The following is a 60,948-nucleotide window of genomic DNA, read 5'->3' as shown; positions in this document are numbered from 1 at the left end:
TTAAAAACAAAAAAAAAACACGAGGCTAATTATAAAAATTGTATGGAATTTGAGGTCCGGTTAATTCTGAGTAAAAAATACAATCCGCATAACATTAACGCCAACGTCAAATAACATTGCTTGGTCAATATTATGAGATCATCACTGCATAGCGTGATTGGCTACATCCGGACAGATACTGTAATGTGATTGGCTATGGCGGAAACGAAAGCGAACGTTATGATTGGCCGCGATATGTCCGCAGCTCGTGGCAAGCCCCGCCCCCCTGGCATGCATGTGTGTGCGTGTGTGTGTGTGTGTGTGTGTATATATGTGTATATATAAAGGTGGAGCGCGAGGAGCAATGTCAGCAATCTCACTCGTGTTCCATCGTTACACTTTGTGAGGCTCGGGTCGGCGACAATGGTAAGTTCCCCTCTCTTATTGGCTCCGTCTATAAACATTAGTGAAGCACCTTCAATTACCCTCGTTAAACATTCTTCTATGGAAAACCTATCGTTATTTTTTTCCCACCAAACAAAATATACATACTCGAGCTTACGTTTACAGCTCGGTCGAGTACATTGGATGATTGCTATCAGTACAGATCTATAGTTATAAATTATGGAAAGCCTCTCTCTCCCTTAGCCTCGAGGGGAGACATTTACCTTATATGTGTATTGACCAGCCCTGCTGCCTTCCACACCTGCTGGTGCCTGACCTTTTGGATGTTGGTGCAGCGTCATATATGGCATTCCCAGCGAAGTTGTGCTCCTAATGAATTATTAGTTTGGAGATATAGTCATTTTTTGGGGTGCATAAGAGATGACAAATAAGTTTCTGTGGTTAGGCCCATGCAAACGAGTGAGGGCCATATGAAGGAGAGTTGGTTGTGCTCGTGCATAACCTCTTTTATGGTGACACGGGGTATAACCATTTGACACCGGGAAAAGCCATTTATCACCGGGTATGATCATTGAAAGCATGGCATATTTTCCTTAGGTTCCTGGATACGTTGTATCTACATTTCTTTTGACCCTAGATAGGCTGTATCTACCTTAGCTTACGCCCTGGGTAGGCTGTAGTTTCCTTTCCTTAGGCCTTGGGTAGGCTGTAGTTTCCTTTCCTTGGGCCTTGGGTAGACTGTAGTAAATTTTTCTTAGGCCATGGATAGGCTGTAGTTACCTTCCCTTAGGCCCTGGATAGGCTGTAATTACCTTTCCTTAGGCCTTGGGTAGGTTGTTATTACCTTTCCTTGGGCCCTGGGAAGGCTGCAGCCATCCCTATGTACCTAAAGGAAGTCTTGTATATATCGTTAGATACAAACGAAGCTGCATGTTTGTCCCCAAATTAAGCCTCTTTTTCACGCTCCAAGTCCAGGATTTGAAAAATATTTTTCTGAACTATTTGTAAACGTTATACATATATTATTTTTTTAAAGCTAGGTTAGTGTTTGCAGCATAATTAACGATTGATTAATTCCTCGTTGGAATTAAATAGTTGAATTGAAAATCATTTTGAGGCAATGAAGTGACTTGAATCAGCATGCTAGTGATGCCCAGACACATGCCTTCAGCCCATCGTGGCCGAGTCGGTTATGGCAAGTGTCTGGGAATCACCAGAACGTTGATTCAAGTTCAGTCCATTGCTTCAAAATGATTTTCATTGATACAACACGCCATTGTGATTTCACTGTGAAATCGTTGACATTCATTTCTCGTCAAATTTAATAATAAAATTATTGCTTCAATTTAAAGATTGAATAAATTTGGGTCTTACAAAAATCTTTCTTATTATTTGTTTCAAACTTTTGGTGTTATATGTAATATCTTAAATGCTGAATGCACCAATGTTCTCAAGACTATATTTTCCCCGGAAGACTCCTAGCGATGTCCCAAATGTTTGTCCCAATTGTGACTGTCTGACTGGATAATATCCTTAGCTACCATTGTCCATTGTCTCATATGTTGTACAGATAATAGGTTGCCTTTCATCGTTGCTTCAGATATGTATTAGTTATTTATTAGACAAAATTACTAGGATGTGTATGATCCTAGCCTATGTTGCGGTCATCGGTAATATAATCTTGGTCAATGTTTAAAATTTATCAACACAATTATCTAAATTGAGGTAAATTGTGTGTCGTGTTTTGTTTTTCTTGTGCATGTTAGGGGCATACCATAGAAATACAAAATCTTTTAAATGGGATTGATTACCCGTTGGATCAAGATATAAGTCAAGCCTGGCTCGCGGGCTAGGCTTGGAGTAGAACTCTCAGAACTCACTCTAGTTATACTCCAGGTATACTCCAGGTATACCTATACTGGGAAGTTTGTATTAGTGATTCTCTCAATGTTGTGTTATTTATCTATACAATTATTTCTTCCCATGAGTTTGCCAACTAATGACGTTCAGCTAATTGGAAGAATAATTGTTTTGAATACAAATAATTGCAAGTACAATGGGGTTATTTGATTAAACTTTTGGGGTATAAAGAGACTGACGGAGAGGCTTGTTTCCATTCGTGGAGAATCTCGGAGGACGAGGTCAAGTCCTCGCCTTGTAGAGTGCCTACCGTGTGTGCCAAGATCATCTGCAGTGTGGATAACGGACGCTGTGGAGTGAGGGAAGGAAGGAATGAATTATCAGGGGGAAAGCGCCTAGCCATTTCGACTATTTAGCACTGGGAAGGGGGTCAGGATAAGGATTTGGGATGGGATGGGGGAGGGGAAGGAATGGTGCCCATCCACTTGGCTGGTCGGGGATTGAACGCCGACCTGCATGAAGCGAGACCGTCACTCTACCGTCTAGCCCAGGTGGTTGACAGCTGGGCGTGGTGGATAATGTTCTCAAAGGGAGGGGGCTCCCCTCCCTAGGGTAAGGGGGTAGGGGGTAAGCCGCATGGGACAGTTTGGCGTCTTATTGATCCCTGGATACCACTCCAGGTTACACCCCCCCCCCGGGTGACCCAAACCCCCTCCGTGACCAGTTCCCTCCCTCCCTCCCCCATCCCAGCCTCCATTACACTCCCAGGTGAAACCAACCCCCCTACCGGACCCCTTCAACTCCATCTATCCCCCCCACCCGTTCCCCAGGTAACTCCGACCCACCTCAAGGTGACCCTACACCCACATCAACGACTCATTAACCACCCAAATTACCGTGTTTGACACACTTCACACACACTCGAGACACCCACACACTTACACTGACCACGCACTCTGTATCAACATAGTCTATACCTTACCTTTTTCACTCTTAAATATGGACACGCTCACCCACCCACTCAGTCTCGAGCAAGGACACACTTCTTCCTGTATAATGATCACACTTGCTGATAATCTTGATTACACAGAACACACTTGATTCCTCCCGTGTCTTAATATTACGAGTCTACGGGCTCGCCATAGCCCGTGCTGCTTGGAACTTTTTGTTCCAGGAAGCGAATCTTAAACAACAACAAGTCTTATGTAAAGTGTCTACTGTAAAGGCAATGTTGACGCCCCCAATTGTTGCACGGAATGGAAGAGGTATTTCCTGGATTGTCACGAAGGAAGAGTGTTCTTAATTACATCTTAGATAACTCAGCTGCAGACTCTTGTGTAAGTCACGTCATGCGCTGGTGGCGGCAGGCGGCACCTGATCTGACCATCTCGGTGTCGTCTGGTGTGTCGACTCTCTCTTGCACCCCTGGAGGAGGGGGTGGCCATCACCCCGGGGGAGAGAGGAGTGTCCTACACCCCTGGATGAGGGGTTGGCCATTACCCCGGGGGGGGGGGGGAGAGGGGTGTTCTGCACCCCTGGAGGAGGGGGTGGCCATTACCCCGGGGGGGGGGGGAGAGGGGTGTTCTGCACCCCTGGAGGAGGGGGTGGCCATCACCCCGGGGGGGGGGGAGAGGGGTGTTCTGCACCCCTGGAGGAGGGGGTGGCCATCACCCCGGGGGAGAGGGTGTCGAACACCCCGGGGGGAGAGGGTGTCGAACACCCCGGGGGGAGAGGGTGTCGAACACCCCGGGGGGAGAGGGTGTGACTAGTAAACAAAATTATATGCTTAGAGTATATTATACTTTTTATTTAAATTTTATTTATTTAAAGATTCTGCCTATGACAGTCAAGGGTGACTGAAGGTGGGCGACAAGGGTGAAGCTTCCAGCGGAGGGCCGCGGAGCCCACTAAAACACTTCCGTTTGTACAGCGTTGTTCCCAGAAGAACTTGTATATCTGCCAGTTTTCATGAACAACTTGCAGCCGTTCTGCTGCTCATACTATCATGTTACACTCCGCCCTGCCTGTACAGGGCCCCGCGCCCTCCCCCAACCTGTACAGGGCCCCGCGCCCTCCCCCAACCTGTACAGGGCCCCGCGCCCTCCCCCAACCTGTACAGGGCCCCGCGCCCTCCCCCAACCTGTACAGGGCCCCGCGCCCTCCCCCAACCTGTACAGGGCCCCGCGCCCTCCCCCAACCTGTACAGGGCCCCGCGCCCTCCCCCAACCTGTACAGGGCCCCGCGCCCTCCCCCAACCTGTACAGGGCCCCGCGCCCTCCCCCAACCTGTACAGGGCCCCGCGCCCTCCCCCAACCTGTACAGGGCCCCGCGCCCTCCCCCAACCTGTACAGGGCCCCGCCAGCTCACGAGAGTATCATGACTGCAAGATCACACCTTCCATTCAAGCTCCTCCCCCTTCCGTCACTAGACGTGAGGGGCGGCGCCCCCCGGCATCGCGGGGGTCATGCCTCCTAGCAACTCCGTCGGCTGCAAGATTCCTCTGCCAACTCTACATTGTTTACCTCAACTACGGACATAAACATGGCATTAACGGTGTGTGTGTTTGTGTGTGTGTGGGGGTGGGGGCTGCACTGCCCCCACCCCGTCTGAAGTTGAGGGGGGGGGGACACTTTCTAGCAGTCCCCGTGGCGCAGTGGTAAAGTACTCGCCCGGAGCTTGGCGAGCACTTTGGCCAGGGAGGATTGACCGGGCGCCAGTCCTTAACTGTAGCCTCTGTTCACCCAGCAGTGAATGGGTCCCTGGTTGTTAAAAGATTTGGAGTGTCGTATTCCGGGGGAAAAAATAGGATTAAGGACCTGCCCGAAACGCTATGCGTACTAGTGGCTGTACAAGAATGCAAGAACTCTTTTTATATATAAATAAACAAAAATATATAGTCAAAGCCTGGCAATATTTCATGGGGGGGGGGGGGAGGACCCTCACCTGTAGGCTGGAGCATAAGACCCTTGGAAAGACCCACCCTGGATTTCAGCCCTGAAGGAAACCACCTCTTAGGTACGGTAGGCTGTACCTTGAGTTCAAGCCCCGAGGAGAACTTCTCTTTTACTCAGAACCTTGAGGAGATGCCTCCTACTATAGGCCGGCCATCTCTCCTCCTCCTCCTGTAGTGTAGATTCTGCAGTTCAACCCTGTTTAAAAAGTCCTCCCGTAAACTGGGGCGCTGGAATTCGGTCCTGTGAGTAACCCAACCACGTTTTGGCTGGAACATTGGGCTTGGTTCTGGAAGGGACCCTCCTCCTCCTGTAGACTGGAGTTGAGGTCTGGTGGGAAGCCAGCAGCCTCGCCCCTGTCGCGTGCTGACTCTCCATCCACACTGCCTTCCCCTCGGGTATTTACCAAGAGTCGCGTGCCAGACCCACCTTGATTAATAAGGCGAGACATCAATAGTGGCAGACGTATATCCACTGTCTGTGAGCTGACCGGAACGGCCCCGCCCCCACACACACGCTAGCTCCATCCCCCATAATCCACAGCCATTGTTGAGACTCGGGTTGTCAATGGGGGGGGGATGGGAGCTGTCATGGGGAGATGGGAGCTGTCATGGGGCTCCCCATGATAGCTCCCATCTTTTACTTTTGACTTTAAGAAAAAGAAGGTCATGAGTCGACTGTATAAATCTCTGGTGCGCCCCCATTTGGATTACTGTATCTAAGCATGAAAACCTCATCTTCAGAAGGACGTAGTCGCTCTGGAGAAAGTGCAACACCGAGCAACAAAAGTAATTCTAGAGCTAAGTCATCTCTCGTATCAGGAACGGTTGAGGGCCACAGGGCTAACAACACTGTAAACCAGACACGACAAGGTGGATTTCATTGAAACTTAAAATACTGAACAATTTGGAGGATGTTGATCCGGAATATTTCTTCAAAAGGTCAGATGTAACAAACAGAGCAACGGTTTCAAGCTCAACAAGCCACAATGAAGGACTGAAGACAGGAGAGGCTTTTTCACCCACAGGGTTATAAACCCAAGGAACCGCCTACCCACCGGAGCCGTAAACACTGCGAAGTTTTAAAATCTACCTTGGCAAGATCATCAAGGCAAATGGAGAGACCTTCGAACCGGAATGTATGTACCGGAATATTAAACAATTACCGGATCATAATCTGGGGGTAAACCTTGTGCTTCATGACCGAGCTGGTTCCAATATCGTGACCAGGGCGCTAAATCTAAGCATAACTTTTTTATGGAATTTTTGGTAATAATAAGAGAATGGTTTGTAGGCGATGAGTCACAATAACGTGGCTAAAGTCCTCGTCCCTTCACCTTCTAGTGTGTGGTCTGGTCAAGAGAATGGTTTGTCCTTGAGGTCTGTGGGGTTCGAGCCTTTAACTATCCTTTCTGTAGTAGTGTCGTCCCCCCCCCCCTCCCCCGTAACCCAAGTCACACTTGGATGAGTGCCCTGTAGTGTGGTGAGATGATGAGCATGTCTCCCTCGCCCACAGCGTGAGTGTATCAGTGTGCACATCGGGCAGGCGGGCGTTCAGATCGGCAACGCCTGCTGGGAGCTGTACTGCCTGGAGCATGGCATCCAACCCGACGGCTCCATGCCGTCCGACAAGACCATCGGCGGCGGAGACGACTCCTTCAACACTTTCTTCAGCGAGACAGGCGCCGGCAAGCATGTTCCCAGAGCCGTGTTCGTCGACCTTGAGCCTACTGTCGTCGGTAAGTCTAGCCAGTCCTTTCTTACGGTTACACTCATGCACCTACTTTTCTTCCAAGTCATTACTGCTGGACCTTAAAGTTACCACCAGATAATGCAACTGGACAATTAGTACTTAACCTATTATAGGTATAGGTTAAGTAATAATTGTAATTACGAAGCAATAAGATGCTTATCTTAATATACTAAGAAGGTTAGGTAAGGTCGGTGTTTTCTATGAAGCTTTTCAAGGTAAACTAAAATATTCACAATAAATTAGTATGTCACATATGCACTTATTTAATAAGTCAATATTGACTGTAAGAAAGTTCGAGAACGGGTTGGGGCAAGAGAGGAACTGTATAAAAAGAGCAAGACTTAATAGTAAATTTAAATTATAGGGGCACCACCTCTGGTGCAAGTGTAGGGACCCATAGCCTCGGAGAAGAAAATAAAGAGTACTCAAAGAACACCTTGTATATCCTCACTGAACACTTTGATATTTTCTTCTCCTACCGCCCCAATTTTTTTAGTGTGTGTCTATATATAATGGTAAATTATCTCTATTTTTTTCTGTTCTGTTCCTAATCCTCGATATTTTTTTTTTTTTTTTTGAGATATATACAAGAGTTGTTACATTCTTGTAGAGCCACTAGTACGCGTAGCGTTTCGGGCAAGTCCTTAATCCTACGGTCCCTGGAATACGATCCCCTGCCGCGAAGAATCGTTTTTTCATCCAAGTACACATTTTACTGTTGCGTTAAACAGAGGTTACAGTTAAGGAATTGCGCCCAGTAAATCCTCCCCGGCCAGGATACGAACCCATGACATAGCGCTCGCGGAACGCCAGGCGAGTGTCTTACCACTACACCACGGAGACTGAAATTGATGATTTCAGTTGATGATATGATGAAATTGATGATATGATGATTGTGTATCCTGAAATAGTCATGGTTCAGCCTTAAACATTTATTTTTTACATGGTTTTTGTTCTGTACATTATTTTTTATTAATACTTTTTATTTTTCTCAGTGCGTCCTAAATTTTTAAAGAACTTAAGTTTCTTTGTTTACAAGATTGTTTCAGCGGCAGTTTTCTTGTCTTTTCCTCGACCCTCGCTAAGTTGAGGGTTATCTTGAGATGATTTCGGGGCTTTAGTGTCCCCGCGGCCCGGTCCTCGACCAGGCCTCCACCCCCAGGAAGCAGCCCGTGACAGCTGACTAACACCCAGGTACCTATTTACTGCTAGGTAACAGGGGCATAGGGTGAAAAAAACTCTGCCCATTGTTTCTCGCCGGCGCCCGGGATCGAACCCGGGACCACAGGATCACAGTCCAGCGTGCTGTCCGCTCGGCCGACCAGCTCCCTGTCGGGGTGGAGGAAGTAACACAAATGATAAGTAACAAGTATTGTGATAGTGTCATGCAGCCCATCCTCGATTGATTGATAAAGATTAAGCCACCCAAGAGGTGGCACGGGCATGAATAGCCCGTAATGCCCATCCTCCTGTTTAGGTAGTAGGCATCCACCAGTCTCAGGAGACTATGGAGTTGCGCTCTGGTTGTCGGTCTGGAGTGGCCTCACCAGGGCGCAAAGCCAGGGTAGGTTGATTCGGGGGAGAAGCTGTTACCCAGGCAGCAGGTCCCCCCCTCTCCACGGCGCTGAAAGTCTTCAATGGAAAGGCATAGGTTTAGGGAGTACTTATAGTAACGATGAGGACCATCGTACACATATTGACGTAGAAGGCAATTAGAAAGTAGAAATCGGTAGTATGAAATTTGGACAAAGCGGAAATATTTGTGTACTCAAGTTGTAAAGAAAACTTAACCTAACGTTCCTAGGCCTATCTGAGGTCTAATATAGTACATATGTGCTATACTAGGCCTAGGAATATTTGTTTTTTAGCTTTATTTTGTCAGACTATAAAATGTATAGTACCAAATTCTACTATCTAATAGTCCATTACGCCTGTGTGCGTACGATATCCCACATAGTTACAAAAAGTACTATGTAAACAGGAGGCTGGGTGGTGTCATGGGATGATTAAAAAGAAAGAATTATCAGGGGGGAAAGCGCCAAGCCATTATGACTATGTAGCACTGGGAAGGGGTCAGGATAAGGATTTGGGATGGGACGGGGGGGTAAGGAATGGTGCCCCAACCCCTTGTGGACGATCGGGGATTGGACGCCGACCTGCATGTAGCGAGACCGTCGCTCTACCGTCCAGCCCAAGTGGTTGGACATGGGATGATTGAGTGATACTCCACAGATGAGGTGCGGACGGGCACGTACAGACAACTGTTCCACCCGGAGCAGCTCATCACGGGCAAGGAGGACGCCGCCAATAACTACGCCCGAGGTCACTACACCATCGGCAAGGAGATTGTCGACCTGGTGCTGGACCGCATCAGAAAGTTAGCCGACCAGTGCACCGGTTTACAGGGCTTCCTTATCTTCCACTCCTTCGGCGGCGGCACCGGCTCCGGCTTCACCTCTTTGCTCATGGAAAGGCTCTCCGTCGACTATGGAAAGAAGAGTAAACTGGAGTTCTCAATCTATCCCGCGCCGCAGGTGAGTGTCCCGCGCCGCTCACGGCCTCCCCCCCCCCCCCCCTGGCCTATACTGCTCAGAGAATGTCAAGCAGAGGACCAGTCTGTAGTTATAATTCCATGTCCGTGAAGTTTTTCACAATCAAAATCAACCGTAACACCTATTTATCTATCTGAATATTTATGTCACTAGCTTTAATGATAAATATTTTTTTTAGCTATAGGCCTACTGAATACTGAGAATTCAGCCAACATATTATGCAGGTCTCTACAGCTGTGGTCGAGCCTTATAATTCCATCCTGACGACACACACCACGTTGGAGCACTCTGACTGCGCATTCATGGTGGATAACGAAGCCATTTATGACATCTGTCGCAGGAACCTGGACATTGAGCGCCCCACCTACACTAACCTCAACAGACTCATTGGCCAGATTGTCTCCTCCATAACCGCTTCCCTCAGGTACCGTATATAAGCTGGCAAACAGTATACCTTTTGTGTTAAAAAGATGCCGAATACGCTTATATTTTTGCTTAGTTCAAGTTGAAAACAAATGATGAGTTCAGCAGCTGTCGCACGCCCCTGACCACCTCGTCTGTGTCCTGGTAGGTTTGATGGCGCCCTCAACGTGGACTTAACCGAATTCCAGACCAACCTGGTGCCCTACCCTCGCATCCACTTCCCACTGGCCACTTACGCCCCTGTGATCTCCGCCGAGAAGGCCTACCACGAGCAGCTGTCCGTGGCGGAGATCACCAACGCCTGCTTCGAGCCCGCCAACCAGGTCAGTCGTCTTGCCCACCGGCAGGTCTTTGGCTACAGTTATCTATAAGCTATGAAACTGAGATTCAGTATAGTTCATTACTATGATATATGTGAAAGGTAGGCACGGTAGCTTTATTGATAATGAACATATCTGAATGCATAATTTCGGTTAACATAATTTTTCTTGTGAGTATCAAGATTAATCTCGATGTCTGGATATACGAGATTGTTAAGACAATTGGTGAGGTGTTTGTGTTTGATCAGATGGTGAAGTGTGACCCTCGCCACGGGAAGTACATGGCGTGCTGCATGCTGTACCGGGGCGACGTCGTCCCCAAGGACGTCAACGCCGCCATCGCCTCCATCAAGACCAAGAGGACCATCCAGTTCGTCGACTGGTGTCCCACTGGCTTCAAGGTGACGGGGGAGGATGACTGTTACTGGCTGGGAGGATGACCGTTACTGGGATTTTGGTTGGGAGGATGACCGTTAAATGGATGTTGGTGGGGAGGATGACCGTTAGTGGGATGCTGCATGAGACCTGGGATGTTGACAACTTCCTGTGCCATCGACAGACCTGGATTGACAGTGTGTTTTGGAGACAATTTATGCTCGTAATGTTCCAATCTATGTTTTTAGACAGAGGAAACTTTGAAGGTCAGTCTAAAGCCTTTTAAACTTTCAATAACAGCAATACTAGATGAAAAGCCATGTCTTTACTTTACTTATCAGTGTTTGCTGCATAAGGAGAAGAGGAGGAAGGAGGAGTTTGTGGTGAACACGTGTTATATGTTATATTGTTATATTTGATTTGTTATATTATTTGTTATCACAGACGTGGCCACACATTTACAATGGTATCCAGCGTATATACATTTTCTTGTGTCCTCCATGAACAGGGTTAGAAACCTGCTAAACATATAGTTCAGTGGTTTATTGAACACAAGATCATTGAAGTGTTTTTACAATGCTAATCCAACATACATATATCAATTCATGGATTTAACGTCGAAGAGTGTTAGGGATGGTGACCTGGAGTCTTAGACGCATGTGTGTGTGTGACTGGAGGGGTAAAATATAATAAATGAAACTGCAGAAGGCATCGATATCTTGGCCCATACGAGGCAGCTCATATATAAAGGTGACCCAAAAAATTTTTACACACTTTGAATAGTTATATAACTAAGTGTTTATTCGAATACATTTTATTTTCAAAATGTAATATAACCTACAGACATTTTATGCTCGTTTGTTTAATTGTTTGTTTAATCAGACATTGTTTAATTGTTTTGTAAATGCCTGTTTTCAAACTGATGTCCGTTCAGGTCTAGACACGGCTGATGACGCGAGCAATGGAATCACGAACATCAAGAAACATTTGGTATTTGAGTGCATTCTTATTCATTTGCCGCTCTTAATTCAGTGCTGTTGAATGTTAAATTAAGCGGAACTCTTTTTACTATGTATTTTTTGTTTGTTGCATACTACTTGACTGTTGATAATCCAACCACTTGGTCTGGTCGGTACAGTGACGGCCTTGCCTTTTGCACGTCCGGCGTTCGTTCCTCTTAGGATTAACGTGGTTGCTCACCGTTCCTTAATCCCAGTTCCTATCTTGGCCTTATATTCCTAAACAAGCTACATAATGGTAATGACTTTTCGCTTTCATGCGATAATTACCTTAACTAGACTCTTGGTAATGATGTAATATGTTTTAGGTGGGGATCAACTACCAGCCGCCGACGGTGGTGCCGGGAGCCGACCTGGCTAAAGTGTCGAGGGCCGTGTGCATGCTCTCCAACACCACCGCCATCGCTGAGGCCTGGGCTCGCCTCGACCACAAGTTCGATCTGATGTACGCCAAGCGGGCCTTCGTCCACTGGTACGTGGGAGAGGGCATGGAGGAGGGTGAGTTCTCGGAGGCTCGGGAGGACCTCGCAGCTCTCGAGAAGGACTACGAGGAAGTGGGCGTAGACTCTACTGAAGCAGAGGACGAAGAAGGTGGCGAAGAATACTAGAAGAATGTACCTGAAGATGGCCTTTGAGACAATACACAAGTGCCTGAAGCATGAAAGCTTGTATAATTATTTTAACTGTTATTCGCTTGGTTATGAGCAATCAGTAACTGGTGAAGAATTTGTTCTGTAAATTGATGATGTAAATCTCGCTCAATGCACAGCTTATAACCCAAAGATTAGATTAATTACTTCAGTACAAGGCTGAATTTTAATGACAAGTCATAAGACTGATTATGAGATGTTGGAATTGCGGGAATTTCAATCCTGATATAACTGAATTAAGAAAATACATCCACACTACATTACGTGACACAAGCATGACACAATTATCATTTTGTATAAATTATAACAGTCCCTTTCTCGTTGCCACTTTTTCTTTAATAAAATTTTAACTTAATTGGTTGATATTTTAACTTACTGAAGTGGTTATTTTATTAAAGTTTTTGTGTCTTGAGGCAGAGAAGCGATGGTACTGTCCATTCCCTGAACATTTCCCCCCACTACACATCCAGCAATAGAGAAAGACTGTAATTCCAACTACTGTAGACTCTCCAAATAAACATTAACATATAATTTGTTTGTGTGTCTTTCTATAGTCCAAAGTATGGTAATTAAATGTACAGACAGTTTTAATATGCCAATAAAGTGACTATTCGCATAGCAATTATTTGATATCTCAAAGAACGATAGATAACGTTCTGTGTGTGTGTCTTTGACTTGCCTCAAGCAGTCTCATCCTTTTCCTGATTTTGCATCCTTATTCCTAATCATCATCCTCCCCCCCCCCTTTGTCAAACCCTTTGGTCATCAAATCGCAGTCCCCCCTTCACTACATGACCTGAGTTCAAGTAGCACAATATTGATCTGGCTTCACTACACGAAATAAAAGTTGATCTAACATAATAATAATAAAAAAGTGTTTAACAGCCCATTTGTGTACAGTCTGCCAAATAGGTGCTATAGGCATCATCACTTGAGGAAGCTGGGCTGGAATATGACTGGAAGAGTTATATCAGTGATCCTAGTTCGAGACTTCTCTATATTGCAGTATATTCGTTTTCACTTGGGAAGGAAGTTCAGACGTGTCTCTAAAATTAATTTTAGAATATTAATGGTCTGACACGTGTGGCTATTTGTTCATATTTTACTGAAGCACTTTTCATCATCTTCAGAGGCAGAGAGACAGTAAATTTATATTGGTTGTTGTTTCAAAGATTCAGCTACTCGGAACAAAAAGTTCCAAGCAGGCCGGGCTATGGTGAGCCCATAGTGGACCTACCTAGCTGGGGAGTGGGGCTGTATGTTCTAGAGTTTAAAATGGCTGTTGTGTTGTTTTAAATTTACCTACTCAGAACGAAATGTCCATGTAGCACAGGCTATAGTGAACCCGTAATCGAGTTCGTTTATTCACGATAACCTTGTTACTGTGATATTTGGGTCACAGTTTTAAATTAAGGTGGGGTTTCCTTCTTTTTCTTCCGTTTCTTTTTCACTTCTGTTTTAGTCGTTTTAATAAAGTTTATTGGTTTTAGTCCTGTTTTAATAACATTGTCTTGGTGGTGGATATAGATGCACAGTGTTCACTAGTGTCCCATTTTTCAACTGCTTTTATCATCATTGCAGTCGCTGTGGATTTTGCATGTAATTCAGCTGCTCTTGTTGGATTAATGTTGTGTTTGATGCACAGGGCTTCAGTTGCTTCACATTCCAGTAAGTAGTGCAATAGTGGCGCCTCTGCTTCTGTTCCACAGATATGACACTCTTTAACTATTGGGTTCATTACCTCCCAGCAGCACTTGTAACCAAGTCTGAGTCAGTGTTTGGCTGCTGCAATGTCTCTGCAGCCGTCTCTCGGCGTCGGTGTTTCTTCCAGGCTGTACGCTTACAGTGGACAGCCCGAGCACAGTCCGCATTCCACTAGGGAACCCACTTCCGCGTGCCCCAGGAGGTAGAGCGGAGGGCAGCGTCGACAGTATCATGGAAAAGGAGGAGGACGCGAGGAAGAGGCAGAGAGGAGAGGTCAGGGAGAGTAGTAGCACGGAAAGTGCTATTATATCTTGCTGAAAAAAGCGTCTCCAGCCTTACACACGAGATTTAGTGCTGTTAACACCCTTTTGACTGGTGTCGACATACCAACTCACTCCTTTTATGATAATTGGCTGAGCTACAATGCTTACAATCTCATTAAACTTAATATTCCTTTTAAGTGCAATCTACCTGTCTCTGATATTCCTCTTCATCTGTACCCCTCCATTCAAGTATTATACACACCTGTCACCAAGAAAGATAATGAGAATCTTGCTCTTCTCAAAGCTGTCACTCTTGAAACAATTGCCTCCTCCATCGAGAGTTTAAGATCTCACGAACACTGTGTCTACACCGACGGCTCAGTCCAGTCTTCTACTGGACGGACTGCAGCGGCATGTAGGTTTTATAGAAATAATATTTGCGCAAAGACTGTCAGTGTCAGGTTAAACAAATGGCTGACCTCCACACAAGCAGAACTAGCAGCATTACACTTAGCAACCAGTACATTAAAAAACATTGGAGGAGGAATAATATTCTGTGATTCAAAGTCTGCTCTTCAAGCAATCGAAAACTTCTCTTGGAAGATCGACAGCAAGAACCTCATACTCCCAATTATAAATGACCTAATTGATGCACAAAGTAAAGGGTCTCGAATCTCCTTTGTATGGATACCATCACACATAAATATAACCCATCATAATGAGACAGACATTGCAGCCAAATTAGCGTGTAACAAGTTTGAAGTTGAATTAGATCTAGGTATCCCCATCTCTGCTGTCAAAACTGTATTGGTAATACCTGCCACAGGTATTACCTGTGGCAGGTGGCTGCAGGTGACGGATCTCCCAATCCTGAGCACTCCAGTTGCAAATTCTGTGAGCAGGAACTATGGCACGATCTCCCGCACTACACCACTGAATGCCCAGTTATTAGACCTTTCAGACCAGTTGGCATGAGGTACCTAGAGCTTTGCAATTACTTTATTCACTCTCGTATTCTTGAAGATATCCTCACAGTATACCCAAAATTTGCCAGTGCAGGCTATTAAACACATGGCTCTGTATGACTAACCATCCTGCGAGATGGGGACTTGTATTACCACTGCTACCTTATTCATATACCTTATTTTGATATCCTCAAAATGCATCCGGAGTCTGCCAGTGCAGACTGCTTATCACATGTCTCTGTATGACTAACCATCCTGTGTGATGGGGATTTTTTAGCATCACTTAGTTAGCTTTTTTGACACACTGTACTCCACTTCATATAGTCTAGGATAGCTGCACTAATGCAGATGTACCTCATATCTTAATAAAAATAAACTGACACACGAGTGCACTCCTGGATGAAAGTACAAATCGTCCACTTCACGATTCTGGGCGCTTCTGCCCCACCGGCGTCAGTGCCGGTAATGATTATAGATTGACTATTTTCACTATTTAAACTGATTATTGTGATTAAGCTATATCACAAGATAATTACTTAGTGGATTTAGAGATTATTGGCAGTACTTGATAGTGCCTTTTGTTCTTTATTTAAGGATTTTGAATATAGCATCACTGGAAGCTATAACTTTGGTTCCAGCAATATTTTTTGATTATAGGGCTCGAAGCTTCTAAATTCTGGGGATCACAGTAGTAGTAGGCATCCATCAGTCTCAGGAGACTACGGTGTGGCCTCACTAGGGCGCAAAGCCAGGGTAGGTTGATATGGAGAAGCTGTTACCCAGGCAGCAGGTCCTCCCTCTCTACGGCGCCGAAAGACCCATCACATGTACAATGTAATAAGAGACATTGTGCTCTAGAGTGTACTTGACCAAATGGTCATGAAAGACGCTGATTTATTTATTTATTTTTTTATATACAAGAAGGTACATTGGGGTTTAAGAGAGTACATAGTAATGATGTTGATTTTACATTCTTGTAAAGCCACTAGCACACATAGCATTTCGGGCAAGTCCTTAATCTAACATAATTTTAAGTAGAAAATTTACAGTAAAATTGACAAAAAATGTTTACAGAAACTGACCTTACAAAATCAGTCAAGGAAATGTTATATGAGTATGTGACAATGCAAACCAAATTTAATATAGTTATGATCTACGTGCGTGATAAAAAATGGAAATTGTTGAAAAAATAGTTTTATTAAGAGCCTATTACAATACAGATTAAAAAGTCATGAGAAGCCTTAAGACAGACTGTAGATAATTTTGAACAACAAATATTTTATAATATTTACGTCTGGATCTTGGCCAGAAGTGATGCGCAGACTCCCATGGCGCAGTAGCCTGCGCAGCCGGGTCACAATCAAATGATCCCGGATTCGATTCCCGCGCCACGACCAATACGTTTGGGCAACATTTCCTTTGACCTCATGCACAGGTACATACGTGCCTAGAAATCTTGGTCACCTCGCCAGCTTGAAGAAGTCAACTGGCAGATGCATCCTAACTTGTTTTGTTCATTTGTTTACACTTTAAACAACTGTTTATTCTAGTTACAAAGTTATTTATAGTTACAAAGTACTTGCTTATTAGAGTGTGTTGTGCACACACACACACACACACACACACACACACACACACACACACACACACACACACACACACACACACACACTCTCACTCTCACTCTCACTCTCTCTCTCTCTCTCTCTCTCTCTCTCTCTCTCTCTCTCTCTCTCTCTCTCTCTCTCTCTCTCTCTCTCTCTCTCTCTCTCTCTCTCTCTCTCTCTCTCTCTCTCTCTCTCTCTCTCTCTCGTGTGTATATGCTCCAGGCTCTTGCTACTATCCTTGTCTACTGTGGTGAGTGAGGGCCGCGGTCACCATGACAACGTCAGCCTGTAGTCAGTACTGGTGGAGGGCCGGGGGGCGCTGACTGGTATAGGCGAGTCTCCCCACACACATTGTTGTCATCCCTGCCCGTCTACGACAGTGGAGTCACAGCCATTGTTAAAACATTCTAACATATCGTCTCAACATCTCTACTGAATAGTACCGTTGTATTGTGTGAGTACTCGCATAGTTCACCTGCCCATATACATATAACTGGCCGACCCCCTCACAGTGCAGTGTTCTACGTGTTCTACTGAGAAGTTGATAAATACCTCTAAAGGATACCTGATCAACCAGGCTGTGATTCATACGTCAGGCTGCGAGCAGCCGTGTCCAACAGCCTCATTGACCAGTCCAGCAACGAGGAGGCCTGATCGAGGACCGGGGTGCGTGGACACTGATCCCCGAAATCATCGCAAGGTAACCACAAGGTAACTGTACTCTGGTACGTGTGTTTGCTGATATTAAGCTACAGTAAAATAGATAGAGCTTCGCCTTCACACACGTGGGGTCCACGGTTCGAGTCTCCTAGAACCCAGGTGAATAGAATTAAACTCCAGTTCCTGGGCCCCTAATGTTATACCAGTCACTCACTTTCCTCATAGTATTTAAAGAAAATGTTCTTATATCCCACTGGCTTGACAGAGCTTCCAGTTTCCATTTCTTCAATTATCATTCCTTTCCTATCTTACCGAATGGGTGGTTGGTATGGTGCTGGGATTAACGCCTAATGACCGCGGGAGGGTTATTAAAGCCTCCACCAGTATAATTTAGTTCTGAACATAGTCCAGGACCAAAGGTGAGGGTCCCATGCTGGCGGTGCGTACTCCAGTATTGCTCTCACGTACGTGATGCTATACTGTGTTCTCAATGTCTCCTTATTCATATGCCAGAAGGCCGTTCAGCATTGTGCATGACATGTTATCTGTGTGTCTACAATTCTCAGTTGTCTGCCATTTAACTGGTCATTTCTCCTGCAAACATCCTCATTGAGATTGTATATTTGACGAATGTGTGTGTACGAGCCTATATCTTTGCCCGAAACGCATTGCGTAATAGTGGCTTTAGGCATTGTATGTACTAGCTCTATCTATATATCAATCCATTAATGTAACATCACTTGTATGTATGTACCTTACCTGAATAAACATATTTATTTATTTATTTATCTGTGTGCGCTTTTGCATGTTTGCATAACATTACCAAACAGTGAACAGGGAAGATTAACCCTGCCACCTCAAGCCTCGACCCTACATGTCCAATTACTTATTATTATTATTATTATTATTATTATTATTATTATTATATATATATATTTGACCACATTTGTGGAGGTTGTCTCCATAACGTCTGTCATGTTCATAGCAAACAAATCCGTTTGTATGAGCTGCGTTTCATACGCCAGCAGTATGTAAACAACAGAGAGCGTTCTAATGTAGTAGACCTTCCTTGCCCCAAGAGCGTGCTGGTGAGCCTAGAGGAGCCAGCCAACCGTCATGGAGGGAACTGCCACAGCGGTGAAGACGGTGGAGGAGGTGGGGGCGACCCTGCAGGACTCCCGAGGACCCTCACAGGAGCTGGCCGCCCCAAGGGAAGCCATCACCTTCACTAGCCTCGTCCCCCACACTCAACCCGCCGACGTCAAGCCCGGCAACCACCCTTATAGGTAAGGGGAGATTGAGCGGATGAGAGTAGGTCAAGTATAGGTGGGTAGGTAACAAGTAGGTAAGGTGTAGGTGGGTATGGAACCCATGGTCATCAAGACCACACTATATCATATCATATCCATATCTTCATGGATATGAAGTAGCTAGAACACTAAATTCCACTAAACACATCAACTTAATTGTAGGGATAGTCAGAAACAGCCTAGCACGTCTGTATATAGCGTCAGTCAGGCACCCTCACACACCTCTACAAGCTACTCATCAGTGCTGGAACATCCTTTAGCACTAACACTCAAGTCAAATACACAAAAAATACGAGTTCTAGGCCTCTTTTTGTATCAAATTTCATCTTACAAAGGAGACTATACAAAATCAAATCAAATCAAATGTTTATTTAGGTAAAAATACATGCATAGAGGATTAGTTACAAACATAATGTTGGATTTATAGATAGAGGTAGTACATACAATACCTATAGCCACTAGTACGCATAGCGTTTCGGGCAAGGTGAGGTGGGGGAAAAATCACTTAGACTAAAACTTAATAGTAATTAAGCTTAAAGTATAAATTACGTTGAAAGAAAAACAAGAAAAAAAGATAAAAAAGGGGGGGGGGGGGACATGGTAGAAAATAGCCAATATACGAGTTGGTCAACAAACAACATACGAATGAATCAATATGAACGTTGTTCAGATGATGTGTGAGAACAAGCACCTTCACCTTCTCTCCGATATACTTCTCTGACACAGAAGAAGTGTTTAGACAACCTGTCCTCCCATTTAATGCATTTTTAACAGAATCGACCAAATCATCAAAAATTGCTGAATTTGGGTAAAAATTAAACGTCCGTAATAGTTTGGGGATACCCAATTAAAATTTTACGACTGTTAAGTCGAGAAGGTTCCAGCTGGATTACTATATGCCATTATATTAAAATTACAGGGGGGGGGGGTATGTTGTGCTTAAAATAGCCTAATGCTAAAGATGTCAACTTTGACCAGTAGAATCGTCGGGTCTTCGGCGCCTCTAAACCATCAGCAACATTGACCATAGATTTGTTGTGTCCCGCGACACTCCCCGCGTGAAGCATGATCCAGATTCATGAAACAGTTACGCAAGTACTTACGAACGTGTACATCTTTCCTCAATTTGTGACGGCTTTGGTTACATTTATTAAAACAGTTTACAAGCATGAAAACTTGCCAATCAACTGTTATTATTGTTATAAACAGCCTCCTGGTGCTTCGGAGCTCATTAACTGTTGAATAATTGTAAACAAAGCCGCTAAAGATTTAGAAAAGATGTACCGGTTCGTAAATGCTTGCATAACTGATTCGTGAATCTGGCCCCTGATTGTAATCAGAATGGCTCAATTTCCCATAACCAGATTACAAAAACGACGCATTTAATCAGAGGAGATTGAAATTTAATCAATTTAATCAATACAGAAAGTATTGAAGAGACCTCCTCTGTAGTATGTAGCTCAGTCTTCTCACGAAGCAAAATAGTCCCGAGTCCGAATCCAGGAAAAGGGGGACTTCTTGAGGCCAGAATTCCAATACTTTGTTAGTCCCAGTGCACATAACAGGAACTGGGAGATGAATTAAAAGCGAATGATCATTTAGGGGCGTAAAAATAACCTGAGAAAAACAGGAACCTCTTGACAATACTAAAAGACGTATAGAAGCATTAAAGTGTGTGAAGCAGTGGTGATGGCGACGAGTGAGAGGTCACCTCTCACTCGTCGCCACCTGACAGCTGCTGTAAAGTGTTAAGATCGAGTCTTGGCCAGCGCGGTGGACGTCGGCGGCTGGCGGGAAAGGTTGGGGAGGACGACGTCGCCGCTGCAGACGGTGGAGGAGGCGCGGACAGGGGAGTTGACGCCCTTCCGATGGCACACCCACCACCTGGACCGTCATCACCAGGCCGACGCCCTCCTCGAGTACTCCGACAGGTCAGTCCTCCTCCTAGTTTCTAAGCTACAATGGTAATTATCTAGAGAAAGCGCTGTTGTGACTCTATTAGCCGTAAGATGTGACAATGCTACCTTAGCGCTTTCCCTGTTAGTGCAAGTGACCAGGAGGGATATAATATTGGGTCAAATATCACTGAGGGATCAACTAGGGGTGATTAACTGGGGTCTCAGGTCCCAGTGATCACTATAGAGAGCGGGGCTCGGGAACTCTCAGGTATTACCCCCCAAATTTATTTGTGATAAAATTATATTATTCCGGACTCTAAAGGAAACAAAAACAAGCCAATGCCAGTTGCTCTTAAAACGAAGAATAAACTTCTCTCAAGGGCAAGAATTAATAAAAAAAACTTTAAAAGTCACACATGCGGTAATAAGAGTAGCACCCGATACATAATTAATAAAAAAGATTGAAGAACTGAAGCATTTCATTCGAAATTAACATCTCTACTTCAGATTTGGAAAAATTGGGTGTTCATTTTTGATAAAATAACATTTTATTTTATTGTGTGTGTGTGTGTACTCACCTATATGTGCTTGCAGGATCGAGCATTGACTCTTGGATCCCGCCTTTCGAGCATCGGTTGTTTACAGCAATGACTCCTGTCCCATTTCCCTATCATACCTGGTTTTAAAATTATGAATAGTATTTGCTTCCACAACCTGTTCCTGAAGTGCATTCCATTTCCCCACTACTCTCACGCTAAAAGAAAACTTCCTTACATCTCTGTGACTCATCTGAGTTTCAAGCTTCCATCCATGTCCTCTCGTTCTGTTACTATTCCGTGTGAACATTTCGTCTATGTCCACTCTGTCAATTCCTCTGAGTATCTTATACGTTCCTATCATGTCCCCCCTCTCCCTTCTTCTTTCTAGTGTCGTAAGGCACAGTTCCCTCAGGCGCTCTTCATACCCCATCCCTCGTAGCTCTGGGACGAGTCTCGTTGCAAACCTCTGAACCTTTTCCAGTTTCATTATATGCTTCTTCAGATGGGGACTCCATGATGAGGCGGCATACTCTAAGACTGGCCTTACGTAGGCAGTGTAAAGCGCCCTAAATGCCTCCTTACTTAGGTTTCTGAATGATGTTCTAACTTTTGCCAGTGTAGAGTACGCTGCTGTCGTTATCCTATTAATATGTGCCTCAGGAGATAGATTAGGTGTTACGTCCACCCCCAGGTCTCTTTCACGCGTCGTTACAGGTAGGCTGTTCCCCTTCATTGTGTACTGTCCCTTTGGTCTCCTATCTCCTAGTCCCATTTCCATAACTTTACATTTGCTCGTGTTGAATTCTAGTAGCCATTTCTCTGACCATCTCTGCAATCTGTTCAGGTCCTCTTGGAGGATCCTGCAATCCTCATCTGTCACAACTCTTCTCATCAACTTTGCATCATCCGCAAACATCGACATGTAGGACTCTACGCCTGTAAACATGTCGTTAACATACACAAGAAATAGAATTGGTCCCAGCACCGATCCTTGTGGTACTCCACTTGTTACTGTTCGCCAGTCCGACTTCTCGCCCCTTACCGTAACTCTTTGGCTCCTTCCTGTTAGGTAGTTCCTTATCCATTCTAGGACCTTTCCCCCCACCCCCGCCTGCCTCTCGAGCTTGAACAGCAGTCTCATGTGCGGTACTGTATCAAAGGCTTTTTGGCAGTCCAGAAATATGCAGTCTGCCCAACCATCTCTGTCCTGTCTTATCCTCGTTATTTTATCATAGAATTCCAGAAGGTTTGTTAGGCACGATTTCCCTGTCCAGAACCCATGTTGATGTTTGTTCACAAACCTAATGTTCTCCAGGTGTGCAACCAGTCGTAGCCTAATTATTCTTTCCAGTATTTTACAGGGGATGCTTGTCAGTGATACAGGTCTGTAGTTAAGTGCCTCCTCCCTATCTCCTTTCTTGAAGATCGGCACGACATTTGCCTTCTTCCAGCAACTGGGCAATTCTCCTGACATAAGTGACTCATTAAAGATCATTGCCAGAGGCACGCTGAGGGCCTGTGCTGCTTCTTTTAGTATCCACGGTGATACTTTGTCTGGTCCAACTGCTTTAGTTGCATCTAGAGTTGTCAACTGTTTCATTACCTCCTCCGCTGTCACCTCTATATCTGATAGTCTTTCATCTAGGGTAACCCCTTCCAACAATGGGAGCTGCTCAGGCTCGGTAGTGAACACTCCATGGAAACTGGCATTCAGTGCCTCGCAGATTTCCTTGTCACTTTCAGTATATGCCCCCTCTGTCTTCCTTAGTCTTGTCACTTGGTCGTTCACCGACATTTTTCTTCTTATATGACTGTGTAGTAACTTAGGTTGTTTTTTCGCTTTGATTGCAATATCGTTCTCATAGTCCCTTTCCGATGTTCGTCTTATGTTAATGTAATCGTTCCTAGCTCTGTTGTATCTGCTTCTGTTGTCCTCTGTTCTTTGTCTTCTGTACTTCCTCCACTCCCGCCTGCTGGCCATTTTTGCTTCCTGACACTGTCTATTAAACCATGGGTTATTATATTCCTTCTTATTTTTTCCCTTTACCGTTGGTATAAATCTCTCTTCGGCCTCCTGGCATTTCTGTATGACTAGGTCCATCATATCTTGGACTGTTTTTCCTCTAATTTCTTCCTCCCACTGCACTTCACCCAGATAGTCCCTTATCCTCATATAGTCCCCTTTCCTGTAGTCAGCTCTCCTTTCCCAGATCTCTTGTCCCATGGTCATAATTTTGAATTCCATCATGTAGTCAAAGACTAGGACACAATGGTCACTGGCCCCTAGAGGTATTTCATGCTCTAAATTCTCGATATCTTCTACGTGTGTGTGTGTGTGTGTGTGTGTGTGCGTGCGTGCGTGCGTGCGTGCGTGCGTGCAGGTTGCGAAACAAGAGCCGCCAGACGGAGAGGTACACGGAGGAGCGGACCCACACAGCTCAGGACTCGGTCACCAAGGGCCTGGATGAGCGCCTGGGCTCCACCCTCGAGCACCGCTCCCACCTTCACCACGCCATCAACGCCACGGTGGAGGAGCTGGCCCTCCAGGACACCATGAAGACCCGCCTACAGGTACACCTCCTGCAGGCTCCGCGCACCAGTTACTGTGTAATACTCCTCCTCCTGAAATGACAATTCTCATATCAGCTGTCTGCTCGAACGTCCAAAATTGTACTGTGTTTCAGGATTAGCCCAAATGGCGTTCTACCAATTAAAGAATCTAACCTAACCTGTCTAAGCTAATTTAAGCCTAATATACGCTATTAAGCCTAAATTTAGGCGGGACAGAAATGATTGGGAACGCTTCCTTTCGCCTCATGCACCTGTTCACCTAGCCGTAAATGGGTACCCGGGAGTTAGTGAGCTTGTTATGGGGTTGCATCTTGGGGAAGGTCAGTCGTTCGACCTTCCCGGTGGGGGAACGATACAAGCCTAAGGTATATATATATAAACACAGGCTTCCTGTCCCCGACAAATCGAATTATAAATGTGCTGTATGAGGCCTAGAAATTCTGAAGTTTGGATTTCGGCGTATTTTTTTGTGCCTTCTACATCATTAACAGTACAAAAGCTGCAACAGTTTATTTTTGGACGTTCGACCAAAGAGTTGTAATTACAGTATTTCAAACATAGGTTAGATTGCATATACATATATATATATATATATATATATATATATATATATATATATATATATATATATATATATATATATATATATATATATATATATATATATATATATAACTTTTTAGACACTCAACCCACCAGGGGACTCGAACACTGGCCAACAAGGTGGCAGTTGCATGCTGTATCCACTACACCATACTTCAAAGCACCTGTTCACCTAGCCAGGTGAACAGGTGAAAATCGTAGTCTGTGCATATATATATATATATATATATATATATATATATATATATATATATATATATATATATATATATATATATATATATATATATATATATATATATGTAACTGAGGTTTAGATGAATATAAATAGGAATATAAATGGCCCCAATAGATCGTCTCCGGTTTCTTTTTATTCTTTGGTTCTGTTACTCTGGGCGTCCCTGGCAGGTAGCGCTGTTCGCTCTGGAGCTGCCGGAGAGGAACACCGAGGAGTGTGTACACATCCGCAGGTTCCGTCAAGGGGTCGACAGGACTCGTGACCCCGTTACCTTCGCCCTCGACAAGGTCAGTGTTTGCTCTCGACAAGGTCAATGATAGTCCTCAATAAGATCAATGCTTATCCTCGAGGGAACTTTTGACAAGCCCCGACTTCCTGTCCTCATCGAGGCCACTCGAGAGACAGTGGCCCTCAGGTAAACTCAGGTATAATGTCCTGGATGAGGCTACCGCTCTCCGTCACACACACATTTCAAGCTTTGCTCATAATAGTAACAATGCTTCAAATCAGTTGTTATAGTAGATTTATCTTTAATATTAGTCATCTAAACCCATTTCCTATCATTGCAATGGGTTGGGTTTCTGTCTGAAAATCCTCAATGTTTATAAATTCCTGTTTCGATATTTAAAAATGTACTTTCAGAGTCTAATCCCATTTTCTTTAATTATGCGGAAGACTAAAGTTTACTCACTGGTGGTCATTGAGCTGTTGTTATAGCCTCAATAACCCTCCTTGTAAACTGTAAGGGTTGATAGGCCTTAGACCCTTGATAGACCTTAGACCAAACACCAACCAAGTCTGTCTTTCCATACCTCATGTGTTTTAAGGAGTTTTAACTACTTGTTTTTTTTATTAAGATAATGTAAATATGTAAATTATGATAATTTTGTTTATATAATAAATATATATATATATATATATATATATATATATATATATATATATATATATATATATATATATATAATATATATATAATATATATATATATATATATATATATATATATATATATATATATATATATATATATATATATATATATATATATATATATATGTCGTACCTAGTAGCCAGAATGCACTTCTCAGCCTACTATGCAAGGCCCGATTTGCCTAATAAGCCAAGTTGTCCTGAATTAATATATTTTCTCTAATTTTTTTCTTATGAAATGATAAAGCTACCCATTTCATTATGTATGCGGTCAATTTTTTTTATTGGAGTTAAAATTAACGTAGATATATGACCGAACCTAACCAACCCTACCTAACCTAACCTAACCTATCTTTATAGGTTAGGTTTGGTTAGGTAGCCGAAAAAGTTAGGTTAGGTTAGGTAGGTTAGGTAGTCGAAAAACAATTAATTCATGAAAACTTGGCTTATTAGGCAAATCGGGCCTTGCATAGTAGGCTGAGAAGTGCGTTCTGGCTACTAGGTACGACATATATATATATATATATATATATATATATATATATATATATATATATATATATATATATATATATATATATATATATATATATATATATATTGGTGTATACTGGCAGCAGGTTTTCTTTCAAACATGTTTCATTGAATATGACCGCATATTCTGTATTTATTATTTTCTGGTTTAGGGCTTCTATCCCTCTAACTATTTTCTTAGCATCAGGGCTTAATTGGAATAGGAGTTCTCCAAAACTCATTTTCGTACTTTTAAGGTGAAGAAAAGAAGTGATTTACTATAGAGTGTATTACACTTATTTGTATAATTTGCACGACGTTTCGAACCTCCATGGTTCATTCTCAAGTGAACAGATCTTACAATACTAGTTGATTTTATACCCGCATTAGGTCAGGTGATAATACAATGAAGGTGAAAAACATGGGGGGATACATAAGGGATAAACATAGGGGCTGCAGAAGGCTTATTGGCCCATACGAGGCATCTCCTATCTAAACACAAAGATTAATCCAGTGTAATTGGCCTGTTATGTTGGACATTGTCTTCTGTGTTGGCATCGATATGTTCTTGTCTTGTCCTTACTCTCATGGTGGGTAGAGTAAATAGTTCCGTGATTTGGGTGTTCATGGTAGGTCGCTCTATTCTTATGTGAATTGCTTCAAGAATTTGTAATCTTCTTGAATCTTGGGTTTTGTCTATTATGCAAGTATTCTTGTTCAACATTTCTCTTGTTAGAGTAATGTCATGGGCTTGTCTCATGTGAATATATATATATATATATATATATGACAGTGCCAGACCATTCAGAAATAATTGAAACAGGGATTTCCTTAAGTACTTTCGTATTTAATAATACACCTTCAGTCAGAAGGGTCCATCTATCTCTCATGTCGGGACCCTGGTCGAGCAGGAGACGGAGATACTGCGTACTGGCAGAGCTCTCCTGACGCAGACACTGAAGGAGACAGAGGCGCAGATCGGCCGCCTGCTGGAGGTGAAGCGCCTGCTGGAGCACGACTGGTCCGACAAGCAGGAAGCCTTCCAGCTGGACCACTCCGCTGCCAAGCTCGTCAACCAGGCCATCCAGGCGCAGTTTAAGGTACATCAACAGTCTCTCAGACCAAAGTTGAGCTTGAGGTTAAAAGATATTGATCTTTTAACGCTAGGCAGATGTTTCATAACGTTCTGATTTGAGTTTTATGTTCGAGCCACTCCTCATTTGAGTAGGATCTAAGACCTTGGCAAAGCATGCATATACTCCTCTCCGCCATCGCTGCTCCATAAATAAACCTAAGCTATCCCAACCCAACTCAATACTACTTAACCTAACCAAACCTGACCTGACCGAAGCTAAGCTAACGAAGGGAAAAGGAGATGAAAATCGTTGACGTCAAAATATTGCTGCCGTCACAGGTTTTAGAGCGTACGGTATCTTTATGTTGCGTAGTAGCTGGTGCCAGTGTATTCCCGTGTATCTGGACCTCAGTCTAACAGGAATGATATATTCCTTCATTGCTGAACTCTTTATTCTTGTTCCAGCAGCATTATCAGTAGTTTGTCGTCTCCAATTGTTCATGGTGTTAGAACTCGCCTCCATATTTTTTCCACAGTCGCTATTCCACATTTCCACTGTGGAAAAAAGTTTGTTTTCTCCACATAATTTGATAAGATTTTTATGATTTAATATTTAGGTGACGGTGTGATAATAAATATTAATAGACACATGTGTTGCTTCGGTGTGCACAGAATTATTTAACTTGAACAATAGTTTAGAACACAGAGGGAGTCTTGAACCATGACACATGTATTCTGTACATGTGCAACCCGTCCTCCCGAGCGTTCCCATAATCACTAAATTTGTTGTACTAAAGTGCCTGAGCCTAACCTACCCGAGGGCCCACCAACAGAAAACAGGACATCACGTCAATTTCAGGAGCTGCTACCATTAGTTATACATCAGGTTTTGGCCTTAGATAAGTTATACGTCAAAAGGCGATGTGTTATAAAGAAAACGGATTGATATGAGTGACTATAGAGCGCTCTAAGTCTGAGTATAACATTTATTCCTGCACAAATCTGGTTAAAATTATTCATCATCCAAACTGGAGTTATAAACAATACAATAAGATACAACAACAATTTTATTATATCCTAAGCTGTGTACTTCCATTATCTGTTTGACGCAGGGAACTTCTTTAGAAATATACAGCGAAATATACAGTGTACTCACCTTATTAGGTGAGTACAGCGAGGATGTTAAAAGTTACAGGTATAACTGATATATCATAACATACTGCAAGGTGTAAGGTAGATCATGAGATGTTCTTCCTCTCCCTTAACCCCCCCTAGCCAGTGTCGGCGGCCCTGCACGAGGGCACGTCGGGCCCTGATACCTGGAGCAGCCGTACCCAGCACCACCTCCAGGTCTCCGGCAGGGAGATCACCTCAGGTACTCAGCTCAGGGGCGCCGCCAGCCAGGTGAGTTACTCTCATACTCTTAGTAAAGTCACCAAATCATGTTTTTTATGAGTAATTTTAGAGAAATTTGTTAATTTTATATTATTCAGAAAATATGTTTCGGCTCTTGTGAAACACGGACAGGAAATTATAATCGAATTTTTGTTTTTCAGAGATAGTAACTTGTAACCTTTAAAATGTATCTATGTAGTTATTTATTTATTTATATTTTAGCAACAAGTAAAGGTTGCTAAAGATGAAATAACACATTCTGATCAATCTAAACAGGGATACATAAGCAGACGATAAGTCACAATAACGTGGCTGAAGTATGTTGACTAGACCACACACTAGAAGGTGAAGGGACGACGACGGACCGACCCAGGATTCGGTCCAGGGCGGACCGAAACGTCGTCGTCCCTTCACCTTTTAGTGTGTGGTCTGATCAACAGGGATACGTAATCTTCTCGGTGAATATACACTGAGAGTTTACTTTAGTCCTGGACAGTGTTCAGGACTAAAAAAATATACTTGCTGATTGGTCAGTAGGTAATTGTGGCGGCCTTAATAACCCTCCAGAGGTTGATAGGTCATAAGTTCTATATCAATTTATTGTTTATATTATACGTTTTTCCTCCTTTTAACAACTGTCCTCATATTATTATACGTTTTTCTTCTTTTTAACAACTGGTCCTCATATTAACATAGACAAGACAAGAAAGCAGGCCAACGCCAAGAAATGTATTAGCGTGTATTTAAAGCAGCGTTTTGGAGCAAGGTCAAAGACTCGTCCTCTCCTGTACAGGCGCTGCAGGACGTGGCTCGGGACGTGGAGGCCGCAGCCGAGGCCTCGGACGTGGCCCTCAACACTCGCATAAGGGAACTGGAGGACGCTAAGTCCAAGCTTGTTGATAAGGACGCCATGGTAAGGCCCGCTCTCTTACCCTTAACCTGAGGACGCTAAGGTAAGGCACGTTCTCTTTCCCTTGACCCGAAGACGCCATATATTAAGACCCACTACCTCACCCTTGACATATATATTCTAAAATAGGCTTTGAATTGCATTTGTGAGGCCTAGGGGTGGAATTATTTGTGCCTAGTATAAGTTCAATAAAGTTTATAGTTGCTGCGTTTCCATTTTTTGTTATGCTCTTTGGAATTCCGATATCAGAAAACGCGATTTTTGTCTGGGTATAACTGTTCAAAAATTCGTACATTCCGTCCACAGTGCTACACGTTCCCTCAGTTTGTTACTATTTATAATTACACCGGTGGGAAGTCATTGTGTTACTACTTGAAATAATTTGCAATGTTGGATACTTATGGGCAAGAGAAGAGATGTTGTTTATGGTTTAGTCTACCCAGCTTGTTTTCGTCACGTATATTTCCTCATATCTACCGTAGAGTTTACACTTCCTTGTATCTACCATCGAGTTTACACTTCCTCGAATCTAACATAGAGTTTACTTGAGTTCTGGATTAAGGTCCCAGTGGGCACCGTGTCCAAGTGTAACGGTAACTCTATGTTGTCAACGTAGATTCAAAGTGGAATTGACCTTATGCTTGGATATTGTGCTACTGGGATGTGCTTGCTGGTTGGTCAGTAAGCTATTGTGGTGACCTTAATAATCCTGCAGAGGCTGATAGGCCTTAATAACCCTCCATAGGTTGATGGGTCCTACTAACCAACCAGAGGTTGATAGGCCGTAATAACCCTCCAGAGGTTGATAGGCCTTATAAATAACCCCCCAGAGGTTGATCAGTCTTAATAAGTCTCCAAAGGTTGATAGTCAACCTTGACGACGAGCAGACGGCTGGACACCGCCTGGGGGCCGCCGGATTACGTTCCATTTCGAGATTTTAGCCACAGGGTTTTGACACCGCGGTCTTGCATACCTATTCAACGGTGCGAATTGTTACGACACCTGGCTCATATATCTCCTGGAATAACAGGAAAGTTGATGGATTTTGAACCTTTTCTGGCTAGTTCTTCGAGCGGGAAGACGGTGTCTGGCGTCGGCTTGGCCAGGAGTTGGTGGGACTTGGTGGGTTTCTGGTGTGTCCTCACAACATGAGGCCGATAAACTAATAGTCTACTTGTAAACTGGCAAGCGAGCCTTTGTCCTAAACAGAGATTATTTTCACCTTATCACTTTATTGTATTTTAAATTGTTGTTCTCAATTTTAAAAACATGCTAAACTCGTTTTCATTTAAACCGCCTGAAGAATTTGGTTCTTTGTAAATAAAATTCCAATGTATACTCAAATGGTTTTTCGAATTTCATATTTCACATTTTTTTTTAGAATAATACACCGTGTTAACGTAACCAAACGTAATGAAACCTTAATCTTATCTTTAACTATAACTTTAACCTTAATCTTATTATATGCTAACCATAGATAGGGAGTATTGTTGTTATTTTAGATTTAGCTACTCAGAACGACATGTCCATGTAGCACCGGCTATAGTGAGCCCGTAAGATAGGGAAAAGATAATAGCACAAATTATGTAGTGGTTTTGAAGTCATTCCCTTCACGGGATCGACTCCCTGAAAACAGATTGGATAACCAGGTGTCGTTCACTGGACCTTACAACTATACAGAACTGTATTTACGTGTTGAATATAATATTCTGTCGCTCATGATTTTCTGTCTTTTTCGGTTTTCTTATTAGAATGATAAAATATACGATATGAATAATACAAATATGATAAAAGTCATTACAGATTATTGTATGATAATTTAAATTGTGTTTGACTTGTACTAACAGTTGCGGAAGGAAATAGGAGAGGAGGAGGTGAGTCTGGGGTCGTTGCGGCAGGCACTGCAGGACAAGGAATCCCCCCTTCAGGTGGCGCAGAGTAGACACTGGACCCGCTCCTTCAGGCCCGGCGCTGACCGCTGCCTCGACCACCCTCACTATAGGTAGGTGACCAACCTATTGGGTGGCCAATATCCAGGGGTTGATAGCCTGTAATAACCCTCCAGTGACTGATAGGTTCAAGTATGTTTATTGAGACAAGAAAGAAATACATCTCAAAGGGATAGAGTAGCTTAGGCTATTTCTACCCCCCCCCCCCACTCCTGACTGATAGGGAGGTGACTGTCTCCGGTTACCTTTGTAAGGGAAACGAGGCTGTATTTTTCCGCTAAAAAATAACGCTCAGGAGTCATATTTCCAATAGGCATCGTATTTTGAAAACTGCAGGTCAGTTTGGGCTTGCAGTAAAATAAGTACCCGGGATTTTAACTGTTGTGAGTTGCACTCTCGGGAAGGTCATTATTATATAGTGGCTTAGACTCTAAGCCACTAGGAATCCTGCACTTCGGCTTACCCAGGTCCTCTAAGCCTTAGAAGACCTGGGTAAGCCCTAAGTACAGTCTTCCTGTCTACAGGCTTCTAATTATTTATGAAGGTTGAAATACATACGTGTGGCAGCTATGAATCATAATTAAGTACCATCAATGACTGTCACCTCGGCGTCTTCAGACTGAAGGACGAGTTGGAGGAGCTGCCTCAAAGCATCGAGGCGCTGCGAGAGCGTCTGAGAGCCAGCGAGGATACTCTGGAGGACCTTCATCGCCTCCACGAGGACTTCACCAAGGACATCCTCAACAGGGAACACACCCTCAGTCTAGAGCGTCGCTGTGTCACCGTCAGGAGCCTAAAGCAGACCCAGGAGAAGCTCTTGGGTCTGTGAATATGTACTCACCTTGTTGTACTTCCACTATTTGGTCCCGCCTCTCAACTATCAATCAACTGGTGTACAGGTTGTTGAGCCTATTGGGCTCTATCTTATTTACATTTGAAACTGTATGGTGTCTGACTCCACCACATCAATTCCTTATGCATTCCATTTGTTAACTACTCTGACACTGAAAACAATAATTTATAATGTCTCTGTGGCTCATTTGGGTACTAAGTTTCCACCTGTGTCCCCTTGTCTGTGTTCCACCCGCGCTAAGTTGTTTGCCTTTGTCCACCCTGTTAATTTCTCTGCGAATTTTGTAGGAGGTAATCATGTCTCCCCTAACTCCTCTGTCTTCCAGTGGTGTGAGGTTTAGTTTCTATAGCCTTTCCTCGTAACTCGTACCTCTCAGTGTGTGTGTACTCACCTAACTGTACTCACTTAAGTGTGATTGCAGGGACTGAGCTTCGGCTCTTTGGTCCCGCCTCTCAACTATCAATCAATTGGTGTGTGTGTGTGATGTGTGTGTTGTCACCTACTTTTACTCATTTTTACTGGCGGCTTGTCAAAGGCCCCCTGATCTTTGCACGAATGCCCCCTTCACGGCTTTACGTGAATGTAAAAAGACCAATCCTATGTAATCTCACCAAGCCATTGTACCTTGCAAATAAATTATTATTATTATTATCTATCCTGATTTTTATTTTATACGAGCTTGAAACCGGTGTTCCTTGTTCATGTTACATCTGACCTTTTAAAGAAGTGGTCTGAATCAGGGCTAAATCATAGGTGCCGATTGGTAAGTAAGCTGCCAAAAATTACTTTAATTTACGCGAAAGTCATCATCTCTCCAGTGTGTCTCAACGGGGACAGGAAGCCAGCAGCTTCTCAAACGTACCCCCCAATTGTTCCCGAGAATTTTTCTAGCTGGATTTTGAATTGAAGTAGTGTAATGTCTTGGCATTTACGGGTTCGGTGGGTAGGCGGTTCCATGGGTTTAAAACCATGTGGGTGACAAAACATTTTCTGTTTCCTCTCTTACATTGTGACATGTTGACTTTGAAGTTGTTACCCTTTGTTTATGTTACATTTAACCTTTCAAAGATGTGGTAGGGATTAACATAATCAAACATAATCTAATCAGATTAACATAATCTGCCCGAAACGCTGCGCGTACTAGTGGCTGTACAAGAATGTAACAACTCTTGTATGTATCTTAAAAAAGGTGTGGGCGTTCGGCATAGTACATAATTTACACTATCTTTTTCACTGACATCACCACCGTATTGCCAAAAGTAAGTAATTATCAAAGGAAGGCACCAAACGTATTGTCAGAAATATTTGTAGCCTATTCTTAATCTCATGTAAATTGACTCCTTCCATTTACACTTTCTTTTAATATAAGTGAGGGACGAGTTTGTGTTTATAATTGCATAATGCTTAAGTGTTACTGCTGTCCACCATTGCCGTTCTCTTAGCTTTTTCTTCATCCTCTTGGATCATCTTGATTCTTGTTTTTTTTATTTCAAAGTTGTCTGACATACAACATCGACAAGAGTTTTTTTCCGAGGTTGATACCTGGTTGATACTTGGTTGATACCTGGTTGATACTTGGTTGATGGGGTTCTGGGAGTTCTTCTACTCTCCAAGCCCGGCCCGAGGCCAGGCTCGACTTGTGAGAGTTTGGTCCACCAGGCTGTTGCTTGGAGCGGCCCGCAGGCCCACATACCCACCACAGCCGTGGTGGTTCTCTTTGCTGTCTCATTCAACAAAATTCCCCACATGAATCCCCACTTTATACCCATTTTTCCTAATGTCTTAACATTCTCTTCCACTTTCTCCCATCCAGTGGGCAGTGGCGGAAGGTTACAATCACCGAGAGAATGAGTGATATTGGGATCGAACTACCGGGTCAAGAGTTGATCCAACACATTTACCATTAAGTACGATACTATATTTCCAGTTGTCATGAGGTTTAACCATTTAGTAGGACATGATTAAAGGTTAGTCATAAGGACTGGGAGGGACGGGGGAGACATCTCCCTTCACGCAGGGTGCAGTCGCACCTCCACAGATCACAGATGGCTCAAAAGGGCCACCACTTACGGGCTAGTCATGCCCGTGCCATCTTTTGGGTGGCTTAATCTTCATCAATCAATCGACTGGGAGGGCCAGTCCTCGACTGGGAGGGCCAGTCCTCGACTGGGAGGGCCAGTCCTCCCAGCCTGGCTTATCGTCAGGTGCCACACACTTCACTGGCTGGGTCCTGACAAATTATGTCCACGAATTAAAAACACTTTTGATACGAATGTATCACCGGCGACTTGTAAATTATCTATATTAATCACAAATGTACATTATGTATACTATGTATAGATATATATAGGTTGCGTCATGATATACAAATACATAATATATATACAAACGACGATATAATATACTGTCACCGAGTGGGGACAAGGCTGGAATCACATACGTCGACTTCAACCAGTGATGACTTGGGGCCAGATTCACGAAGCAGTTACGCAAGCACTTACGAGCCTGTAGATCTTTTCTCAATATATGGCGGCTTTGTTTACAATTATTAAACAGTTAATGAGCTCCGAAGTACCAGGAGGCCGTTTATAACAACAACAACAACTGATTGAGAAGTTTTCATGCTTGTAAACTGTTTAATAAATGTAACCAAAGTCGTCAAAGATTGAAGAAAAGATGTACACGTTCGTGCGTGCTTGCATACCTGCTTCGTTGCCCTTGGTGTCGACGGTGGGGGAGTGAGTAGAGTACTGCTCTGCAGCTTCTTATTGTTATGGATTCAGGTACTCGGAACAGGTTCCAAGTAGCACGGGCTATGGTGAGCCCGTAACTTACCTGGCACAGGAGCGGGGCAAATAGCACGGGCTATTGTGAGCCCGTAACTTACCTGGCACAGGAGCAGGGCAAGTAGCACGGGCAATGGTGAGCCTGTGTGTGTGTCTGCTCTGCAGCCTCTGCTCCCGTTTATGTAGGCGCTCGTTGCCTCGTCTGGCGACTCTGATTGGTCATCAGAATTCCCGCTACCAGACGAGCCGTACCGCGCTTGTTAAATAACCCTCATGGTCGTTGACCTCGTTCTTCCTGCAGCAGCAGCAGCAGCAATAATAATAATAATAATAATAATAATAAATAATAATAATAATAACAACAACAACAACAACAACAACAACAACAACAACAACAACAACAACAACAACAACAACAACAACAACAACAACAACAACAATAACAATAATAATAATAATAATATACATGAAAGTTTTGTAATTTACTTTGTACATCTTTTCGCCAGAGGGATGGCATTTCTTAGGTGTGAGGAATTAACACTTTTTTCGCTCCCATTACGTAACAGTGAGTGAGTGAGTGAATGAGTGAGTGAGTGAAAGAGTGAGTGAAAGAGTGAGTGAAAGAGTGAATGAGTGAAAGAGAGAGTGAAAGAGTGAGTGAGTGAAAGAGTGAGTGAATGAGTGAAAGAGTGAGTGAAAGAGTGAGTGAGTGAGTGAAAGAGTGAGTGAGTGAAAGAGTGAGTGAGTGAAAGAGTGATTGAGTGAAAGAGTGATTGAGTGAAAGAGTGAATGAGTGAAAGAGTGAGTGAGTGAGTGAAAGAATGAGTGAGTGAAACAGTGAGCGAAAGAGTGATTGAGTGAAAGTGAAAGAGTGAGTGAAAGAGTGATTGAGTGAAAGAGTGAGTGAGTGAGTGAGTGAGTGAGTGAGTGAAAGAGTGAAAGAGTGAATGAGTGAAAGAGAGAGAGAGATTGTGAAAATGAACAAGAGAGCTCCGTTCTCTGTGGTGGGTGTGGGCTGGGAGGTATAAGCGACCGCCTCAACACGTTGCTCAGTGTTGTGACCAGTAGAGGTAACCACCAGTGTGTGTGTTGCCTCACCTCACGCCTCCTCTCGCACACATTATTTCCATTTCCCCCCCGTTATATGCACATATTCTACCGCTTAGGTAAAGTAACGCCAACCGCTTCTTAACTTCACATTTATTTTGCCATATTTTCGAGGAAGAATGAAATGTAAAAGGCAAATATGTTGTCCATTTTTGGCCATATTTAGGCGGGAGTATGATTGTGTTTTTCGAACTTTGACCGATTTGTAGTGCCAGTTGAATATATATGTATTGCCGTCCTGTACGTCCTCGCCATAATGATAGTTCTCTATTCCCGGCCATGAGCCTGGATCCAAGGGATCAGCGCCTTAAGGTAGGGAGGTTAGGTCAAGATCCGCTGCGGCGCCACCGTCGCCCTCTCCTGCAGGGTGCTCTAGTATCCGGAAAAGTGACCCCCAGGATTACCGTTTGACGTCATGCACCTCACGCACAGTGTATATATATATGTATATATATAAAAATATATATATTTAAAGGTAATATAGAATAGTTTAGATAAAATAGTAGTGACGTGATTGCATAACATTTGGTCATTGCTTAACCATGCATGCAGGAAGTGGTTGTACTGAATTTTAGAATTACATCACGCAAGACAGTTTTCAAATGTTGTATAAGAAAAATGGAAGCTGCAGAAGGCCTATTGGCCCATATGAGGCAGCACTTATTTATATCCACTCAAATTCATTTACGTGTCTCGCCTACACTTGAAACAGTCTATCCATCCTATGTCTATTATGTTACTCAGTAATTTGTTTAAGTCTGCAAGCCTCTTTCCAAACAAGGATTTACCAAGGTTTGTTGAATTTAAATTTATCCAATTTATATTCATAGTTTTGAGTTTTATTTTAACTTGCATAGTTAAACTTAATTAATTAGGTAATTCATTATGTAGGGTAACAGGCAGCCAGTTTATATATACAGTACATGGTAGGCTTATTTAGAGGTCTTCCCCCTCCCCGTCAGTGTCAAATTATTGACCCTTTTTAGGATGCAACCCTATAACAAGGGTTGGCTGCTTATGAAGATGGAACAGAACTAGAGTGAAATAGGGGAGGAGAATGTGAGAGTGCATGTGAGTGTTCTAGTTTTTAGCATTCATGGCAAAATTTTATGGACGTCTGCTTTTAGTGTTAATATAGGACTCGTTAGTTTTTTATACTGTACAGTATATAGTAAATCTCTAATAGATTTTTTTTTTCAGATGCAGATTTCGCAATGATGCCTTTAACGCCAATTCTGAAAAAACGACAGAGCATAATGAATTCATCCAGTAAACGAGTACTTTTCAGTACTCGTGAACCAGCTCGCTCTGTGATTTTGAAATATAGAGAAACTGGAAATTCTTCACATTTTGACAAAATATTCGAAGATTTAGCAACTTCCGGGACAACCGTTGATCTTTTATCATGGCTGAATCAAATGACTGATTGTGTAACACTCTTAGACAGACAAGCAGATAAGCTAGTATTAGAGTTTTTGGTAAGTATTTAATTTTTTTATGATTTCTATTTCTAATGAAATTACAATGTACAATATTGTGTTAGCCTAATAAAACAAAGTATTAGTTAGATATGGCCAATGTCTGGAAGCTGAATTTAATGATATTTAACAAATTTACTCATCAATGTTGTCAGTAGGAATCTAAAGTATTTTCAGAGGCAAAAAAAATATGCCTAAACAAAACTAAACATATTCCTTGATTAAAAGATTGCATGAATTACATTCGGCATGTAATTCTGATTTTAGCTTATGCAGTAATACATGTACATATTATATTTATTTAATGCCTTAAAGAAACAGTGTAAAAGTAAACAAAATGCTGTGATATACTGTAGACCTAAATCTTTGTATTGTGTGCGCAGTTGGTGGCCTTGTTAGTGTCCTAGCTTATACTAATCCAAAGTCCTAATTTGATTCCAACTAGTGACCAAGTGACTCAAATTCAGAAATAAGGCTTTGATAATGGATGAAATGTTTTTTTTCTGAACAAGCCATTCAGTTGCTGTGTATCCATATTTTTTTCCGACCTTAAAACAAAGTGGAGTCTCAAATACCTTCTATTTATGCAGTCAATTCTACCAACTCGTGGGGACCAATGGTAGTTAGCATTAACAGAGCAGGCTCTTGAGATTCAGTTACAACTTGGAAGATATTTGAATGTTGGTAAATGTACTTTGCCTGGGCTATTCAGGCCTCAAAAAGAATTTACCAGTGTTTGTTACTTGAATCCTTCACATATATGGCCTAGGCCATATATATACAAATTTATATACATACAATATATACAAATTTAATTTTGTTTACTGACAACAAAGATAGTTAATGTACCACCAAATGCACTAATCAGCACATGTAACCTTGTGCTATTTTCCATGTTTGCCATCTTTAGCTGTAATACAATAAAATGTTAATTACCTACTGATATTTTATGCTTATATTGAAGCTATCAATTATATTTCTAAATACATACAGTATAATGATAAACCTGAATAGTACGTAGGCCTCACTTTAAACACTGTACTGGAATGTTGCAACTGCCCTTGCTGGCAAGAGGTTCTAGTCCCAGCAAGGGCATTTGGAACTTTCAAAGTATTTAAAGTGAGGCCTGTAAACTATTCAGGTTTATCATTTGATATTTCATGCTCTGAGGCTTAAACCATTGACTAGATGAGCTAGTTGACCACATATTCCGAATGCTCTAGGGGATGGGGTTGATCACGTTCATAAAAGATTCCCGTGCTCTTGTAGTGTGGTGGTAATTTTTTTCCTAATGAATTTTGATTTTGTTGACAGGAAATTCCTTGGTTCAGGCCCAAGTTAATGGAGGTTGCAGTAGCAGCCGAGGACTTCTTCACCACCCTTGTCTCGGCTCACAACTATTATGCTTATCTTGTCCTTAAGCACCTGTTTACTTTGTTAATACCAGGTATGCTCTTATGGACCTTGCATGGTTTTCTTACATGTTCAAAAATAGAGTTTTAGTAATTACTGTATAATTTTTAATATAGTATTTTATTAAACACGTTAGAATTGGCTACAAAAATACAGAAATCACATTAACGTGAACATACAAGAGTTCTTATTTATATATACAAGTGAGTTCTTGAGAGAGACAACTTGATAAGGTCCAGGACAGACTGAAACATTTCTTTTCTTCATCTTCTGATGTATAGTCTGGTCATCATTCTTGTAAAGCAAATAGCAATCATAGCATTTCTGGCAGGTCCTTAATCTTAATTTTCCTTGGAATATGACCCACCAAATTGTTTAGGTACCCATTCACTGCTGGGTGAAAAGAGGTGTACAGTTAAGGATTGGCGATTAGTCAATCATCCCCGACCAGGATATGAACCCAGACCAAATCGCTCCTTAAGTGCTGGGTGGGTGTCATTCCACTGCACCATGGAGGCTGCTAAGAAGGGGTATTCACTTGCACCCAAGTCTCTTTCCCCTCTGTCTCCCCCTTGGTCCTCACCTTGTTCTCCTCCTTCATCCTGCCGTCCTCCCTCCCTTCTTCCCTCCCCCACCCCCCCTTTCTCCCTTTTGTCCTCCCTTCTCTCAGAAAATGTATTATTGAGAAACACTGAAACCACTGTATGGGTCTGCCAGAGAATATATTGTCACTAAAAACTAGGGGAATAACATGTAATATTTCACACTGAAAATTGCATGGGGGGCTCTATAAATTGTAATACTGTATATCTTAAAGCATTTAACTTTGGTTGGGATAGGCCTATGTCCATCCTATATCCCAGACCTTTCTCCCTGCAAAGTGGGGCTAGCCTCACCCAAAGTATCTAGCCTCCAACCTTAGGCAGGCATTCATTCTCTGTAGATACAGATTTAATATTTATATGTTTTTTAGAAATTCTGTTGTGAAAAATAACTTCACCTTACCAAGTCAGAAATTTTGACCAATTGGTCGATTGTGTTAAAAATGTGATTATTAAATGAGAGGACAGGTTGGATAATATAGTAGTAGTCATTGTATGTAAGTTACAAAAATAGTAATTACTGGAAATGGCAATCAGTTAAATTAATGGTTGCTTTATGTATTTTAATTCAGAGGTTAATGAGAGTGATCCTACTCTGTTGGAGAAGGCAGGATTGCTGAGTGCAGAGGAGGAGGAGTGCTACCGGCATATCTTGTCTACTATTGTCGCAGTTCAAGATCACGTGCCTTTGTAAGTTCATAAGAAAGTGTTCCTACATTGAATCGGCATCATTTATTTAAATCAAATCTATATTTGTTGTATTAGATAGCTCGTTTGCTGAATAAAATGTTATCACTCTGCTTTTCATTATTTTATTACATTTTTTAATTGATACAGTAATTTAGATTTTTTGCCATTTTTTTGCAGGATTCGAGACAACTTGGTTGCGCTTGCAAGAAAATCCTTTCCCTATTTCACGAAACATGTTCATCAACATGCTGTTTATACACGTAACTTATTACTCTTGGCAAGGTGTCTTCCACATTTAAGAATATCTCTACTTGAAATTATAATTAACAAGTAAGTATGAATGCATGTTCTGTTATTTATTACTAGAAGGATCAGATATCAAATTGAAGAGTTCATAATGAGTAGATGTGGTTAATATAGAGGGTGGCCTTCCTGGGCTTCCCTGGTACTGTATTTGCCAGTCTAGAACTTTATATGTGTAATATGTAGGAAAATTAGTGAATGGTGAATGCCAGTTGTCACCTCTTGCCTTCATTTCACCGCATGAAAGAACAAGAAATCCAATGCCATTTAGCCAATATGCATCATTAGTTATTACTGTCACTAAACTTGTTTATAATCAAGTATATTAAATCCTTGGGTAGCTGGCTACAGTAGGGGAGGGAGTTGTGCTGTTTCTTACAAAAACCTGATCTACAACAGTTGCTTGGTGCTGCTGCAGTCTCCACATAGAGCTCCCTGTGCTTTCCCTTATAACAGTCATTCACTCAGGATTTTGACTGTCGTTGTGCCGCTCATCTCGTTCACATGCAGATCTAGAGCCGTCACCTTTTCCCTCGGTTTTCAGAAATTTCCTCCGCACACCAGTGCCATCAGACTGGTTTATGCACCTTATCCATTTAAATATGCATTCAAACCACAAGGATCCACCTGCATGAAAAATGGAGTGATAGTCAAGATATTTGCAGGTATTGAGTGGATTGGAAGATGAGATGCAGTAATTTACTAATTTTTTAATGGAAAAAAATAGGATGCATTTAGTGGATCAAATAGTTAATGATATTAAAGGTAATGTTTATAGTAAAATGTTAAGTTTTATTAAAATGATACAGCAGATAATTGCTTGTCTAAACTATATAGGGCAGACCCTTCTTCCTGTGTGTAGCCTCCCCTCTCGCTTCTTTTTTATGGAGCCTCCCCCACCTCCCTCTCTCCAGAGCCTCTCAAACTCCCACCTTGCCTCCCTCCTAGGAGCATCCACTCCTCTTATCTCATCAAAGCATCCCTCCCAAGCCGGGTTGTGAGAATAAAAACTCCTGCAACTGCCCTTATGATAATTATATTTCCTGTATTTACTTTCTCATTATACTTCCTGTACTCATTACACTATGGTAATTATTCTACCTGTTCTCCTCATACTCTCTCATTATAATCCTTTATTCATTGTGCTTCATGTGCTCATGGCAGCACCCTGTACTCATTACACCACTGCTCATAACTTGAGATAAGCTAACCTGGGAATGTGTCACTCGATCGCTACTATTGAGATATGACTAATTTTCTTCATTTTCAAAATACAAAACACATAATGCATATTATGTTATTGAGTATATATGTTGTCTGCAGCCTGGCAACACTTGACGTTTACACACCGCGCTCCGAGTTGGTCCCAGTAGAGGAAGACGAGGAGGAGGAGGAGGAGGAAGATGGTAGTGATGACGAAGAAGTGTTTCCCATGGTATGTCTCAAACGAATTTGGTTTTCATAGGTTTTCTATTTTGGCTCTCCTTAGGCCTTTCACTAGAGCAGTATGTATACTGTAATGACATTGAGCTCCAGTAGTAGTCATTCAGTAATCAGCTCCCCCACAGTTGACATTTTATAGTGAATGATATTTCATGGGTGTGCAGTATTAATTATTCATAGCAATTATCTCAAGAGTTTCAACTTGATTCAGCTTCAAAAAATCCAGAGAGGCATATAAACAATTCAGGAACTGAACCCTCTAGTTCGTTTAGCTAAGCAAATATCATTCTTTTGACACTAGTTACACAATTATTAATGTTATATATACATGTACACAGTCAAATTAAATTTTATCTTTTGTGCAAACACTAACACTTATCTTTACTTATTTCTTAATAAGTAATTATTAAGTATATACACAAGTTATTATTTATACGTTATTTGTGTTTATATATATTATATGTATCACTTGCTATAAAATATTGTTCTTAAAAAAAATAAGTGGATAATTTCTGGAAATCTAAATTGCATAAACTATGGATTGGGTCTCAACCAGTATCATAAGTATTTTGGAGGTGTCACTGTATACATTATTATTATTATTATTATTATTATTATTATTATTATTATTACAAGCAACATTTCTTTCATTGACTGTACATAATCATATTGATTCATAAGTAAGAAAATGCATTTTTGTATTTTCAGGAACTGGAGGAGTCGAAGGATAAGGAAGTAGAGACTGCAAATGACTCGCCAAGCATTACAAAAGAATTGGCTCATATCCTGAACCATAAAAATGGAAATACATTGGATGTTTTAATGTGTATAATGTTCCAATATGTTCACGATGTTTGCCATGGCAGTGATGTGTCCGGAAAACCCACAGAACTAAGCAAGAAATGTTTCCATTACAAATTTCCACCAGACCCATTGCAGAATGAACCGGAAATGTGCCAGGCAGGATCAGTCAGTTTAAGTGGTGGTAACACAATAGCTGGATGTAAATGTCGTGGGAGTAAACATAACTTAGATGCACTGAAGCTTCTTTATACGGAACTAAAAGAAGTGTTCTCTCGCACAATCTTGATTGTTGAGGCATCATCTTACATTCAGTTTCTAATGTTTTATCTCCTTGCGTTGCGGCCAGGTTTGGCTACTTACTTTCTAGAATTTTTAAGAACTAAAAAATTTGAAGATCCCAACTGTTCACGAGATGTACGACAAAATGCTATGGCTTATATTGGCAGTCTATTAGCCAGAGGAAAATTTATACCATTTGATGTTGTCCATTCATGCTTGGAAATAATTTGTACGTGGTGTAACACTTACCTTGACAACCAGGTATGTTTCCTTTATTGTTTTATTTACAGTGGAACCAATATTTGTTCATGCATTAGAATTGGGTATATTTTTATTCTTTGTAAGTGGCTTTGTAATATTTTGTGCTGTATATTTTAATTAACTTGAAATTTAAAATATTTGTTAAGGTAATAAGAAAGATTCCTAATAAAATTTGACTTTATAGCCTCTTCTGGCCAATTTTAAAGCTTATTAAAAAATTTGGAGGATTTTGTTTAACCATGTGAAATGTCATGGCTGAGTAAATAGAACAGAATGTCTACACACGCTCACTCTCTCACACACACACTCACACACTCACTCTCTCACACACTCACTCTCTCACACACACACTCACACACTCACTCTCTCTCTCGGCCTGATGTCAGTGGGTATTTCCAAAGATTCCAGTTTGACGTGTTAGGTTCCAGTTAAGTTCGTACAGAACCTAAGGTGTTAAGAGAAAGTGTCAAGAAGTATAACTTCTTAAGACCTTTCTTTTTGTTTCCTTCATTTTTTTTTTTTTTTAGCTGACTGTTGGTCACTTTCTTTTAATGTATTTTCTAAATCCTCAGGAAAGTAATTGGGCATCAAACTATGAAGGGTCACAGCTTCACACACCTTTCTACTATGCCTGCCAGACCATATTTTATGTATTTACCTTCAGGCATCGAGAATATACAGAAAATAGCCAAAGTAAGTTGTGTGTGTGAGACTGTGTTTACTATTGTAGCTTAATCGATTTTGTTCCTGTAGGATATTGCATTTTTGTCAATTTTTAAATTTTGCCTTCAGTCATTTATTTAATGTACATCTTTTACCAAGGAACTAGAAAATTTCCAGCTATTACGTCAACTGTATAGACAAAAAGGTATTTTAATTTGCATCACTCGAGTCTGTCTGTTTTCATTTGCCCCTCGAAGTTTGTCATTAAGATTTTGTAAAAAAAAAAAAAAAAAAAAACATACAACAGTGACATTATGCTTTTTTCAACAGTGGCATTGTTTTTTAGCTTGGATCAAGAAGAGGTAAAAGGTCAATTTTAACAATAGCTGCCCAAATTAGGTTGAACACTTTTCTGCCTAGTTGTCTATGTGAAGCATGATCTAGCTCTAGAGCCCCACTTTGTATCTATTGTACCTGGTGCATTTATACCTTGACTCGGCTGTAATTGGCTATTTTTTCCGCCACCATTAGCTCAAGTTCAAATGACTTGTTTTTCTACTCACTGCACACAAGTATTTCCTTACATTTCTCTGGTTCATCTGTGTTTCCAACTTGCACCCCTTGTTTTCTGTTGTCCCTCACTGGGAAAAGGCTGTCTCAACTTAGGCTTGTGTAAGAGAAAAGGGAGGAAGTTAAGTGGTCCATCTACTATGGTTTTATTATTCTTACTGTACATCACAAATGGGGTATGTGGTGGACGGATGACCAGGCCACACTAAAGATGGAGAAAGGAAGATGTTTCTATCCATTCTAGACCATGATAAAGCTGTGTGCCAACCAGACAACTTCATAATGGTCCAGGACGGATCGAAAAGTTGTCATTTCTCCATCTTCTGGTGTGTGGGCTGGTGATCACATCTTCAACCACGTTACTGTGACTCACCGTCTGCATGTGGTGGACGGAGTTATGGTGATTACCGGTAACTTCAATATTGGTGGCCTCATTTACGATGGCCGACATTGGTTCTGGGAAGTTATTGTAGCGTTTGCATTCTGGTACTGGGAGCAGGTTCCTGAATCTTGTAATCACTTGAGTTATGTATGTACTTTTCTTAAATAAATTATTATTATTATTATTATTATTATTATTATTATTATTAGTTATAACCTATACCTATAATAGGTTAAGTAATAATTGTAATTACGAAGCAATAAGATGCTTATCTTAACATACTAAGGTTAGGTAAGGTAGGTGTTTTCTATGAAGCTTTTCAAGGTAAACTAAAATATTCACAATAAATTAGTATGTCACATTTGCACTTATTTAATAAGTCAATATTGACTGTAAGAAAGTGCGAGAACTGGTTGTGTTCTTGTGGATCTTTAATAGTGGGTTTTTCTTGTACAGTAATCTTCAGCAGTGTACATGTTTGAAAAGGTGCCTAGCATGTGTTAGTTATCCTCATTAATAGTGAATTTTTGAAGGTCTGGTGTGTGTTGTCTTACTTGTTCACATAACTTCAGGGTTTTGAATTCACAAATATTGTCCTTAATGTTTTCGCTGGGAAATTCTTTTATGAATAACAAGGGTTCTCTCTACTGGTAAGTCATGCATTACCATATATAAATATTTTCAGAGAAAGTTGTTATAAAAGCTTAAATACTAACACCTTTGTGTTCAAAAGCCATAGCAGATTTGATCATGAAGGATATATCGCTACATTTTTTTAGATATAGATTAATGCATCAAGCTCTGATCATACAGTATCTATTTACAGTGCTCTTTTATTTGGGACATACATAATACTGATTAGGGGTAAATATATTTATTTATTAGCATGCAAATTTTCTTTACAGGGCTGGTTAAAGCTCGCAGTCTCAACTTGGAGCGGCTTGTAATGAGCCAGTTGAATCCCTTGCGTGTATGTGCCTCTCCGGTTGTCAGCAATTTTGCATCTGTAACACGTCACTTCCAACTGGCATACTGCTATACTGTTATGGAGAATAATAAAAGATTAAGGGGTCCCTCTGCAAGATGGGATGGAGGAAAATTTATTGGAAACTCAACCCTCGATATGTTCTTCCCATTTGACCCATATCTTCTGCACAGGTGAGTTATTCGACTATTTTTTTTAATTTTTAAAGTGGTAAAAATTTATATTGCTCTCATTCTAATTTGGGTGATCAAATCTGATGAGAAAATAATTTAACATTGTCAGCAAAGTATTTTGTAGTTGCACACAATGCCAACAAGTAGATTTGTTAGTACATTTGTTCACTTATTTCATCCTTGCAGTGTGGGGTTTGTCAGACCTTGTCAGACCTTATTGTCTGACAAAGAAGACAGAAAAAGAACTTGTCCAGAAAGACTTGCAATTATATGTTCTTTAATGATTCTTATTGCTGATTTTTAATTTGACTTCTAAAATGTTGAATATGAGATTAAACCAGGACTATACAGTACTTACAATCCTGGATGTGTGCCTCTTTTACATATTTATATTTTCGGCATTTTAAAGTTTAGATATTTAACTACATTTTGGACTTTATTTGTAGAAAATCTCAAGTTGAGTTTTCTTTAGTAGCAAGAAAATCTTGCAATAATGGCAAGTTGCCAATTTTTTTTTTTTATGAAAACACAAAACAGATTTTTTAAGTAATTTGAAAATATTTAGTCATAATTAAAAAGGATACAGCATTGAGGATTTGTAACTGCATATTTGGTGTGAAAATTCAAAGCTCAAGATAAGTTTTTACAGAAAAAAAATGCCAGAATTTTCTCCCAATACACCTCAGGCTTTACAGCTGATGCCATTTAATTTCTAATAAGAATTATATACATAAAAATAATTTGCAAAGAATATAGTCTTTATCAGAAACATGTTTGATTTTTAATGTTTAAAGATGTACAAATCTGAAAATATTGATCTTTAGTAATGTTGACCCTTAAGAAGTTCATAGTTGGTTGTGAATATTTCCTTATTTGCTGTAAATCAAACACCAAAGCACTTCTTTTTCATTGTTTAGATCAGCCGTGCCAGTGATGCTAAAATTAAATTTACATTTTATTTTTTTTTTCAGATCAAAGGTATACATTTCAGACCACTACAGAGAATTTGATGGTCTTCCAGAAGTAGTAACCTCAAAAACACAACGCGATGAAGATTCTGATATGATAATCTCGCCAAAATTAATTGACTTTTCTTACGGTTCATCACCTGGATACAAGAGATGTCACAATGATTCCTTTTCATGGACCATTCTGTAGGAGTCTTTCATTTTGGATGATGTCATCGCTCCAAAGTTATGCATACGTACAGCAGTCACTGTGAAAATGTGTTAATACCTCACGACGAAAAGTGTTCACTTAACATGTCTGATATTTATTATAATTGTATGAATTATGTACATAGACCCTCTTCAGATTTGTATATAATTTCCATACATTACGTTCTAAAATTGTTTAATAATTTATTATGAATGTGAAAATTAACCAGATAGCTCTTCCATCAGTTACACAAACAATGGCTAACCAAAATTAATGTTAAATGGAGTATTTTAAAAACAATGCACTATTACCATTAAAATTGTCCTGGTATAAGTCACTAAGCATGTTTACATTGGTATACCAATCTAATTTATACCTTCTCCCATTCATAGTTCAAATCTGAACCTACAGAGACTGTGGCAAGCCTGTAGATAAGATGAGGCCCATCTCCACTGGGCATATTTTTTTTTGTCTTAGACTTCAGATGTTTATGACCTTTGTCTTCAAGTCACAATGGCCCTGTTTCAAGCCCTTTCACCAAATATCACCCTGTCCTGAACATCCTGGTAGAGGCCCTAATTCCACTTGGGTTAATAGATTTCTTTAGACTGGTCTCACTTGAAACATTTCAAACCACCAAGCTCATGATTCATCATGCTTAAATCCTGTGCCTGGTCTGAAATGTCTCAAAAGTCTAAAGTCTTTTAACCCAGGTGGAATTAGGGCCTCTTCCAGGATGTTCAGGACAGGAGTGGTATTTGGTGCAAGGGCTTGAAACAGGACTATTGTGACTTGAAGACAAAGGTCATAAACATCTGAAGTCTAAGACAAAAAAATTATGCCCAGTGGAGATGGGCCTCATTTTCCCTACACACTTGCCACAAAGTCACTGTTGGTTCAGAATTTGAACTAGGGACAGGAGGGACTTGGAATATTAGCACTGAAATTAACTGGAGCCAGAAATACCAGAAATTAACTGGAGCCATGCCTACTTGTACTTGGTATTTAATACAAAGAAACTAGGTTGGAGAGGGAGAATTTTTCAGGAGAGGCTAAGTGGGAAGATGGTAGTCCCCCAACTTGGTTAGAGATGGGTAGGGTCGTCACACCTACGTAGTGGCTAATGTGGTGTGCTGGCTACAAGCAATTTTTGACCAACCTATAATAATATTCAGATTAGTGTTGTAGGCTGGTCCAAAATTATGTTGTGTTTAGCTGATTCAGCTCTTGAGAAACTCAGAGGGTGCATCACATAAACTATTTAGTTCAATAATGCTCCCTTCAATGACATTGAAGTGAACATGACAAGAGTGCACACCAGGTTAGACAGAATATGATCACCGTGGAGCATAATCTTTCAGATACAAAACTATAATACAGTACTGAACTGAGAAACTGAAGACATTGAGAACAAATCTCTTGAGCTGAGGAAGGGTATTGCTCAACACTTGAAAAGGAAATCTACCCAGTTATTCATTGTTCCATCCTTGCCCGTTGGCAGGGTTGTTGGTCTTCTGTTGCAGGTAGCCTTCCCGGTTTGGTACCTTCTTTTGATAATTACCTTACTTGTTGCAGGTAATAAACTGCGTACTCTTAAGAGCATTGTTCCCATGGCCTTCCTCCTACCACCATCTTGAGGTTATCTTGAGATGATTTCGGGGCTTTAGTGTCCCTGCGGCCCGGTCCTCGACCAGGCCTCCACCCCCAGGAAGCAGCCCGTGACAGCTGACTAACTCCCAGGTACCTATTTACTGCTAGGTAACAGGGGCATTTAGGGTGAAAGAACTTTGCCCATTTGTTTCTGCCTCGTGCGGGAATCGAACCCGCGCCACAGAATTACGAGTCCTGCGCGCTATCCACCAGGTTACGAGGCCCCCACCACCATAACTGGTGGTGGGAAACAGCTCTGGTAAGGTTGCGTATTGGCCGTACATGCTTAACTCACGGTCACTTAATGGAGCGCCGCCCAGCTCCTTATTGTCCATATTGCATTGTCCCTCTTACAGTCGTGCATATCCTTGTTGAATGTCCTGACTTCCAGGACGAGCGCGTGTCTTGCTTTCCGAATGTCCCTCGCGGTCACTTATCCCTCGATAGAATTCTTGGTGAATCGGATACTATTGATATCGTTCACCTCGTGCGTTTCTGTCCTTGTATTGGCATCCTTGGTGATGTTTATCGTTCTCTGATTATTCCACGCACATGATGGTGCTACATAGCCTTCCCGGTTTGGTGCCTTCTTTTGATAATTAATTACTTACTTGAAAAGGAAACCAAAATACTACTCTATAATACTCGCTGCATTATACAGCTCCTCACCTGGGCTAGTGGCACTTGTAGCCAGCACACCACATTAGCCACTAGGTAGGAGTGATGACCCTACCCATCTCTGCCAAGTCAAGGACTACCATCTTCCCACTTTGCCTCTCCTGAAAAATTCTCCCTCTCCAACCTAGTTTCTTTGTATTAAATACCAAGTACAAGTAGGCATGGCCCCAGCTAATCACTGGTATACAATGCTAATTTTCCAACTCCTTCCTGTCCCTAGTTCAAATTCTGGGCCTCTTCCTATACACTTTGCAAACATTGGAAGCGAGGTTTACAAAGATATTTATGCTAGAAATCACTGTTTTATGGCCATGTCACAATCAGCGTCCATCTCTACATACAATGAGGCCTAAACCAAATGCCCTCTGACTCCCCTCTTTCCATCTATACTGCATATCTAATCACTTCATCCTGTCCTGAGTTGCCTGCCTTTGATCCTATTACGATGAAGATTCACAAGTTTACTGTTCTTATTTGAAAAGCCTCGAGTCATTTGACACCTTGTCTCTGGAAAATGAGATTCCCTTGACCATGTAAAAATGCCATTGATGAAGAATAAGCCACCCAAGAGTGGAACAGGCATGAATAGCCTGTAACTAACCTGCCACTAGTGTAAAGCCAAAAGCTCTACCTGATGTCTAAAATGAATATAATGAACTATTTTTAAATCCGTGTAACTTGATTTAATTAAATAACTAAAATTATATTGTATATTTAGTTTTTATGTAAAGATATGCATATTCCTAACTATTACAACATACATTCATTCAACAATGCTGCACTTTGTATTTCAGCTATTCACCACACTTAAACTTTTACAGCCTAATTAATTGGGACTGTCTTCGTCCTGTCTCTCCCCCAGTGAGAGTCCCCCTCCAACCTAGTCTCCCTCAATTAAATATCAGTTACAAGTAGGCATGGTCACCAACTAATCACTAGTATGCAGACCAGACCAGTTCAGTCCAGGTGAATGGAACTGGTATACAATGCTATTTCCTTCTCCCTCCTGTCCCTAGGAAAAATTCAGAGCCTAATTCTGGCTTGTCAATTTCTTAATCCTTACTTGATTCTCACATTATTTCAACTTCGATATGCTAGGTTTAATACAGAATTTTCCTTATTTCACCATTTGCCATTTATCTTTCTTATTTACTCCTACAACATTACACATACCCATGAGTCTACAGTACCTTTATCTGTGTAATGGGCATGTTTGGGCTCCACATCCAAGGTCAATTCCGCTCTTCGTTGGGAGAAATGAGTTTTTTTTTTTTTCCTGAAGGCCACTATTCCCTAGTGGGGACAGGAAGGTTGAAGGTCACTAGTTCAATCCCCTGGTCCCTTATCGCAGGACTCTTGACCACTTCCTAAAGTGGTGAGCAATGGAGTCACTGCATGGCTAAGCCAAACCTGTAATATGAATGTGTGTCAAGTCTTGCCAAATTGAAGTAATGAAAAATTAGAAGCATTTACTGCATTCATAACTATTGGAGAGCCTGTACAGTTGTGTAAATTATATGCTAATCAATGTATATGCCAGCAGTATAAGAAAACACAAAAACAACAAATTTAGTTAGTAGTTAGAAACAGTAGACTGATTAACAGTTGAGAGGCGGGCAGAAAGAGCAAAGATCAACTCCTAGAAGTACAACTAGGCAAATACATATACACATCGATAATCTTTTTGTATCGAGTGATTTCAACAAGAGGCTCACAAGGCCCTACATCTATGGTGAGTCACAACAACCCGTTCTTGCACTTTCATATAATGAATATTGACTTATTAAATAGTGCATATGTGACATACTAAACATACTAGTTTACCTTGAAAAACTTCATAGAAAACACCGACCTTACCTAACCTTAGTATGTTAAGCGTCTTATTGCTTCGTAATTACAATTATTACTTAACCTATACCTATAATAGGTATTACTTAACCTATACCTATAATAGGTATTACTTAACCTATACCTATAATAGGTATTACTTAACCTATACCTATAATAGGTTAAGTAATAATTGTAATTACGAAGCAATAAGATGCTTATCTTAACATATTAAGAAGGTTAGGTAAGGTCGGTGTTTTCTATGAAGCTTTTCAAGGTAAACTAGTATGTTTAGTATGTCACATATGCACGTATTTAATAAGTCAATATTGACTAAGAAAGTGCGAGAACGGGTTGCACACAGTTATTAGTCTTGCTCCACACCCACCCACCCAATTTTTTTGGGGGGGCAGCATTAGTCATATGCATGCATTACCTGCAGTAAGCAAATTTTGGATACTTTGCTAAGATTCCTGGCAGCACATCATTATGAATGAAGTACTTACACATTTCTTGGACTCCATTGATGGTTTTATCTCCGAATTTCGCGATTTTTCACATACCATTATATAATAACGCAAAGTATGCGAATAGTTCTGCTGACAGAGTTTACATTTAGTCAAATCTACATCAGCATGTGTTAAAAACTCCCAGGGGTACTTGCAGCCGAGCCTAAGTCTAGCAGTAGTAACATCTAGAAGTCTGCTAACCTTATTGGATGACTCGGACGTGCAGTTCTTCCTGCATAATAGAATGATGACGGATTGAGCAACTGGTGTGAATTTGCCAGTTGATCTTTTATGGACGCATACTTTTGATGGCACTTATTTCCCTATTAGTGTTAGTCATAATCTATGTTTGCCAAGATAATCCTCAGTTCTGTTAATTTGTCATTTCAAAATTACTGCTTCACAAATGAAACAAACTAATAAACAGAATTCTTGAGAAATGTTGGAAATGATGCTGCTACTTCCATATTTAAAACTGGCTCTATTATCCAAGGACTCAACATTATGCCATCATACTAAAGTAATCAGACTGTTAAATGTATATCCTGTTACCAAGTTATATGCTCACTAATGCCACTCTTTCATTGATCCATGAGGAAGACGGCTTCTATTTTCTCTGGTCTTATCTACAACAGCTCATTCATCATCCTTTATAGTGAGCTCTCAAAATAGTTATACTCTGACCCCCCCCCCCCGTTTTAAGTTCTACCAATCAACCTCATATCTTCCTCCACAATTATTCCTACCCTGAAACATCTCCAGCCTTTGGTGTTTTTCCATTTGCTGAAGTTATAGGAATGTTTGTACCTGAATCTTGATTGTGTAGTGACTAAACAATTTACTGACATTTCAAAAGAGCTGAGAATATTATAATCATCTCAAGTCAACTGCATAGGTGATGACTTGCAAAGTTCAACCCTAAATTTTAATTCAGAATTCTAACAGGAACATGGCTAAAGATTATTTACCCCACTACTGTGTAACACCGCTCTCTTGTAACACCACCCTAAAATGTACCACCGCCCTACAATGCACCACTATAATGGAACACCACTATAATGGAACACTAACTATCCTGAGTAACACTTCCTCATCGGTTGCACTTGGTAACACTGTTATGGGCTGACATATGATGGTTACACCGGGACTACAAAGTACACTGCCAACAAGGAGATGCTAACACAGGATGAAATACGCTGCCACCATCTGCCTTTGACTATTGAAACTATATCAAGCAACGAGGCAAGAAACATTGCTTGACTTGGAGAGTACTTTCTATAACTGTCATTAATTATGGGACGGTTGTCAGCCACTATATCCAAAAGGCTAAGAGGATTCAACAATTGACACAGACGGGAAATTTCACGTAAGTTTATTGAGACCAAAATTATGTCAATCACCAATTATAAATCCTATCCTAACACTGGCAAAAAGTTAAGAAATTTGGACATGGAACAAAAACTCAGAGACCACACACATTACCTTAAGCTATCTGTCTCTCCCTGGCTGAGATGTTCTTCACAGCCCCGCTCTCGATCCCGGTGTACCACCCTCTGCTCTCCTATGTTCCTACAGGCCCTCTATATACAACCCCCACAGGGGGAGGGGGAGATCTGCTGTTGCTACCCACCAAGAGTGTACACTCAAGAAATATTTCAAAAAGCTTGTTTGACATTCACCCTACACTCTTCAAGAGAGGAGTTATTAATTACGTGTGTGACTGACCTCTGACCTGGCCAAAAGGGGGAGATCCAGGGATGTTTACACATAAGAATCTGGAGTCTAATTTCCTTGCATGAAATATTACATACTTGAAACTATGCTGACTAAGACTAACCCAGGAATTTTTAATCAATATACAAGATAAACCGGAGGTCATCTGGGCTGACCTCTTGGAGAAGGCTTCCCTGGGTGTGAACTCTAAGGGGGGGGGAGGTCCTGGGTGTTACAACTGAACCCACAACAATCTCTTCCTCATTGGGCACGTTTTAACACAAGAAGGCAGCATAAACACTCCATTTTGGAGAAGAGTGGTCAAGTTGGGTTTGGTTTACAATTCTGAGCTTGTCTTAAACCAAAAATTAAACCACCACCATTAATATAAATTACAGTAACTCCATCAAAGAGTGAAGAGGGTTAATAACAGAATATACAGTATATATAGAGGGAGAGCCATAAAACTCTACTGAAGGAAAACTTAATTTTTGAGCAGGACATATTTGTCGCAGCATATCTAGCCAAAAATAGTTTTAATGAAAAATTAGCTTTATTGTTTAAGACATGTCAGATCTGTATATGGAGGAGAATAAGCCATAATATTACATTAACTTTACAGAATATTGTATGCATGCAATAACATTTACTTTAGTTTAGTTCATTTATTATGCACCCCATACCCATCTTGTGGGGGGTAGTGGAAAGGGTTACAGAGGATCATAATGGGCTCAGGGACTGAAACCCACAATTCATTTAGCTAAGCAAGTTACAATCTTGATGAGCTAGTTGCAAAATTCAATATACGTCGTCACATCATCAAACGGTTCGAGATCGACCAAAAGTACAGTTTCTAAATTAAGCAAATGACATGTGGAGAACTAGTGTCATATTTAATAATTTTGTCCTGCACACAGCCCCCATCCAATGGGCAGCAGTGGATAGGCTACAATCACTTAGTTACTACCTACAGTAGTGCCATCAACCCCCCCCCCCTGCAGTTTTCAAAATATAGGAAATATCGAAATCTGACTGATGAGCCTTATTTTGGAGCCAAATTCTGGCTCTCTGTACATATTTGGAGTTGGAAATTACTACTTTTTATTCTGAAAATATGCCAAAAATCGGCAATGGGTCCCATTTTTACCCAAACCACTATGCAGTTTTCAAAATATTGGAAAAATCGCAAATCTGACTCATGAACCTTATTTTGGAGCCGAATTCTGGCTCACTGCACATATTTGGAGTTCGAAATTACGATTTTTTATTCGGAAAATATGCCAATTAGTGAAAACGGCGATGGGGTCACATTTTGCCCCCCCCCCCCTGCAGTTTTTAAAATATCGGAAATATCGCAAAGCTGACTCATGATCATTATTTAGGAGTTAAATTCTGGCTCACTAAACGTATTTTGTGTTTAAAACTATGACTTTTTAAACCGAAAATATATATGCCAATTAGAGAAAACGGCGATGGGTCACATTTTGCCCCAAACCCCCCTGCAGTTTTTACAATATCGGAAATATCGCAAATCTGACTCATGAGCGTTATTTTTGAGCCGAATTCTGGCTCTCTGCGCATATTTGGAGATGAAAGCTGCAGGGGGGTTTGGGTAAAATGTCAGCCATCATAGTTTTCAGTAATTCGCATATTTTCAGTATAACAATTCGTAATTTCACTACAGCAAATATGTACAGTGAGACAGAATTCGGCTCCAAAATAAGGTTCATGAGTCAGATTTGCGATTTTTCCAATATTTTGAAAACTGCAGGGGGGTTTGGGCAAAATGTGACAAATCGCCATTTTCAATAATTGGCATATATATTTTCGGAATAAAAAGTCATAATTTCAAACTCCAAATATGTGCAGTGAGCACATTCGGCTAAAAAATAACGCTCATGAGTCAGATTTGCAATATTTCAGATATTTTGAGAACTGCATGGGGGTCTGGGCAAAATATGACCAATCGCTGTTTTCACTAATTGGCATATTTTCGGTATATAAAGTCGTAATTTCAAGCTCCAAATATGTGCAGTGATTCAGAATTCGGCTCAAAAATAACGTTCATGAGTCAGATTTGCGATATTTCCAATATTGTGAAAACTGCATGGGGGTTTGGGCAAAATGTGACCCATCGCCGTTTTCTCTAATTAGCATATATATTTTCGGTATAAAAAGTCGTAATTTTAAACTCCAAATACGTTTAGTGAGCCAGAATTTAACTATTAAATAATGATCATGAGTCAGATTTGCGATATTTCCGATATTTTGAAAACTGCATGGGGATTTGTGCACAATAGGCTGTAAAAGTCACATAAAATTAGAACAACCTACCATAAATACTCAAATTACGGATCTATTCACTCTACCCACCATGAGAGTAAGAACAAGACCAGAACGTCAAGATGCCAACATAGAAGACACTGCTCGACAAACAGCGCCCACTACGCTTGATTAATCTTTGTATGTACCCTATTTAACCTTCTGATCCTTAGCTTCTTTTTTCCTTCATGTCTACCCAATGTATACCCTTTGTTTACACCTGACCCCATTGTTCGATCCATTTGTATTCATCTGGCCCACTTTTAGTATAAAATATGTTCTGATCTGTAACATCACTTGAGAATGAACCATGTAGGTTCGAAATGTCGTGCGATTTTACAATAAGTGTAATACATTCTTCGGTTATTCAATTCTTTTTCTTCACCTTGAAAAAGAACATGACTTTTGGTGAACTCCTCTTCCAGGTGAACCCTGATGCAAGAGCACTAGTAAGAGGGATAGAAGCCCTAAATCAGAAAATAGTTAATACGGAATATGCGGTCATATTCAATGAGACATGCATGTATATATATATATATATATATATATATATATATATATATATATATATATATATATATATATATATATATATATATATATATATATGTATATATATATATATATATATATATATATAAACAATGAAAATAAGAAAGTTAAATTATTAAATGTAAGTGAGAGGCGGTTATTGCAAGTGGCCTTTGCATGTGAGCGTGGGAGAGAACCGTAACATTAGACTGGGAGTGTCAATCATGTGTCATTATGTGCGGCGCCTGCTGGTCTCGGGCCCCTCTATGTGTCTCGTCTCCTCGACCATATGTGCTGCTCTATACATGCTAGAGCTCTCTCAGCACATCTGTGCAGTGTACACACGCGAATACGCCTGTGCAGTGTACATACATGTATACATCTATGAAATATATGTGCTTCATGTATGATGTGTATATATTCATATATATGTATATGATGTGAGGTATAAAACTCTCGTCCCGAACATTTCAACCCCATTATGGGTTGTGCACTTCTCACACAAGGCGTCACGGCAAGACAGTGCTACGCTACACAGCGCTGTATGGCTGAAGTCTGCCTGCGATACCCATGATAATTCGACCCTTGTCCCCATCCGCTGATTTCAGAGATTTAAGATACTTGCATTTCCTACTCAAATTGCTGCCGTGTTTTGCGATTTTGGCGATATGTTTGAACAAAAACTGAACACCCGCCTTATTGGATCGTGAAGAGCCGCCATGATCACAGGTCTTGATCACGACCGACTAGGCTCGCTAGCACGAATTTGAAATGCTGAAATAGGTACTAAAATAACTGAATACAGTTTATTTTTTCTTGTTTTAATTTTACCAGTTCTAACAAGTTATGTTATTATTTTCCTTTTAGGTAAGAGACAGGAAGAAAAAGTTATCTTTTGTTTCACTGTTCCTTAGCTTAATCTACCACCAGAGGACCCACAAACAGACGACCAGACAATATATCAATTTCGCGAGCCGCTATCATTTGCTAGTACGACAGTTTTCGTCTTTAGGTAAAGTATACGTCAAAATGCGACGTGCTATCAAGAGAACAGGTTTGAAATAAATGACATCAACTGGTTTCTTCAAATCGACATAATCCCAAACATCAAAGTGCGATATATGAATTTATACCAGTCATAAGTCAACAAATAATCCGCCTTAGTGGTGCTGTAACACAAGTCTCAAGCCAAGCTTCAAAAGTTTGCGTACTGTAGGTGGCTGTAACTTTCCCGCCGCCGCTCACTGCATGATAAGGCGCGGGAGGGGGGAGCATGATAGGCAAATTAACATGTAACAAGCTCACCGTTACATAATGGAGTCCAGTTCGTGGACCCATTATGTAACGGTGAGTAACTTTTATGTAACTTTTCACTTGTAACGGTGAAACCTCGACTCTGCCACTCAGCCTGTAGGATGGGGACACACTAATTAAACTGAACACTTAGAAAATCAGTAGGACCCATGAGCCAGGACCTATGCACTGGGTATTCCCAAGCAAACGCTCTAGACCACTACACCACGACGACATGGTCAAAAAGCATAACAACCTGGGATTCAACTGAATCTTCTAAGGTTTCTGAGGCTTCCACTGAAGCCTAATCAGGGTTACACACAATGCCACCACCTCCCATGTACCCAGGCTTGTAGTCAAGGAATTCTATCTCCTACACTTGTCTTATTCTCCTCACGGCTCCTAGTGACTTTCTCATTGACACATCATGTGATTCTTTGTGCATCTAAAACAGAACTGTTGATAAAATAGGCCTCGCTTCGATTATTATATTGCTGGGGGCGTTCTAAAAGATCTCTGATTTATAACATTACATGAAATGAGGAATTAGGAATGTAAGGCTGGAATGAGATATGAGGTATTAGGAATGTAAGGCTGGAATGAGATATGAGGTATTAGGAATGTGAGGCTTTGCGCAGTAAGAGAAGGCAGACGTCGCCAGCAGCCTCCAGACACCTCTCGAAACTAACCAACAAAAAAACGCACCTAAAAAGGAATTTGAGGACTGAGGGCGCCGGTGCTCCTTAAAGTACCTTCTCTTACAACGTTGCCAACTGCAACTTTAAAATGTAATTATATAAAATTCCCAATTGAGAGCGATGATAACAGGAATTTGTGGAGATGGTGCCCCGGGCAGCGCTGGTACAGGGGCACCTGGGCAGGGGGGGGGGGGGGGGGGGGTGATGGTTACCCAGGCTGAGTTATGGCAAGTAAAGTCCCATCTCTGTTCTGCATCACTGAGGAGCGGCGAACGCGCGTTAGTGAGGGGCGATCACAAACTAGTATTGGAGCGGGTGGGTGGTGCGGGAGGCTATGTCCAGGGCAAGTGTTTCTTCCCTCTTTATCTCCACCCACTCCACCTCTGGTTATGGCAGGGTGAGGGGTTGGTAGGGGAAGGGAGATGGGACACCCTGGTAGAGGATAGCAGGGTGAAGGGCAGCAGGGAGGGCGACGGCAGAAGGTAGTATGTGAGACGGCTTGGTAAAAATGGCAGGATGGAATGCGGCAAGGTAAGGGAGGGGAGGGTGGGAGGGCGGAAGGGGGGGGAGGGTGCAAATTTTCAGAGGTATCTTACCTTTCAGAAGAATTTTTTTTATTATTCTTATTAATTTCTACCACAGACGTGGCCACACATTTACAATGCTAACCAGCATATATACATTTTCTTCTGTCCCCCATGGACAGGGTGAGAGATTTGTCAAACATACAGGTCAGGAATTTATTGACCAATCAACAACAGAAGGTAATTGTAGTGCTTTTAAAATGCTAGGCTAAGCTACATACGTAAATACATAGATACACAACAATGACACAGCTGCCAAAGGCACGTATGTGTCATGATCTATGAGTATACCAGATCATAATTAACTAAACGATTTTATTTTGTATATGATATGTATTTTTGTATACATAAGCATGCAAAGCGTCTCGGACAAGTTTTAAATCAAACCGAACCTAACAAGTCTTATTAAATCTAACAAGTCGTAAACCTAATTTGCAGTGAATATTACGAAGGCGAACAGTCAGTGTCCTCATGACCTCAGGTAAGAGAGGCTGCGACTCACGTATCACTAAATTTGAGTAATTTGGGAGTAATTGAGTAATTACAGACAGGTAATAATTACTGTATAATACAACTAGCAGTAGGATAAGGTGAACGCTAATGATTAAGTTATATTGATGGAGCTATATTTTGAGTTAGCAAATTACTAGATGAGTGAGCAAATCATAATCAACAAACTGAATTTTGTATTTTCGTGAATTTTGTTGACAAAATGTAATAGGCTTTTTATATTTTAGAAATTTGAACACACATTTGAAGTAGCCTTCACGAATAATATACAAATGAGAATAGAGATTCTCTGTGGTTGTTACAAGTGAAGGGTAGTTAGTGAGGCTACCAGAGTGACGCCAGAGTAATTACCAGCCCTTGTTGGAGGCAGCTGAAGCAGGCCATGGCAACCACCACACTGACTACACGCCAGTGTCCCCCGGGGCATGTGTCACTCAGTGTCCGGGGCATGTGTCACTCTCAGTGTCCGGGGGCCTGTGTCACTCTCAGTGTCTGGGGCATGTGTCACTCTCAGTGTCCGAGGCCTGTGTCACTCAGTGTCCGGGGCATGTGTCACTCTCAGTGTCCGGGGCATGTGTCACTCTCAGTGTCCGGGGCATGTGTCACTCTCAGTGTCCGGGGCATGTGTCACTCTCAGTGTCCGAGGCCTGTGTCACTCTCAGTGTCCGGGGCATGTGTCACTCTCAGTGTCCGGGGCATGTGTCACTCTCAGTGTCCGGGGCCTGTGTCACTCTCAGTGTCCGGGGCCTGTGTCACTCTCAGTGTCCGGGGCATGTGTCACTCTCAGTGTCCGGGGCCTGTGTCACTCTCAGTGTCCGGGGGCCTGTGTCACTCTCAGTGTCCGGGGGCCTGTGTCACTCTCAGTGTCCGGGGGCCTGTGTCACTCTCAGTGTCCGGGGCCTATGTCACTCTCAGTGTCCGGGGCATGTGTCACTGTGTCCGGGGCATGTGTCACTCTGTGTCCGGGGCATGTGTCACTCAGTGTCCGGGGCCTGTGTCACTATCAGTGTCCGGGGCATGTGTCACTATCAGTGTCCGGGGCATGTGTCACTATCAGTGTCCGGGGCATGTGTCACTCAGTGTCCGGGGCATGTGTCACTCTCAGTGTCCGAGGCATGTGTCACTCAGTGTCCGGGGCATGTGTCACTCTCAGTGTCCGAGGCATGTGTCACTCAGTGTCCGGGGCATGTGTCACTCTCAGTGTCCGAGGCCTGTGTCACTATCAGTGTCCGGGGCATGTGTCACTATCAGTGTCCGGGGCAT

At 41.6% G+C, this 60,948-nt stretch overlaps 3 protein-coding genes across 4 annotated transcripts; all 3 read left to right on the top strand.

Annotated features, from left to right (window-relative positions):
- Positions 1–271: 271 nt before the first annotated feature.
- On the top strand, positions 272–12,821 carry LOC123764264 (tubulin alpha-1A chain). The gene is made up of 7 exons (XM_045751864.2): positions 272–405; positions 6,711–6,933; positions 9,180–9,481; positions 9,724–9,923; positions 10,071–10,245; positions 10,491–10,643; positions 11,945–12,821. Exons 1-7 carry the CDS (start codon positions 403–405, stop codon positions 12,242–12,244), a joined length of 1,356 nt encoding a protein of 451 aa, XP_045607820.1. The 5' UTR covers positions 272–402; the 3' UTR covers positions 12,245–12,821.
- A 5,702-nt stretch (positions 12,822–18,523) lies between these two features.
- On the top strand, positions 18,524–32,926 carry LOC123744842 (tektin-4). 2 transcript variants are annotated; one of them, XM_069327095.1, is made up of 9 exons: positions 18,524–18,771; positions 20,565–20,726; positions 23,614–23,803; positions 24,815–24,931; positions 27,002–27,190; positions 28,441–28,569; positions 29,354–29,473; positions 31,319–31,473; positions 32,039–32,926. In XM_069327095.1, the coding sequence occupies exons 1-9, from the start codon at positions 18,602–18,604 to the stop codon at positions 32,247–32,249; spliced, it is 1,443 nt and encodes a 480-aa protein (XP_069183196.1). In that variant the 5' UTR covers positions 18,524–18,601; the 3' UTR covers positions 32,250–32,926. The 2 variants fall into 2 exon arrangements, with proteins under 2 accessions (XP_069183196.1, XP_069183239.1); XM_069327138.1 differs by lacking the exon at positions 27,002–27,190.
- Positions 32,927–36,079: 3,153 nt separating this feature from the next.
- On the top strand, positions 36,080–50,409 carry Tif-IA (RNA polymerase I-specific transcription initiation factor RRN3 homolog Tif-IA). Its single transcript, XM_045751744.2, has 10 exons — positions 36,080–36,225; positions 37,367–37,644; positions 38,959–39,091; positions 40,232–40,349; positions 40,527–40,679; positions 41,976–42,087; positions 42,804–43,439; positions 44,012–44,132; positions 45,960–46,212; positions 47,184–50,409. Exons 1-10 carry the CDS (start codon positions 36,204–36,206, stop codon positions 47,368–47,370), a joined length of 2,013 nt encoding a protein of 670 aa, XP_045607700.2. The 5' UTR covers positions 36,080–36,203; the 3' UTR covers positions 47,371–50,409.
- The last annotated feature ends 10,539 nt before the right edge of the window (positions 50,410–60,948 follow it).

Source organism: Procambarus clarkii, chromosome 1, assembly GCF_040958095.1.
Source record: "Procambarus clarkii isolate CNS0578487 chromosome 1, FALCON_Pclarkii_2.0, whole genome shotgun sequence".
In the NCBI taxonomy this organism is placed as follows: Eukaryota; Metazoa; Arthropoda; class Malacostraca; order Decapoda; family Cambaridae; genus Procambarus; species Procambarus clarkii.
This window is presented reverse-complemented; position numbering and strand designations above follow the sequence as displayed.

Bases quoted from the DNA above. Each gene is read 5' to 3' on its own strand.
- LOC123764264 (XM_045751864.2), top strand. The intron at 9,924-10,070 runs GTACCGTATATA...GTGTCCTGGTAG, and splicing joins TCCATAACCGCTTCCCTCAG to GTTTGATGGCGCCCTCAACG. The intron at 10,246-10,490 runs GTCAGTCGTCTT...GTGTTTGATCAG, and splicing joins GCTTCGAGCCCGCCAACCAG to ATGGTGAAGTGTGACCCTCG.
- LOC123744842 (XM_069327095.1), top strand. From the start codon at position 18,602: ATGGAGGGAACTGCCACAGCGGTGAAGACGGTGGAGGAGGTGGGGGCG. The intron at 23,804-24,814 runs GTACACCTCCTG...CGTCCCTGGCAG, and splicing joins CCATGAAGACCCGCCTACAG to GTAGCGCTGTTCGCTCTGGA. The intron at 24,932-27,001 runs GTCAGTGTTTGC...CTGGTCGAGCAG, and splicing joins TTACCTTCGCCCTCGACAAG to GAGACGGAGATACTGCGTAC.
- Tif-IA (XM_045751744.2), top strand. From the start codon at position 36,204: ATGCACATATTCTACCGCTTAG. The intron at 40,680-41,975 runs GTAAGTATGAAT...TGTTGTCTGCAG, and splicing joins CTTGAAATTATAATTAACAA to CCTGGCAACACTTGACGTTT. The intron at 44,133-45,959 runs GTAAGTTGTGTG...TTTTCTTTACAG, and splicing joins ATATACAGAAAATAGCCAAA to GGCTGGTTAAAGCTCGCAGT.